At 43.1% G+C, this 71934-nt stretch overlaps 2 protein-coding genes across 2 annotated transcripts; both read left to right on the top strand.

The window, feature by feature from the left end:
* Positions 1-28464: 28464 nt before the first annotated feature.
* Positions 28465-59970, top strand: Lipa (lipase A, lysosomal acid type). Its single transcript, XM_075973869.1, has 10 exons — positions 28465-28697; positions 31049-31285; positions 32678-32795; positions 42899-43097; positions 43941-44050; positions 46027-46163; positions 50647-50793; positions 51728-51799; positions 57194-57265; positions 58059-59970. Exons 2-10 carry the CDS (start codon positions 31142-31144, stop codon positions 58290-58292), a joined length of 1233 nt encoding a protein of 410 aa, XP_075829984.1. The 5' UTR covers positions 28465-28697; positions 31049-31141; the 3' UTR covers positions 58293-59970.
* An 8720-nt stretch (positions 59971-68690) lies between these two features.
* On the top strand, positions 68691-69975 carry Ch25h (cholesterol 25-hydroxylase). The gene has a single exon (XM_075975076.1). It carries the CDS (start codon positions 68702-68704, stop codon positions 69554-69556), a length of 855 nt encoding a protein of 284 aa, XP_075831191.1. The 5' UTR covers positions 68691-68701; the 3' UTR covers positions 69557-69975.
* Positions 69976-71934: the final 1959 nt, after the last annotated feature.

The raw sequence follows: 71934 nt of genomic DNA, 5'->3' as shown, positions 1-71934 counted from the left end.
CTTCCAATAAATGTGTGATTACTGAATCAGCCTTTTCTGAGCTCAGGGCAGTAGCCCATTGAAACCCTGAATACGTGTCTATGGTGTGGTGTACATATTTTAATTTACCAAATTCTATAAAGTGGAACACATCCATCTGCCAGATTTCATTTCTCTTAGTGCCCTTTGGGTTACTCCCTGCAGGCAACGGTGTTTGATTATAGAAAGAACAAGTAGGACATCTCTTTATAATGTCCTTAGCTTGTTGCCAAGTAATGGAAAATTCTTTCTTTAGGCCTTTACTATTGACATGATGCTTCTTATGAAATTCTGAGGCCTGCAACACACTTCCAATCAATAATTGATCAATCTCAGCGTTGCCTTGGGCTAGAGGACCAGGCAGACCTGTATGGGAACGGATGTGTGTTATGTACATCGGACAAAGCCTGTTCCTGATTATGTCTTGTACCTGGATAAACAATGAAGTCAACTCTGTGTCATCTGGTATAAATTCAGCGGTTTCAATATGCAAGATAACTCTTTCTGCATATTGTGAATCTGTAACTATATTAAGAGGTTCTTTAAAATCCCTTAGCACCATAAGAATGGCATATAATTCTGCCTTCTGGACAGAATTATAAGGGCTTTGTTCCACCTTACTCAATTCATCTGACTTGTAACCTGCTTTCCCTGATTTATTTGCATCAGTATAGAATGTACGGGCTCCAGTTATTGGAGCATCACGTACAATTCTAGGAAGAATCCAAGAAGTTCTTTTTATAAGGTTAAGTCTACCACTTTTGGGATAGTTGCTATTAATTTCTCCCAAAAAATTAGCACAAGCTCTTTGCCACGGTTCATTGTCTTCCCATAACTTTTTTATTTCTTCTGTAGTAAAAGGCACTATAATTTCTGCTGGGTCTATACCTGCTAGTTGACGAAGTCTCAGCTTACCTTTTATAATTAATTCAGAGACTTTTTCCACATAAGTTTTTAATTTTTTACTTGGTTTATTAGGTATAAATATCCACTCTAAAATAATATCTTCCCTCTGCATTAGAATCCCTGTAGGAGAAATTCTGGAAGGCAATATGACTAGGATGCAGCTAAGATTTGGGTTCACCCTATCCACATGTGCCTCCTGTAATTTTTCCTCAATCATTGTCAGTTCCTTTTCTGCTTCAGCTGTCAGTTTTCTTGGACTATTCAAATCTTTATCACCATCTAAGGTTTTGTTTAAATGAACTATTAGATCAGGTGTTATCCCAACAGCTGGTCGTAGACTGGAAATGTCTCCTAACAATCTTTGGAAGTCATTAAGAGTCTTTAACCGGTCTCTCCTAATTTGTGCCTTTTGCGTTTTAATTTTCTCTAACCCTATTCTGTAACCTAGGTAATTAATAGAATTTCCTCTTTGAATCTTTTCAGGGGCAATTTGTAATCCCCACCTAGGCAAGACTTTCTTTACTTCTTCAAACATCCTTTCTAAAGTATCTTTATTTGAATCAGATAACAAGATGTCATCCATGTAATGATAAATAATGGACTTGGGGAATTGTTTACGAATTATTTCCAATGGCTTACTTACAAAATATTGGCACAGTGTAGGACTATTGAGCATACCCTGTGGGAGGACAGTCCATTGATATCTCCTATTGGGCTGAGAATTATTATAAGTAGGCACTGTGAAGGCAAATTTTTCTCTATCCTTTTCTTGTAACGGTATAGTGAAAAAACAATCTTTCAAATCAATAACTATAAGAGGCCATCCTTTTGGTAACAGAGAAGGCAAAGGAATTCCAGATTGTAGTGAGCCCATAGGTTGAATTACTTTGTTGACAGCTCTTAGATCTGTCACCATTCTCCATTTACCAGATTTCTTTTTTACAACAAACACAGGAGAATTCCAAGGGCTGGTTGATTCTTCAATGTGGTGAGCATCTAGTTGCTCCTGCACCAGCTGTTCCAATGCCTGTAGTTTATCTTCAGCTAGAGGCCACTGTTTGATCCATATTGGCTTCTCAGTTAGCCATTTTAAAGGTAGGGCTGTTGGTACCTCTAAAGGTTTGGTATTTGCTGTATGTTCTTGTACAGCCTGAATGGCTAGTGACCTTTTTCCATAATACCTCATCATATACTTCCCAGAATTATGAGTTCCTGGAACTACAGGAATGTTAATCTGGGTATTCCATTGCTGTAGCAGGTCACGGCCCCATAAATTTATGGCAATATTGGCTATATATGGCCTTAGTCTTCCTATTTGCCCTTCGGGCCCTATGCATTCAACCCATCTTGTGCTTTGTTTTACACGAGATAGGGTTCCAATTCCCAGGAACTGAACATCTACCTCTTGAAGAGGCCAATTCGGATGCCAAGATTCTGGGGTAATGATACTTACATCCGCACCTGTGTCTAATAAGCCTTCAATAAAAGTGCCATTTATACAGACTCTTAGCTTTGGTCTTTGATCATTAATAGAAGTCTGCCAAAATATACGTTTACTCTGTCCAACTGGGTTTTTTGACTCATCCTCCACATGGATTTCATCATTTAGACCAGTATTACTTTTTACAGCAGAAATTGGAGCTTTTAATTTTCTTGGTGAGGCACGTTCTCCACTGTGACTGGGAATGACTGGGCCACTGTTGGCTTGGGGGCCTGCGAGAGGCCCCTCAAGGAGTTTCCCGACGGTATCGGGTTGCCTTGTTTGTCTGTTGTTGACCTGCATTCATTGGACCAATGTCGGCCTTTACCGCATCTCCTACATATACCTGAAGGCCTAGGTCTCCTATCTTTGTCATTCCCAGAGGAGATAATATTCCTAGAAATTCTGTGCCTGCAATCCCTTTTCAGATGTCCTAATTTACCACAATTAAAACACCTGGCAGTTTGATGTCTCCTCATTGCTGTGGAAATCGCTTCTCCTACCCAAGATTCATCGTTATAGCTAAACGTCTCAACATTCATCGTATGCTGAATCCATTCATCCATAGGTGCTGATCTAGACTTTAAAGGCCCAATTATCTTTTTGCATTCTATGTTTGCATTCTCAAAAGCTAGAGATTCAAGAAGTATTCGTCTAGCTTCTGGGTCTGTTACCCCTATGTCCAGAGCCTTAATTAATCTTTGCAAAAAGTCAATAAAGGGTTCTCTCTGTCCCTGCCTAATTCTGGTATATGATTCAACCCTTTTTGCTGGATCTTGTATCCTATTCCAAGCATTTAAAGCTGCTTGGTGACATAGACACAGTACTTCATCATCATAAAGAGCTTGGACCTGTGGATCAGCATATTCTCCTGCACCAAGAATTTGGTCTTGGGAAACCTCAATACCTTTTGCTCTTCCTTGCTGTTCCATATGTTTGGATTCTTCTCTGAAATAAATTCCAAACATCAAGGAAGGTCCATTATCTAAAACTGCAGACACTAACTGATGGAAATCATGGGGGGTAGCTCTAGCATTAGAAGCCCAAGTCCTTATCATTTCCTTTACGTATGCAGAGTGCAAGCCAAAATTAACAATAGCTTGCTTAATTTCTTTTAGATCATTCATTGCTATTGGCGTCCATCTAGCTTCTCTGACTCCCTTTGAGCCTTTAGAAGTTGACGCTTTGTCAGAATTAAGTATAGGGTATGCTGCTAAAACCTTTGGTAAGCCAGTTCTAATAGCTGGTGTTGGCATTGTATCCTGTCCTTGTGCCTTATTACTCTGTTCACCAGCTCCAATCATTTCTTCAATCATTTCAAGTCTTTTTATTATTGTCTCTTTTGAATCCTTAATCTCCTGACCTGTATGAGTTTCTAGTAAAGATTGTATGGTTCTTAGGAGTGCCATGATCTTCCTAAATGATAGAATATGCAAAAGAATACTAAAACCTAGTAACCAGTAAATTAAGTTATCCCCATAGTCATATAAACCTTGCATGATATAACCCATTGTATTGGTAACCAGAACAGTAAAATTCGCGTTGGAAACGGGAACTGCCATATTACCTATTATCCAGCAGGTGGCGCTGTTGCCAAGTCTCGACGAAAACACGGTCCTGTTTCAGAGTCCGCCTAGTATTTGTTAAAAACTGGAAAATGTAAGTTGCTCAACAAAGTAAATGTAATTAAATCAATTCCAGAGATGGAACCAGAAACCAGAATCCAGGGGTAGAGAAGAGCAACCTGGAACCCGCTTATGCCTCCACGTGACAGAGTCACCCTGAGGGGTTGCAGCTTTCAGCAACCGCGTGCTCTGGTTCGCGCCACTTAAGAGCTGTGCTTGCAAGGGAGATTTAAAAACGACTCAGAAAAGAGCAAACCAGGCGGGCAGAGACTACGCGGGCCTGTGGAGTTTAAATCCACAGGCAGCGGCTGAGGAAGCAAGGGCTCCCGCCAAGCTGAACAAGCGCCCGCCAAGCCGAACTTGCGGCCGCCAAGCCGAACTTGCGGCCGCCAAGCCGAACTCGCGGCTGCGAGCCGGGAGAGGTTCTAAAACCAAACGTTGGGCGCCAAATGAAGGCGTAAGTCACAAACAATGCCACACCAGTTTGGAATTATGATTAATAGGGTGGTATTTATTTAAAGGGGAAAAAACTTACAGATCACTGTCAGCCCTCTGCGTAACCAGGAAGGAAGTCAAGTCACCGGCGGAGCAGGAAGTGAAGAGAGAGAGGAGAGGGAAGTGGCCGCATTTTTAAAGGGAGAGAGACCACGCCCCAAGGGGCTGGTATCTCAGCGGCGATAGGCTGGAGGAGTGGGAGGACCTCCCGTAACAAGGCAACAATGGATTAGAATCTCTGCAGTCATGAACAAAGTGAATCCTATTAAGGTTTTGGTCCCTGATCCCTTTAAGAGACAAGACACAGCCACTCCCTCCCCCATCTGGCCTGAGCTTGCGCTCTTTCCCATCTGCCTCTCTTCCCACTTCTCCACTCACCCCATCTCTTTCACCTCCTCTCTCTCTCTTCTCTCTCTCTCTCTCTCTCTCTCTCTCTCTCTCTCTCTCTCCCCCCCTTTCTCCCTTTATCCTTCATAACCCCCTAGATAAACATTCAACCTCACTCTGCAAGTTGTGTCTATCGATGTCTCTATCTTCTGCCCGCCTGCCATGTGTCTCCCTGCCTGGGACCAGCTACTACTTGGGGACCAGCCACTGCTCAGGGACTGGCACCGTCTCTGCCTGGGACTGGCTGCTCCCAGAGCCCGCTGTCTGCCACCACATGGCCTGCTACCACCATTTGGGACCTACAGCATTTCTGCTGCCTATTGCCACCAGGGATCTTGAAGCATTTTTTTAAAAAAATTATAAAAAATCCTTTCTCCATTTAGGTATTTTTCCCCACTGTTTGTTTGCTTGCTTTTGCCTAAAACGCTAACCAGTGATAATAGGTTGGTAATTTAGAATTTCTTCCCAGACAGTAAATTATCCCCCCCCCCAAAAAACATATATATTGGATATTTATATCTGTATAGATATAGATATGTTCCTTCCATGACCTGGCCTTGTAGGATATTATCCAGGGTTCTCTGACTCAGTGCTTCTGAGCTACAGCTGTTTTTTTTTAACCTCTTTTAAACTCCTTGACAATCTTTTAAAATTATTCCCTACCTATGAGCCTAGAACTATTTTGCATCTTACATCTGTTATGTTTATCTCTGATGTATGTAGTCGTTACCGCTTCTTTAGATGCCCAGGAATAGATTACAAAGGGACAAGGGTCTTGTATAAGCCTGTACCATTGTAAGTCGAGGACCTTCGCTTCTGGTCGTCTGCTTCTGGTAGATCAGAGTGAGGGCAAACAGGTGGGTCCAATTGTCAACATGACATGTCGTCTACAAAGCTCATACCCCAGAACTACATGATCAAGTTACAAAAAAAAAAGCAGAAACCCTGATACATTTAGGGATACATATTTGCAGAGTGGCACAAATGCTGACCCCAAACTTATACCAGTCCAAGAATAAAGAACCTCCTTAAATGCACCTGAAGGGGTTGGAGTAATGGCTTCATGATTGAAGCACTGACTGCTCTTCCAAAGAATGCAGGTTCAATTCTTAGACCCTATATGGCAGTTTACAACTGTCTATAACTCCGATCCCAGGGGATCTGGGACTGATATTTTTCTGCCCCCCTGAGGGTAGCAGACATAGATATATGTTAAGATAAAGCACTCATCATATAAGATACTTTTTAAAAATGTACTGAAAGCACCTTTCCTTCCTTACAATTATGGGGTAATTTTAGGCTGTCCAGGACCTCCATATTTAAAAATTCTTTTTAGTTTAAGCCACTTCAGTACAACCTTCATACAGAATAACAGGATGGAATCAAAAGCTCATACTTTGAACTGTGGTGGTCTTTATGAAGTATCTGATATACCTAGCATAAAATCAAGTCAACAGTAGCCCTGGAGTTGAAAGAGAAAAGAAACATTTGGGAAAACTCCTCTACTTTAAAGACCTCAAGAGTTACAGAAATAATTCCCATAAAGTAGTAGTCAGAATCGGCAGAAATGAAACTAGATTGCTAACTTTCTATTTCCCAACTTTCTCCAGCACTTCTCTGTATGAGCCAGTTTGGAAAGAGAAACAGAACCTAAAGGGAGTTCTTGTGTTCTGTGTTTGTAGGAGTCTTTGTGAGGCTCTTGCTTTAGTCTCTATGTCAACAACATTGACGTCCACAAGGCAGTAAGGGTGAGCGAGGACAGATCAATGTCTCTCTAAACCAGAATCTAGATCAGTTCTCACTTCTGCAAATCTGAACCTCTGTCATGGAACTAAGCACAAACCTAGCCCAGAGTGTAGAATTGTTAAAAGGACCCAGAGGAATGAGAGGCAGTTGTAGGTCTGGTGCATCATGCAGCTGAGTCAAGAGATGAATGCATTGTGTTAGGAACTGCAAAAATACCTGTTCTCTGCTACCAAGTGTAAAGGTTAATATGGCTGCTGCTTCTTCATTCTCCAAATAGAATGTAAAAGTGTCTGCTGATTCACCCTGACTGAGAAGGAAATTCTGGGGAACCATTCAGACTAATCAGATTGACACATTACAAAGCCCCGATTCTGTCCTAGCATAGGCATTGCCATGTGAGCCTTTGGCAGCGCCTTCTGAGGTAGAATATCTTCACTGTAAAACAAACATTGAGGAATACACTACAGTCTTTATTTCTGGAATGACAAAGAAGAATTAATGCCAGCATTGTCCTCTAATAATAGCAACAGCTGTCAATCAATAAAATTGTTTAGCATCTGTGAGTATTCTAAGAGAAAGAAACTCGATGAAACTCTGTTCCAGCAATGACCATCTCCTTCTCCTCTGACTCTGTTGCCCATCCTTTTGATTCTTGTTAGGGCTCAAGAATCTGTTGACTCTATCAGATTTCAGTAGCTGTTATTCTTTTTGAAAGGCTGGTCCCATGAAGGGTGATGGTCTCCTAAGGGGCAGCAGCGGGTCATGAAGGGTCACAGCAGGTCATCCCAGGTCTCAGCGGGATACCTCGGCGGGGCAGTGGCTAGTAGCAGAACACAGTGGGTGAGAGACAGATAGATATGCCAGGCAGAGAGAGTTTATTTAGTGGGTTACGGAAGGGAAGGGGGAGAGGGAGGGAAAGAGAGAAGAAAAGAGAGGGGGAAAGAGAGAGAGGAGAGAAAGGGAGGAGAAGAGAGAGGGGGATAAGAAAGACAGAACTTACCCCTTTAAAAGAGAAGTTGGGGAGAGAAAGACAGTACAGGCTGAAGGAGGCAGGAGATCCCCTTGTCTAGGCAGAAGGGGGGATTGGAAGTGGGTGGGGCTTGTCTCTTAAAGGGACAAGTACCCAGGTGGCAGGACAGGCCAGTAGATAAGAAAGGCCATCTCTTTCTTATAATAAAAAGAAGGGAAGTTAGGCACAACAGGCTAAAGGTGTTGGGACAGCAGATTCTCAAGACTGCTTTCTGCTCATTTGTGGGCATCATCTTGAGGGGAACCTGAAAAAGCTGGGTGCTGGTCACATCCTGGGGTAGCTGGTCTCTTTACTCCTGTCCAGGGTTTGTGGTATGGAACTGTCTGGTGTCTCTTGGACCTGGAAAGGTGTTGGCAGAACAGAGGTCAAAGTTAAGTTTAGGAAGAAAAAATATATTTTCAGGACCAAGGAATTGAGAGTGGTGTACCTGACCTGTTTAACTTCAATTCAGCTCACAAGAATTTTTTGGGTTTGTGAAAACATAAGTTTAAACAGCAGCATATTTATACCAGAATGACTGTGACAGATATTTTTGCATAATGAAAAGTATCTTTAAGACTATGAAAGGCAGTGTGAGACCACAGCAAGTGAGAGACAGGCAGATGTCCATGCAGAGAGAGTTTGTGAATAGAGTTTATTTCGTGGGTTCTGGAAGGATAGGGGAAGGGGGAAAGGGAGGGAGAGAGGGGGTGAGAAAGAGAAGGAGAAAGAGAGAGAGAAAGAGAGGAGAGAGAGGTTACCTCTTTAAAAGAGAGATGGGGAGAGAGAGCATGCAGGCAGGTTGGAGGAGGTGGGAGTTCAGCTTGCCTGGGTGGAAGGGGAGGTTTGGAAGTGGGTGGGGCTTGTGTCTTCAAGGGAAAGAGTACCCAGGTGACAAACCAGGCCAGTAGACCATAACAGTTGTAATAAACAGGATCTTTTGTTGGATCCATGAGTCAAAATCTAGAATAGTAAAGGACACAGTCAAAACATTTTTCAAACAAATAAATAAACACTCCTTATGTTAGAATCAAGATAATATAAAAATATATTAGGTTTTCAGATATCCATTGCAGAAATCTCTCTCCTTAAATTGGTGTATTACTTTTTCATGTCTGAGCAGGGCAGAGATATGAGTGTCTCCCTTCTTATGAGTCCAACTCAAAGGTCTTGGGTGCTATAGACAAAACCAGCCACTGGGCCTCCCCATCGAGGTCAGCCAACTCCTGTAGCTATCCCCAAATGACTGACAATGATGATATCTACATTTTCCCTTTTCTTCTGATCACTAGAAACTACATTTCCTGTGTTCTCTAGCACAAGCTATTGAAAGGAAGAAGTATACTGATATTCTTATAGAAAAATGCAAGACTAGAGACAACCCTTTATTCTAGACCTTCTGATTTTTAAATTAAATTGTATCTCAAAGGAAAAACACTAAACTATTTCAAACAACAACAAAGTAAGCAAACTAACAAACAAAACCAATTCTTATGTGGGTGTCTGTGCTTTTCCTAAGGATTCCTAGCACACAGTCTCCAGGAGTTACTAGGCCTCATGTCCCAAGAATTCCAGGAATGTGAACCATGGCTATTATGATGTTCCAAATAGTAAATATTTTTTCTGTTTTTGTGAGCAACTAGTCTATTCTGTTTTTGTAGCATAAGAGAACACTGATACAATAAAACTTTATTTACTGAAGCAAAGGGCAAGCTATATCTGACCTCGGGATGACAGTTTGTTTGCCCATGTTGTATGACTCTATGCATCCTTCGTACTCAAAGTATCTTGAAGGAGGGAGGGCCTACCTTCTGCATGGTCTTATTTATTAGCTACTGCTTTATCTGAAGGGTCCAAGAATAAGAATATAAAAATGTAGATTACAGAAATAAGAATGTAAAAATAAAGAAATATAAAGTTGTAAGCCTAGGAGAATGAGAGCAGACTGTCAGCAGTTTAAGGATTAACTATTAACAGTGGGTTACTCTGCTTTACAAACCAGAGCTCTATTTACAAGGCCTAAGCATCTGTCTGCAAACAGAGAGCCTAGCACCTCTCCCCTCCCCCCAGCCATCCTTGATTAATGATGGATATGAGCTGAGTCAACTTTTAGGAAACAGATATGTGACCTCTGGGTTACACATTATCCCTGCTATGTGAAACTGGCAGCATCAAAGGGAAGAGCACAGGGCTTCAGTAAACACTGCCAGGAAGTACCAAGGAAGACAATAGATTAAGCAAAACACTACTTTAACTAAATAACTGGGTTAATAAAGATTGAAAAGTAAGGCAATCTGTATCTGAGTTTTACCTTGAGACTGTAAAAATTCCTTTGTTCAGACCTAATGTTTGGTGCCCCCACTAGAAAAAGGTGGATTCAGAAATCGGCCTTTGCGACAGCCTTACAAAATTCATCCCTGGCTCTGGTCTCAGCTAGCTGATAAAGTTTTTGTGCCCCATGGAGATTTTTTATTTTATTTTTTCTTGGAATCTGGTTTCTGGAATAATGTTTGCTTCTGGTTTATTAGACTTTGGTGGTCTGGCCCCATCTTTGCGTGATCCCCCTGGACCCAACATTATCCTTCTGGAAAACATACTTTTGTTTTATCTGAATCTTTGTTGCTAAGCAGCATCATTGTAATTTTTCCAGAGCTGAGCTCTAGCTGTCCTGACTCTTAATTTACACTTCTTGCTTTGATCTACACAGGGGCTCAAAACTTGACAGCACTCCTAAGTATCCTCCTCGCACAAGATTATACAAGGTCACAAATTCCTTAAGGAGCCTTCTTCACCTCTGAACCCCTCAACAATCCGAGACTCCCAGTCCCTGTTAGCACCCTTTATCCCTCCCCTTCCTTTATCAACGTTTTTGAATTCATATTTTAAAAAAAACACACACACAAGGAAAGAGAAATGTTCCTTGTGTGCTCCCAACCTCCACAAAGAGAGGAATTCCCTATTAGCCATCTCTTTAAAATACCAATCCAGCATCACAATCCCCCCCCCCCCCCTTAGATGAGGGACAGCATTACACACTTAGTAGAATTACAGAATTGAGAGACTGGGGCATAAAAAAAAAAATCCTTCAATTTACGGCACATTCCTTCTGAAATAAACAACCGGGACCGGGCAGGGGTGGGGGTGGGGGGAGTTGTTTGCGATAGCCTGCTGCTTGACTGAGGTCTGGGTAGGAGGGCCACCCAGGCACATCTCAGGACCGGGAGTCCACCAGTGCCCCCTCGTGGGCGACTCCGGGAAACAATCTCCACCCAAGTCTGCTAAAAACTACAACCATCTCTAGATCTCTTCTCTGTGTGTTTTGCTGATGGGTAAAAGAGCAGTAGCCGCGGATGGCCAGGACTTGCTTTTCGGAAGAACGGAGGCTGCCGGTGGGTGCCTGGTCAGTGGGTACTGCTCAGGGCCGCCGGGTACCACTCCCTGCAGCCAAGAGTGCTCCGCGCGCCACACTTGGGGTTTGCGGACCGGCAGCTAGCCTAGTCAGAGCTACACATTCAAAATGCCTTGCCTCATTTTGTGTGTCCTAAATATTTGTGGCATTAGTTAGGTGTGTGTCTGCCATACGTGAATCTTTTGGGGGACGCCCTACTGCTTCTTCGAGGGAGTCCCATCTCCTGGGGCAACTACATCACTCAGCTAAGGGTGGGAGCTTGCACTCACTGAAGCAACCGAGCTGGAAGAAATCCCGCTCCTTGGCAGCCTTGCAGTGAGGTAGCAAAGCTTCCCCTTGGGTCCTGCTGTTGTCGCCACGGGGTGCCCTTCTCCACTGCTCTTAGCTTTAGTATATTCCTGCATAACCTCCGCACTTTGAGAGTTTGCAGCCAAAACACTTCCAGAACGGAAGGAGGGCTGATTTTATTCATTTATTTTTATTTTATTTTACTTTATCCATTTTATTAATTCTTCTAGAAAGCCCCTCCTTTCCAGCCTCTGGGCCACGGTGCTCTAGCTTAGCTCCAGCAGAGAATTTTCCTTGCACAATGCAAGACCAGACAGGATACTTTAATGTGTTTTCCCACTTTTGATGTTTTGATGAAATTGTTCCCTGAAGCAGATTCATTCGCAGACTGTAACATTTTGACCAGCAGAGATAATACCCAATTGATTCTTACAGGATGATTCTCGGGTTTCCAGCTCTGAAGTGAGGGTAGCATCTTAGCGACAGAAAGAGCATCTTCATGGATTTAAATCTCGGAAGATCTCTGGGATTTAAATTGAAAGTGAGGTTCAAAAGACGGCTCCACCGGTTAAATCGCTTAACTTCAAGCTAGATGACCTGATTTGGTACCCGAGTTCAATCTCAGGGAAGGTAAGAACCGACTCCTGTAAGCTGTCCTCTGACCTCCGTGTGCCACCTCTGATAAATGAATGGATAGATGAATGAATGGATGGATGGAAAATAAATGTAATTAAAATTCCTTTAAAAGAAAATAAGGGTTCCAAGGCTAGGCTGTTTCTCAGTGTCAGCAGAGCTCCTGATCAATCTGCTGGCTTTCATCCCTAGAACTGAAAAGGAGAAGGGGGTAGAAAGGAGAGGGGGAACAACTAAAACACCTGACTCCCTTGCTTTAGTAGTACTAGTGAAATGCCATCCCGACAACCCATCATACCACTCTGTGATGCCCAGTGGTTAAATCCAGTCACCAGACGATACATCTGACCTTGGCAGTTTCATCTCCATCCTAAATCTAGTCATTTCTTTATAAGATATTTCTACGGAGTATCTTTTTTGCTATACTAAACTATTGTTTCCCATCTATAAGTGTGGTTATATTTATTGTTCCATATGTTTGTTTGTTTCTTTTTTCATGTTTTCAGAGAGCAATGCAATCACCCTCTACGGCGAGAGATTCAGCTTGGTGTCAAGGGTTTGCTGACACAAGTCTCCTGTGTTAGACTAGACAAGCCATAGTCGGGTACTTTTTTTTTTTTTTTTTTTTTTTTTTTTGGTTTTTCGAGACAGGGTTTCTCTGTGGCTTTGGAGCCTGTCCTGGAACTAGCTCTTGTAGACCAGGCTGGTCTCGAACTCACAGAGATCCCGCCATAGTCAGGTACTTTATGGTGAGTGATCAAAGTAGACTATCACAGAACCCAGGGAGGCAGGAGCTAGGAAGGCTAGTAGGTAGATAGCGCAAACGAGATCAGAGGTCGCCTTATGAGAAGATACGTCAGGTGTAAGTAGAGGTGAAACCTTCTGAGGGCAGTGGAATATGGGGAAGAGTGTGTTCAAACTACATTGTATATGTTCATGAGCATGTATATAACCCTGCATAATTCTATTGTTTAATTTGAAGAAGTTGTCAGTAGAAAATGTATAGAACAAAGCAGGGAGAAAAGGAAAACTACAAGAGATAAAAACCCATGAGAACGATCAGCCTTGGGACAAGGTCAACCAGATGCATAACTGGGGGTCAAGAGCAAAAAGATAAGGCCAGGATATATGGCCCAGTGGTTAAAAGCACCGGCTGCTTTTCCAGAGGACCTGGCTTAGATTCTCAGTACCAACAAGGTGGCTCACAACTGCCTGGGACTTCAGTTCTAAGGACTTACCTGCCCTCATCTGGAATCCCTGGACACCAAGCACTCATGCAAAGCACAAACATGCATGCAGGTGAAACTCATACACATAATAAAATTATAATTTAAAGAGAGGGAGGGAGGGAAGGAAGGAGGGAGGAGAGAGAGAGAGAGAGAGAGAGAGAGAGAGAGAGAGAGAGAGAGAGGTTAGAGCAATATTTGAGGAGATCATCAGTGGCTCCAAAACTGCTTAGATTTATCAAGTCACAGATTCAATAAGCCACATAAGCTGTACAAGGAGAAACTAACCATCATTACCAGGTTTCTCATAAAGAAAGCAACCCCCACTATACAGCATTTAATCTGTCTTTGTTGTTGCTGTCCTTGTTTTCCAGAGTTACTGTCCTTCAGAGTTCCTGTTCTTCAGGGCGCCAGTAGGCACAAACACTCATGAATGACAGCCAGATCAGGTGTTCCTGTTTCCCACTTGCTGTGGTTCAGTAGGACGTTGTGGGGTTTTGTTCATAAAGAACAGTTCTGGGAAAAAGAACAAGGAGCATTAGGAAACATTACTGAAGCGCTTGCTGGCTCTTCCTAACTTTGTACCTCAGCTATGAACAGTAACATCTTTGTGTGCCTCAAGCTGGCTCTGTGACTGTAATTGTGCTGAGAAGTTTGTAGCTTAGCAGTTTTGTATTGTTCCCCTCCTAATTGTCAGATGAGAAGAAATTCTAGACCCCGGTACTTTAGGCTATCTGATGAACTATGAGCAAAGACTTTACAGCTGTTTTAATGGAATTTACTGAATAGTAATGTAAATATTTTTAACATATGAAATGAAGCTCCTGGATTTCTCAGTTGGATTCTTAGAGAGAATGTTTTGTAGGTGGTGCTCACTCGAGGACCTTGCTGTTGTATAGGTCTGAGTGAGGTTTGGCCCTTACATAAGCCCCAAAGATGATGTCAGCCTGCTTGCCTGAGGACCACTCTGAGAAGAACTGCTCCACCCATGGCCCAGGATAGTCATGAATGTGGTTCAACACAAAATCATGACTTACTTAAAACATGAGGTGTGTGTGTGTGTGTGTGTGTGTGTGTGTGTGTGTGTGTGTGTGTGAGGGAGGGAGAGAGAGAGAGAGAGAGAGAGAGAGAGAGAGAGAGAGAGAGAGAAGAGAAGAACTTTGTAAATGATGTCATATCCTCCCCAGGTGGTCTCAGGACATCTAAAGAAAGGAGATAAGAGAAAATGAATGCATACTTGGCAAAGCTGGTAGTCAAACAGAAAACAAAAACAAACAACAGAAACCATTGAAATTCCAGGACCACCAGAGGGATAGATGGGAGTATTACTGTATGGGCATATTGGTGTGTGTCTTAGGAGCAGGAGACTCTAGCCAGTGCTGAAAGGAGAATGGAGAGGCCATGAGCACAGCTTGTCCAGAGTCTAAGGCTATACTGAGGTCAATGGAGGAAAAGGTCGGTCAGAGGCCCAGTCCCACTTAACTCATACCTTACTGCTCGTGAAGTGGTTTGCTCTGATGGTGTGTTCTGAGCTGTATTTCAGTGGTGTGTGCCCTAAATGAGAGAGTTACTGATAATGCTTGCCCGTGTGATGTGGGAGTGATTTCTTATTAATAAAAAAACTGCCTAGACCCATTTGATAGGCCAACCTTTAGGTAGGCGGAGTAAACAGAACAGAAGGCTGGGAGAAAGAAGCTGAGTCAGAGAGTCGCCATGATTCTCCCACTCCAGGCAGACGTACGTTAAGATCATTCCTGGTAAGCCAGCTCGTGGGCTACAGCAGATTATTAGAAATGGGCTAGTCCAGATGCGAGAGCTAGCCTAGAAGAGGCTAGATAGAAATGGGCCAAGCGGTGTTTAAAAGAATACAGTTTCCGTGTAATTATTTCGGGTAAAGCTAGCCATGCGGGCAGCCGGGTGCCGGGGACGCAGCCCCGCCGCTCCTACTACTACTCCCGTGGAGACAACAGAGCCCCAGATGTGAACACTGGCCTCAAAACTCCCATTTTTATCATCTTGTCTTCTGCTACTTCTCAATAGGCAAACAGGGATTAGGTGCAGGAACTCCAGAAAAGGGAAAGGCCTGGGAAGAGGACATGAAAAGGCAACCTACCCCTTTCCCAGGGCTGCACACCAAGTTTAGGCTGAAGAAGGGTAGACAAACTGTGAAGTGGCAGTCGAGAGTAGACTAACCTGGCAGGGTAAGGGATCACTGTAAGACTCTATAAAGATGGGGTGTGGAATGCTGAAACAGCACCCCAGAGTGTAGGAACGAGAGCTGTTTCTTGGTGGATGCATCCCAACAAGTTCAACCTGTTCAGTGTGAATGAGCATCAGACGCACAAGTTAGAACAAGGAAGAAAGCAATAAGCTGAGAGCTTGCTTGTGTGCTCTTGGGAATTCTGTAAATCCTCCAGTTCTTAGAATGATTGGAAACTGTAGTCATGCAGCTGGCCAAGCAAACTACAGTTGGCAGGGAGTTACAATCAACTCCTCTTCCTGATTCCCAGGGCTCATGAACTGGGGTGGGGGGCTGTGGGAGAAGCAGATCTGCTTCCTGGGTCCGTAAGCCATTGAGTTTCATTCATTTCCTTGCAGAGGTCTCAGAGATTTGGCCCAATCTCTACCCTCTCTCCTGTTCCTCATCTATAACAAAATGAACACCGTAGACAAAAAGCATTTCGTTTGCTTTTAAACCTCTTCAGATGGTAGGATGCTGAAAGAACACCCACAGAAACGGGAATTATAGTGGGACTGAGCTTGGGCGGATAGCGTTAAGATGTACCTTAGTCCTAAAATATCATATAAATGTATAATACAAACACCAATTCCTCAATAGCCATCTATTAAGATAAAACAGCACGGGCTAAGAGATGGCTCCGTAGGGAAAGTGCTTGCTGCACAGGCAAGCTGATGTGAGTTCAGATCTCCAACACTCAGCTGAAAACCTGCACACAAGTCTGGAAGACCTGGGACATTTGGAGACAGCAGATTCCTTAAATTCATGGAAAGTGGGTCTGGTCAGTTCAGTGGAAGAGCTGCCTCAAAAATGAGTGGAGAGCGACTGAGAAAGACACTTGACATTGACTACTAGTGTCCACACATGGACACATGACAGGAGTATTTACAAACACATACATGTGCGAATACACTTACATTACATACCTGCACACACACAAATGAATGGATGAATGGATGAATGAATGAATGAATGAATGAATGGACAAACACAAACATTTCCACATCCATGAAAGGCAAAGTTGTCACAGGGGTTTTGGAGGCTACACATGATGGCATCCCAGCCAACCTACCCCGCTTTGTCCTCCACCTCTGGCAGTGATTTTGCAAACCAAGAGCAGAAGAAGTGTAAATTGCAACAGTAAACCCCAAATTATTACAGGGAAAGACTGCCAAACCACACCAGGATGTGAATCACAGCTTAGGGCTTTTCACACCAGTTTGCTCGAGGCCCTGTCTTCATAAGTGGGTTGATTGTGATATAAACCGCATGTCATAAAACAGCCATTTCAGCTGCTCCGTTCAGTGGATTTTAGTTTTCCAAGAAGTGTGGTTTAATAATCCCATTGTCTAATTAATTTAATTCCCAGGTATTTTTTTTTATTACTCTCCAAACAAATCCTATCCCATTAGCAGCCAATCCCCATTTCTTTCTTACCCTAGTCTCTGTAACCAATGATATGCTCTCTTTATCTATGGCCCCACCTTTTCTGGGCATTTCACAGAGATGGAATCAAGGCAATATGTGAGCTTCTCAAGGGCCTTCCCTGTGTAGCATGGGCTAGCACTTTGTCCCCTTTTTACTGCCAAATACCTACTACATGAATATACCATCTGCAGCTTTCTGTTCGTCAAATTGATGGGCATTTGGGTAGTTTCCAAGTTTCATTGTATGAACAATATTGCCACGCATGTACAAAGACAGGTCCTCAGACATGCATGTTTCTCTTCTCTTATGTGTGTACTTAGAAGTAGGAGTGCTGGGTTGTGTGGTAGCCCTAACTGTAGCCGGTTGAGGATTTCGGGTTATTATCATGTAGCACTTCTTAAACTAGGGCTATCTCATTGATGAGAGCCAAAGTTCTGGGTGTTTGTGCCAGGAACCACTGTATTGCTTTGCGTGGGATCTGGGCAGTCCTTTTAATAACGTTACGATGGAGAAGTTATGGTCAGGTCTCCATTTCTATGTGTTCTACAACAGTATTTTTAACCAAATAGAGATTAAAAATATTTAAAAAAAGCATTTGTACTGAACATGTACAGAAGTTTTCCCTGATCCCTCAATTATTTCCTAAACAATGCAGAATGACAACTGTCTATCTAAGTGTTTACATGGTGATAGGTGTCTATAAATACTTTAGACAGCATTTAAAGTATATGGAAGGACCCAGTTGATTAGGTTATATACAAATACTATGCATTTTACAAAGATTTGAACATTTATAAATTTTGGTATTCATCAGGGCTTCAGGAATGAGTCTCCTGTGGAATCTCTTGGACAAATGTACTAGTTATTGCCTCAACTGACAGATGACAAAAATCAGGAATGCTGATGCTGGATACCTCTATTCACATATATATATAGTTGTTTCCAGAGGTTTTTCTTTTGTTGGCAAACTTCTTGTATATTTTGTTTGCATTAATGCTTTTTTATTTTTATCCAATTATTCGACTTGTCTGTTGCATGTAATTAAATGACAGGCACCAACAGGTAACATTTGGACACTTACAGAAATTGTTTAAACACTTTTTTTTAGTATTTTTATTTATTACTATTATCCTCAAAATTTTTGTCATGTATAGTGTGTGTGTGTTTATGTGTACTTATGTGTGCCACAGCACATGTAGAGGTCAGAGGGCAGACCACTTTTCAGAGTCTGTTCTCCCATTTTACTATGTGGGTTGAGGGGACTGAACTAAAGCCATTAGGCTTGCTGGCAAGAGTCTTTACCCATTGAGTCATCTCATGTTTTTAAATATAATGCATGACATATTAGATAGGGTTTTATTGCTGTGAAGAGATACCATGGCCATAGCAACTCTTATAAAGGAAAGCATTTAATGGAGGCTGGCTCTTTTTTTTTTAAAGATTTATTTATTTATTATGTATACAACATTCCTTCCATGTATGTTTACATGCCAGAAGAGGGCACCAGATCTCATTATAGATGGTTGTGAGCCACCATGTGGTTGCTGGGAATTGAACTCAGGACCTTTGGAAGAGCAGGCAATGCTCTTAATCTCTGAGCCATCTCTCCAGCTCCCTGGAGGCTGGCTCTTAACCCAGAGGTTTAGTCCATTATTGTCATGGTGGAAAACAGGGGAGCAAGCAGGCAGACATGGTGCTGAAGAAGTAGCCAAGAGTTCTGCATCAGGATTGGCAGGCAGCAAGAATAGAGAGTGACACTGGGCCTGCCTTGAGAATTTGAAACCTCAAAGCCCATCCCAGTGACACACTTCCTCCAACAAGGCCACACCTCCTAATGATGTCACTCCCTACTCATATACGGGTCATTTTTGTTCAAACTGGCACATATGGTAATAAACATTTCATTAGCATTCCTAAGAATCATAATCGCCACCTTACAGGAAAGATGCCACGGAAAGGAAATGCACTAACTGTTGTGGAAAAACCTGCACAGTGCCCTTTAAATTACTAGTGTGTTAAAAAGCTGCTGAAATTATTATTTCTGACACATGTTCTAACAATTTGCCTTTTGCTAGTTTTATCTGTAGTCAGTGTATGCAGAGTGTGGTAAAGGGCATGGGAAACTGGAGACACTGGCTTCATGGAGAAATCCTGTTTGAGATAAATCTTAGAGGAGGACCAGGTGTGTACCGGGCTGCGAGCTTGGCAGTAGGTGTAGCATAGACTGTGGCATGGATGGAGATGTTCCAAATAGAGGCCGTAATAGATAGAAGGGATGCTTCCTAGGGGCTGAAGCTTATTAGACATGGCGGTTTAGGGCCAGAGAGAACATTTGACCAGAAAAAAAAAAAGGCTGAAGATGTAAAGGAGAACAAAGCATGCAGACACAACCATCCTAGGAATGGGCAGAAGCAGTCAGGCATCCTGCTGAAGGATGGTGGACCACAGAAACAATGTATGTGTGATAAGGGGAAGAGGCACTTGCAAGACCCCCAGAGCTCTTGTTCAAAGCGACATGTTGGCATTGACGTCATGTCAAGGCTCCAATCTCCTTTTATATATTTTTAAGAGAAGTTAGAAGGAGATGGTTTATATGTGTATATTAAAGGTTAGAAGTATATGTACACAATGCTAAAATACTTAGCTAAATACAATGCTAAATACAAATTTCCAGACCACTCTGAAGGCTTGACTGGGGCCTGAAACACAGCTGAGGGCCTCTGGGTATGCTATCTGGATTGGGCATGGTTTTTGGTCACACTTATGTGGAAGGTCATGGAAGGCATATGCTTGCGCATCAGCTCAGGGTTAGATCTTTAGCATGCGCTCACCGTTGATGCTAAAGAGAATGGGCTCTTATTCTGAAATGTCTAGAAATTCTTCTGGTGCTGGTGTGTGCCATGCCTTTCGCCATCTACAGGAACTAACTAGAACAAATTAACTGCAACTAACTGGAAGGGCCAGAATAGTACAAGGAAGCAGCCCTGGCTTCCTGCCTGGAGAGTCCTGGCTTCCACTACACCACTTTTCCATCATAGGCCCTCCCCCGCTACATCATGTTCGTTCTCTAACTTGTTTTCCTTGGTCGGTCGTTTCAACTAGACGCCAAGAACGATTTCGTCAGAGTTTACGACAGGAATGAAAGAAAACAAAACAAGATGCCTCCCTTTAGGAAGCAGGACAGTCACAAGAACTTTTGGAGCACATAGAGATGGTGCGCCTTGGATTCTTGAATGCTGAAATATATGTGGGGCTGAAGTATATGGGGAGCAGTAGTGGGCAAGCCATGGTCTTAGGTAAGATACAAGATCTCTGGGTACCAGAGCAGAGTATGATGTCTTTGAGTCTCAAATGAAGAACCAGAGTCTTGAGGAAACTTTGGCCTTTTTCTGATGGAATGGTCAGATGATATTCAAGCGGTTTGTTTGGTTTGGTTGATTTGGTTTTCATCCTTCTCCCCACTTTTCTGAGAGATGTCAGGATCTCATGCATCCTAGGCTCAGGGGAGGATGTGAGCTTGAACTTCTGATCCTCCTGCTTCTGCTTCCTGGGTCCTGGGATGACAGATGTGTGCCACCATGCCTGGTTTGGGGAGTCCTAGGGAGTGAACTCAGGGGTTTATGCATGCTGCAAATTCCTGTATGTGTGTAAATATCATCAGTGGAGCTACATCCCACCCAACCATTTTAATCTCTGAAAACTGCCTGTCCAGCCTGTGACTCTCCACACTTTCCTGTGCAGGCCAGGAGAGATAACTTCTGTGGGAAACTGGGACCCACATACCCCCAGCACAATAATCTGTGGACAGGAGCCAGATAGTCTTGCTCAGCTCAGTTCAGTCTTAGACTGTGTGTCTCATCTGCAGAGGGGAAAGAGGCCTGTTGAGGGGGATACTGGTTCTGTAAGGCAACATAAATCAAGTACGTGGGCTTGCATCTAGCTCACGGGAAGTATTCAGTAAGTAGTAACTATTGGTATTTTTTATCTTAAAGATGTTTACATTTATTTATTTGCACTCTTTCCCTATGTGTGTATGCACATGCATGTGTGTGTGTGTGTGTGTGTGTGTGTGCTGTCGTGGCCCGTAAGGGTCCAACATAAATTCTCTGATTCCCTAACCTAGCTGGAACAAAGTCGCGAGGAAAAGAACCGACACAGCTTACATCGTCATCATGGAAAAGGCCAGCTTGCCCATGTTTATTGTCCAAACATTTTATATACCCACACCAAATTGAGCGGGGAGTGGGGAAAACACATTATGCTATCACCTAGGCAACCAGGTGCCTGGGCTCAAGTCACAACCGCATCTAGCAGTCAGGTAGGCCTTGAATTAGCATCTTTATAAGACACCTTCCAAATTACAAAAGGAAGGAAGCACCAAACATCTGAACTCTTAAGTCATCAGCTTCAGTCAAACATCTCTTCTCAGGTAATCCACATTTTAATAAAAGAAGCTAGGAGCAGGCACCCTGGCTTTTGTTAAGGGCAGAGACAGCTTGTCTGCAGAGCTACATGATCAGCTCGGACAGGGCTAATGGCTTTTGTGCCATATCGAAATATGGGCCCACAGTGTGCACACCTGTGCATGCACATGTGCATGCATTTTGTGAAGATCAGACAACAACTTATAGAATGAGGTCTCCTTTGGGTAAGTTCTGGGGATGACACTTTGGTCATTAGGCCCGGTGATAAGCATTCCTTGCCTGCTGAGCAATCTCGCTGGTCTAATAGTATTTTTCGATGGTATTAAGATTAACTAGGATTTGTGCAGGCGAAGTCACACATATTTGATGTGCGTATTTGCTGAGTCTAGACATAGGCATTACCTGGGAAGGCATCATGACATGACGACAATGAACAAAACCTTTCCCTCTGAAAGGGTGCTCTTATACCTTCTTACTCCTTGGTAATCAGCCTCCACTTTCACTCATCCCCAGATCTTCTCTCCAGATAGCCTAAGCCAATCTTTCTTTTTTCTTTCTTTCTTTCTTTCTTTCTTTCTTTCTTTCTTTCTTTCTTTCTTCCTTCCTTCCTTCCTTCCTTCCTTTCTCCTCCTCCTCCTCCTCCTCCTCCTCCTCCTCCTCCTCCTCCTCCTTCTTCTTCTTCGTCTTCTTCTCCTTCTTTTTCTTTTTTTCTGAGACAGGGTTTCTCTGTAGCTTTGGAGCCTGTCCTGGAACTCCTTCTGTAGACCAGGCTGGCAGAGATCTGCCTGCCTCTGCCTCCCGAGTGCTTGGATTAAAGGCATACACCACCACTGCCTGGTGCTAATCTTTCTGCTACTGAAGTAAATTTACATTTTTAAACTTTTATGTAAAGGAAATCATGCATATACCATGAGCCATTCACATAGCTGGGTTTATCAGTAAAATGATTATTAGTTTTTTTTTCATGTAGAAGAATATTTTATTTTATAGATATAGCACATTTTTCTATTTTCCTGTTGGGGATATTTGCGTTGTTCCTATTTGGTGTCATTATAAATAAAGCTGCTATTTGTACACAGGCTTTCATATTTCTCGGGTATTTTAGATTGTTTCATTTTATTTTCCAGATGGGGATTTCTGTCTTAGTCATGATCTCTATTGCTGTAATAAAAAAAGCAACTTGGGGAGGAAAGGATTTATTTCAGCTTACAGTTCCACATCACCATCCATCACTGACGGAAGTCAGGTCAAGAGCTCAAGGTGGGAACCTGATGGTAGGAGCTGATGCACAGACCATGGAGGAATGCTGCTTACTAGCTTGCTCCTCACAGCTTGCTCAGCCTGCTTCCTTAGAGCACCCAAGGCCACCAGCCCAGGGATGGTAACCCCTACAGTGAACTGGGCCCTTGCACACCAATCATTAATTAAGAAAATGGGGCTGGAGAGATGGCTCAGTGGTTAAGAGCATTGACTGTTCTTCCTGAGGACCTGAGTTCAATTCCCAGCAACCACATGGTGGCTCACAACCATCTGTAATGAGATCTGGTGCCCTCTTCTGGCCTGCAGGCATACATGGAGGCAGAATGTTGTATACATAACAAATAAATAAATAAATAAAATCTTTTGGTGGGGGTGTTCTCTCAGTTAAGGTTCCCTCTTTCCAAATAACTCTAGCATGTGTCAAGTTGACATCAAACCAGCCATCATAGGGCCTCATTCTGTAGCCAAGTTGGTGTCAAACTCACTATCCCTTTGGGTAAATCTTAAAGAGTAGAGTACTTGGGTCAAAAAAATAGGTGTCTTTGTGACTTTTATTTTCTATAATGCTCACACTGTTTTACATTCCTGCCAAAAGTGTATGAGAATTTTAGTTATTTGCTTTCATCTGTTATGAGACATGGTCTCTCTGCGTAGCTCCTTCTGGCTTAGGATTTACTATAAAGGGTTTTCTAAGGCAACTGTACCACCTTACCTTCTTACCAGCGGTGTGCAAGAGTCCAAAGTCATTCTGTTCTTCATCAACATTTGCTACTGTCAAAAACATAACGGCTATTCTTGTAGGTTTAAAGCAGTACTGCTTCATTGTCACCACAGGTGGCCCTTTGAAGAGCAAGTGCTTTCTTACGATCTTTTAAATGTTTTGTTCTTTCCTCTTTTATGGTGTGTGTGTGTGTGTGCAGACAGCAAAGCTGGAGGGGCGGAGCCATCTGAACCCACGGATAGTGCTCACGGAGCTGCAGGATTTGCTCTTTACCCTACTGAGTTTTGGCTTTGCTTTGGTCCAGTGTTGACTGACTATGTCCCCATTCTTCTTCCCTTTTTGGAATGATAATGTATATTCTACATCATTTGTATGTTGGGAGTTTATAATTGCTAGCTTTTTTTTTTTTTTACAGGGACTTACCATTAAGAAATTGCCTTGAGTATCAGAAGAGACGTTGGGCCTTTCCTTTGCTGTGACAAAAGCATCACAACCAAGGCAACTTACAGGAGAAAGAAGTTTGTAGTTTTGTTTTTTTCCCCTATTATTTACATAGAGTGGCAAGCTGTTCTTGAACCCGGGACCTCGGGAACAGCAGTCAGGGCTCTTAGCCTCTGCGCCACCTGTGTGGCTATATAGTTTTGGTTTTTCTTGTTGCTCAGCTACCCTGGACTATAACTATGAGTTCTCTGCGGGCGATCTTTTGGCCACTGCAGGGCTCATTTCACTTCTTTTCTTTCTGTTGGAGCTTGTTCTCCTGCCCTGTGTGTTGTCCACTAGGAAATTACTGTTTCATCACTTGCTGTTTTTCTTGGCTGTGTAAGATGGGAGAGCAAGCCTGGCCATTGCTATCCTATCATGACTGCAAGTAGAATTTCTAATAGCATTATTGTTTAAGTATTTGCCAATCTGGTTTATAGTGTAGAGCACCTATCCTGGGGCTGGGGTTGTAGCTCTACTGCTTGAGTGTCACATGACAGAATGACGAAAGAGATTTTCCCTTGGCATGGTTTCGATCAACAGCTTCTCTGTTGTGTGTCTGATTTATTGCTGCTGTTTGTCTGTCTTGCTATTCCTAACAAGGGTGTTGCTCTGTGCTTATTGAACAGTCCAAAAAACGTGGTATGGGAAGGGAATGAGAATTTTTTATTTTTATTTTTTTTTTTACAAAACTCTTTAACAGAATTATTCAAGGGAAGAGGTTACCTTACTGATCTTCAACTGATACAGAAGAGTACTTAATGAACATGTCAGACAAGGATGGCTAACTGAGAAGCCAAGGACAATGGCACTGGGTTTTGATCCTACTACATGTACTGGCTTTGTGGGAGCCTCGTCTGTTTGGATGCTCATCTTCCTAGACCTGGATGGAGGGGGAAGGACCTTGGACGTCCCACAGGGCAGGGAACCCTGACTGTTCTTTGGACTGGAGAGGGAGGGGAAAGAGGAGGGGGGAAGAGGATGGAGGGAAGGGAAGGGAAATGGGAGGAGGGGAGGAGGTGAAATTTTTAAGTAAAAATAAATTAAAAAAAAAGAAGAGTACTTAAACTGCACACAGATGTCATTAAACATATCCACATGTTGCTTTCAATCTTTATGGTGCATGTGCGTGTTTGTTGTTTAATACTACTATCAACCTCTTGGCAGAAATCATTACTATAACACACACACACACACACACACACACACACACACACACACACACACACAAGCAGAAGACAAAGTCAGGTTAGCTACAATGTGTTCTTCATGGCAGGTTAAAGTTCAGCGGGCTGAGTACACAGTAGTACATCAGATTGACTACATAGTTCTAAATGATCTCAAGATAGATTATCAACTTGCTTTCATGGTCTGGCAAAAGTTCAGTCTCTCTTAAGGCTAGAGATATTTTCAGAAAATGGCATTACTGCTCCCTAGTATAATACTTGCTTTATTTTCTTTTCTGTTGCTGTTACAGGACACTGATCAAAAACAACTTGCAAATGAGAGGGTTTGTTGCAGTTTATAGATTTCGGTCTGTCAGCAAAGGAATTCAGGACAGGAACATAAGGAAGAAACTCAGAGGCAGGAATGGAAACAGAGGCTATGCAGGATGCTGGTTGTTGCTGACTTGCTTCCTCTGACTTGTTCAGTCAGCATTTTTATACAGCCTAGGCTCAATTGCCTAGTGATGGAGCTGCCCACAGTGGGCAGGTCTCTCCTACACCAATTAGCAAATAAGAAAATGTTCCTACAAACATCCCCACAGGCCAAAATGATAGAGAGATGTCCTCAGTTGAGGTTCCCTTTTCACAGATATGTCAAATTGATAACTGCTGCTAACCATGACACCTAGCATATATGAACCCTTGACTTCTGTCTCCATGACTCTCACCCCCCACCACACAAGCCTATCTTGAGGGCATTGACACACATTGTCATTACCACCACCACCACCCGCTTCCTCTCATAATTAACATCTGGGTGAGTTACTAGTCATTGTGGGTTCTAACAGCCTAAAGCCAAGTGTGTAAGCTCTCCCTCATCTGAACAGTGAAACTCCTTGGTAGTATGGGCTGTTTGCTCATTCATTCACACAGTATGATGTGAAGTTAATTTTCCTGGATTGCATTTTGGGTGGCGCCACTTTCTGGCTCAGTGACATGAGGCAAAATAACCTTCCTAGACTCAATTTTTCTTTATGTAAAAGGAGGTACAAAGGTCTTGTTGAGGATTGAGACCCCCACGGAAAGGGGCTTCGCATGGCAATGAATCCTGTTCCGTGGCAGGACTCTGCTCACTGGAGCCATCACTGACTCTTTCATCCCTCTTGGTGCCAAGAGCAACATCCTCAGGTCTCCAGCTATCTTCTCAGCCTTTCTATTTGCTCACTCTCTAAGTACTCGCTATTTAGGTTGACTTCATGGGAGATCTCATCTAGTCTTACGGTCTTAAATTCTATATCTAAACTTATTCTCAAACAATATCTGTAGCTTGGAACTTGACTTTGAATTCTAGCCCTAAATATTTTGGTTTTCATCAGCATATCCACATAAATGCTTTTCTGTCCATCCCAGCTCATTTCCGGTGCTTCCCAGATCTCTCCTGTATTGCTGTGGGCATAGGGTCCACCCTGCATATGCGGAATTTCGTAAATACTGTGATACCCAGCTTCAGCCTGCTTTTCATCAACAGGAAGGTTTCCAGATGCCAGGGCAGAGAGAAATGAAAAGTCCGACATTTCTAATCCTTCTGTTGTTTTCAGGACTCTGTGGCAGAGGCTGCAGATGACACTGTCTTCCCCTATTGTGCCCCAGCCATTCCCACTGACACCAGTAACCTCTCAGGCACCTGGGCACACCCGGCTCAGCTTTTCAGTGATGCCTTTATGTTTGTAACCAGTTTCTTGTGTTTGGCATAACCCCATTGATTTCCTTTTCTGATGTGGCCTTACCTGATGGAATTCTTTAAGAGGCATTTCAAAATCAGCACATCTATTATGTAACAAGCTTGATTTGCTTCTCAGCTCCTCTTTCTGGTATTACCTTCATTTTAGCTCCTGGTACTGCTGTCTTGCTCCCTGAGACAGTGGCCTCCTCGGCTCTTTCCTCCTTCTCCTACTTCCACTGAGTTCACTGGCGAGTGCTGTTGTTTCTTCATGAGCATCCCCACAGCTGACGGCTCTCTGTCTCCACTGCTATCACTACCATTGTCCAAACCATTGACTCTTGATTGGACTCTCTTTGGAGTTTAATAGTCTCTGATTGTCTCGTCTCCACAGCTGACTTCAGTTACCAGAGTAACCATTTTGTTAACCCTCTTCTATTGAAAAACCTTCACTAACTTGTTTTCGTGGTTAGAAGAAAAAAAAAAGCACGTTGGTCACTGATCCCCCAAGCTAATTAGCACCTTCCATTTTATTTATTCTTAGTGTGTTTCTTCCCCTTAGAACAAGAGCAGAACAGGGGTTTAGGCAGCATACCCTGTACAGTGAGTACTTCATGTCAGGATCCCCACTAAGTATGTTGTATGATGCTTGAGATTTGTTTTTATTTATAAAACTCATGTGTTCTTAAACTGTAGGTCAGAACCTCTCATGCGGCTGTCACACACACAAAAAAATTGACCACACACACACACACACACACACACACACACACACACACGCTCCCGAATGTGCAGTGACCAAAAGAGAAGCCCAAATCAAGCATGTAGCAATGTGGATGTGTTTCTAGAAGTACTGTGTTATTTTTCACAATATCACTGTAGTCATGGCTCTGAACGTGCAACATGTGTGCTTTGTTCTGTGTGTGCCTGTGTGTATCACAGACAGCCTGGAGCACCCTCCTTCACATTAATGACTACTTGGAACAGTCAACATGTGCACTTTGTTCTGTGTGTGCCAGCGTGTATCACAGACAGCCTGGAGCACCCTTGTTCACATTAATGACTACTCTATGCTATGAGTTGCGGTGTTTGTACTGCACATACAAAGTTTTCTGCTCTTTATATAGTGATAATAGTTAAATTATGGAAGCCAAGGCTTTTAATATTTTCCTGCCATCATTACTCAGCATGTCAGTATAAAATTAGCATATCTCTGGATTCTATTGTGTTACAATGTTTGATTTTAAATGTTATTGTTTGGGTTCCTGGCTGCCTTTTATAAAAGTCATAAACTGAAATTGGGCTTGAGATTAGAACTTCAGGAATGTTTGAAATGGCTCTAAATATACCTCTGCCATTCTCACTGCGTATTTATTTATGTGCTGCGGTGGTCTCACCATGCGACAGTTATAACATCAAAATACCAACCCGTCATGAAAACTGGATGCTGCTGAACGGATCCTGCGGTAACAAAGTATTCAGTCAAGATTTCTTTATGTAAAAATAAGTACACCTGTTTCTAGTATACAAATTTGTTTCCAAATGGTAAAATAATGCATATATAATTATATATAGAGATATAAATATGTCTATTCGTTAACCAAGTAACTGTTTTAAAATAAATTTCTTTGTGATTTATCATCAAAGCATGATTGATTTGTGTACCTATTTTGTTTACCTATCTAGTAGAGGTTGAAAGATAATCTCTGAAATGAAAAGGGGTTCTGAGAGGGAAAAGTTTAGGAGCCCTGTTAAGTGGTTTGTGAACGGGGTACCCCCCAGCTCTGGAGCGGGAGGAAGCTCTGACGTGACGGCTTGGAGCGGGGCCAGGCTGGGCTGGGCCTTGGGGTAGACAGAAGACGCATGCTCCTTTGAGTCTGCAATGGCTGGGCAGCCGGCCAGGAGGGGTGGAGTCACCAGGGCACTTCCCGGCAGCTTCGGCCCTCCCACCAGGTCTACACAGGCTGCAGGCTGGCCAGTCTGCCTGGGCTGTAGTGGGCTCTGCGCCTGGAGACAGAGGTTGGAAGATCGCTCTGGGTGAGTGACGGCCTCTGGTCTGGCCCGGTGCAGGGGGCTTGGGAGCTGTTGTCCTGCGGGTCCCTAGGACAGATAGGGGAGGTTCCATCATGGTCTCTGGCGCCCCAGTTGCTCTGCTCCCGGGCGCGTTTTACCTCTGGTTTCTGCAGGTACTTTGAGGGTGGTGATGCCTTTGGTCTTTTCAAGAAGCAATCTCTCCTTCCCTGAGAGCACTTCCGCTTCTTGGTCAGGGGCGACCGCGGATCAGGGAACCTGCCCGGAGTTCCTGATCTTGGGAACAGAGAGAATGCCTGCTTCTCAGACTTCTTCATTCCTCCCGTTATCTCTCCTAGGAAGTGTTAGCCAAACACAGGGTCAGCAGCAATCTTGGGCGTGAGTCCTGGTTAAAACCTCAATATAATTAGCTAACTCTTTGCTTACAGTGTTTGACTGGTGTTTTCATGATGGACTTACTAGTACTGTTGAGTTGGTAGGAGTAGACTGTAGGAGGCCCTGTTTGCAGGTTGGGCATTGCCAATAGCTTAGTTGTTATTGGAAAACTACATTGAGCCCTTATTTTCTGCCGTCACTGAATTGCAGAGTTGCCCCAACCCATTTTTCAAAACGACACCTGTATGTTTAGTTTGTGCAGGACTTGGCAGAATCCTGGAGATTCAAAGTTGTATTAGACTTCAGCTCTGCCTTTCCCCCTTTCTGGGGTGAAGGGAAGGCAGACAGATAATGAATTGGATTATTACAGAGCCATAAATAGTGTAATAAAGGCGTTCTAAGAGCCTAGAATATCACACCAAACCCAGCTCAGAGCCTTATGAGAATTTCTTCTATGAGAATTTCTAGTCAAGTTTATTGAGCCACAGTGTTGTGAGGAAGGAAAATCTAAAGTCTAATGGACGATCTTCAGCTTCCTTCTGGAGTGAGTGCCCTTTGCCCGAGACTGCATTCTGTAAAGCCAGCTACTTATTTTAAGCTATGCTAAGAACCTTTAGTTTTTTTCACACCCTCCCCTTTCAGGTTTTTTTTTTCTTTTTTAGGGGGGGTTCTCTAGTGCTGAAGGACCCATGGGACAGTGCCCTTAAGAAGATAAAAGGTAGCCTTAGGCTGTCCTATGTAAAGCCACACTGGTAACTAAAAGCAGTAGGCTCGCTTGGCCAGCACAAACGCAAACTAATGTCCTTTTATGTCCTGAATGCTGAGATTCACCGATGCTTGGAGAAATAACTTCAGGAGAGGTTGTATCTACTGAAGGGAGTCAGATCTCCTTTGCAATCTTCTGAGAACCAATTTCCAGAAATGTGGAATACTTGATTTAAGAGAGTCTTTATTTATTATTTTCAAACAACAGTACTGAGGTATTAGCATAAACCGGCAGGACCCAGTTTTAACATGTGCAAATACCTGTGAAATTAGTATATTCAATAATACAAAGGTAGGCACCACCCCCAAGAGCCGGATGCTGATCTTTGGGGATTGTTGGCCTCCTGCCGGTTCCTCTCAGACACTGATCTGCTTTCTGACAGTATAGACTAGGTTACATTTTCTTCAAAAATTGTTGCATTGGAACAATAACTTCCCTCTCACCTCTTCCCATCCCTTGACTTCTTTGATATAGCATAATTACTTTGAGATCTGTCCATATTGTATGTTCATTGCTGAATTATGTATCTCTCTCTCTCTCTCTCTCTCTCTCTCTCTCTCTCTATATATATATATATATATATATATATATATATATATATATATATATGTATAATGTAATTTGTTTATCCATTCACTCATTTGCTTTGGCTCTCCACCCCCACTCTGCCCTCACCATCCCAGCTTTGTGCATTCATCTTTCAAAATGATTGCATGCATTTTTAAAAGCCTGGATTATAGTCCGAGCATTTCTTAAGCCTTAGTCTGGATGTTGTTAGAGACTTGTGCCACCGGACTCTTAATGTCCCCAGCTTTTTGCTACACTGTAATTTTGAGTCATCATTGGGGTGATCTTGCTTGGTGACTGGAGAGTTTCTCTTTTCTTTCTTTTCATTTTTGTTCACTTGAGGGACAGTTTTGAATCCCAACATAGAGTTTTGGGAAAGAGAAAAACTGCAGACAGTGGCAGGTAAGAACTAATATGGGCTGAACTTGAAAATATGTTTAAATCCCAAGCAGAGGGGATTTCTGTGGCTCTTCCCTTTTCTTATCCTGTCTAAGATCCCCTCCTTGTCACTTCTCTAGGGAATAGTTTGTTTAACGTTGAGAGGAAGTGGTAAGTGGGTGTGCGTGGCAACATGAGTTAAACTCGGGGTGGAGGTGTGATGGTTCTGGAGGCTTCTTAGTAAAAACAAATCCATGTTTTCTCCTTCCAGACACAGTTCGAGCCGTTTGTTTCAGATCTGTCTTCCCTGTGGGATTCTATCTACACTTGGTTCAAGATTTTTAAAGAGAACTTTGCTCTGTCAATGCGTGTTCATTCAGCCAGCTGCTTTAAAGGGAAGAAGATGCAGCTCCTGGGCATGGTGGCCTATGTCATCCTTGTAATCCTGCTTTCTGGGGGACCCATGGGGTCCGTCTCAGCTGTGGACCCCGAGGCAAATATGAATGTGGTGAGTTTCTAAAAGTCACATACTTTTGCCGAGTGTTAATTTCTTAAATAGAGCTATATGAACTGTAGGAAGCCATAATTCCAATCTCTTTATGGCTCATTATGATTGTCACTTTCCTGAACTGCAGATGTCATTTTCCCACTAGGACTCTCCCCACCAGCTACTGCTGACACAGCAGCTCCATTAGACTGCTGGACACAATACAGGGCTTACTCTAAATAACGTGGTTTAGTCATTTCATTTTTAAATCATTTTAAACATTCTTTAAAACTGAGAAAACTGTGTAAGCCCTTCAGAAGAATGCCTTTGCCGAGTGCTGAACTTGGGCTGAGATTGAGACTGTCTAGGGAATATAGCACAATACAACTGTGAAAATATTAGATGTTAATATTAAAATTAATAATCTTCAGTAAATAGTGAAACTGGGAAAAGCATGCATAAAAACACAATAGCAAGAAAATATATGTTATTAAAGAAACAGAAGGGGCTGGAGAGATGGCTCAGTGGTTAAGAGCATTGCCTGCTCTTCCAAAGGTCCTGAGTTCAATTCCCAGCAACCACATGGTGGCTCACAACCATCTGTAATAAGGTCTGGTGCCCTCTTCTGGCCTTCGGCATACACACAGATAGACTATTGTATACATAATAAATAATAAATAAATATTTAAAAAAAAAAGAAACAGAAGCTTTCAAACAGGCACTGGTTTGACCCAGCTGAAGAATCTGGTGACTGCAGAGACAGAGTAATTCCCAGGAGACAAGATAGAATGGGACGATACAGGACAAGGTTAAGCTTTCTTTTGGCACCTCCCCTCCAACAGTTCCTTCCTAAGAAAATAACGAAATTAAAGTCTTTCAGGTATTTGTGGCAGAGAGGATAATGAACACTTCAGTCTTCCAAGTAACTGGTTTATGCTTTCCCAGCAAGCAACACTTTCCATGGAAAAGGAGAAGTGAGTTTGAGGACAGCTTCCCGTCTTTCAGCTTTTCTTCAGCCTCACCTTGACGTTCTAACGAATTGCTTCTGGCTCCAGGGATGAAAATGAATTTTCTTTTATTCGTGTTGCTTAGGCCAGGAATTGGATGAAGCATGAAAAATGCTTACAAAACAAGTGTTTATTTGTACCTGGTAGGGACGATAGAAGCAATAAGGCCCCAAATTTGACACAGTTGGTATAGAACATGCTACAATAATGAGATACCTGTGAGTCTAGAAGATTGGATCCTGGGATGGGATCTTGGCTACTAGATCAAGCAGACCCAGGTATCAATGATTTCCTTTAAAAAGCTAAAAACAAATGGCATTGCGTTTGTCTTCTCCGGTGTCTGTTATTTCTGAAGACTGAAGAACAGAGTCCAGCATAGACTGTCCGTTGTCCTTTCTCTCCTCAGACTGAAATCATCACGTACTGGGGCTACCCGAGTGAGGAGCACGTGGTCCAGACAGAGGACGGGTATATTCTGAGTCTTCACCGAATCCCTCATGGGCGGAGCAACCATTCTGACAGAGGTATGGAATTCTCTATGGCAAGATGTAAGAGCTTTTGGAAATCACCACATTGTCTGAGTTGGTGACCGAATTCAGGCTTCATTGGATAATGTTGCTACAGGACAGACTGGAAGCCAAATTACCAGCTAAGCCAGGCTGGCTTGCCTAATTTCATAGTTTGTACTGGATTCAAAGGTCAGATTCCATGCAGAGTGTCAAAATTCTACTTCCATTGTTTCTCAAGGCACCATTTATCTAGTGAACTTTTCTGTGCATTAAAAAGATGCATTTTGCAATTTTAAAATTACTGAATTTGTTGAAAGGGTAATATATTCAAATTCTGTAATATATTCAAGTAACATATATATATATAATATACAAATAATATATGTGAAAATAAAAAATATACAGTAAATCCTTCTTTTTCTATCTTACTTTCTGTTTTTTAAAGCGTTCTTAAATAATATCTTCATTTAAAATCTTTGTACCTTCCAGACATTCACTAGAAACCAATATGGATTGTTTTTATGTTGCCACATTTTAAATTCAAAAATTGTAATAAAGGGCACAGTATTTTATTATTTATTAAAAGTTGTTATAAAGGGCACAGTGTTTGGTTATTTATTGATTTATTTGCTGTCAGCAGGCTCACAAAAGCTGAATTTATCTACCATCACAGAAATCTTCACAATAATTCATAGAACCCTTACCTGAAGATAAGGGTATTCCATTGTATGTTTGTATCCTGTTTTGCTTAACAACTGTTTAAGTTAACATTAGCTTAACAAGTGTTCTGTTAATGAACATTTGGGCTAATTTGAATTTTCACCTAATAAATATTGTTGCTGAAAATAACAAAACAAAACAAAAAACCAAGCATATATATTGTGTAAGTTTATTTAGAAGGTAAATTTTTTTTTCCCAGAGAACTTTGAAGTCAGAAGATATGTGAATTGTGTTTTTGACAGGCTTTGGGGAAATTGCTCTCGATGGATGCGTGTATTGACTGAATTTTGTTAGGAGGATATAAAAGTTCTTATAGATTTGCTTTAAACATATGGACCTTGGCATATATTTATACCTTTCTTTGATCAATTTATAACAGAAGCAAAACTGTGGTCCTGACGTAGATGATGGCATTTCTAGACAAACTACCTGAAAGTGGTAACAGCTGTCAAGATAATAGGTCTGTCTCTCTTGAGATACAGCCTTGGAAAAATAAGGTCTGGGCTAAGGTCATTGGCTGGCTGTCCCTCCTGTTAGGGCTTTTACCAGACAGAGAATGTTCTTAGCCTCACACACTTCTCAAGGGATTCTTCAGAGCAGACAACAAATCCTGGTCAAATGTGAGCGTTGCATCAACATCTGCCTCCGCTTCTCCTGGGTCACATGCTATACCTATTGTCTTTCCCCTCAGGCTCTGCCTATCACAAGACACTAAATAATGCTCATGTGGCTATGGGGGTGATTTTGCTTTAGTGTTTATAGCTCTAGACTATCGTATTTCCCTTGTGAATCTTGCAAAATGAATGATGAATGCATTGATCTGTGTTGACTGCTCGCAAACACATAAAGTTTATATTTTATGCAAGAGCGAGCATGGAATTTTCGTGAGCATCTTTCCTTCCCTTGTTTTTGTGCCCGTACACAGGTTTTAGACGCTATCTAAAGGCAAATAAGTATGGATATTATTTCCAAGAAAGTACTTAGTCAGTTAGTAATTACTAATATGAGCCATTGTTCAGAGGTCCTAGGTCAAACCATGCCGAGAGAATGTAACCACCTCTGTTTCTCCATCCACTCCCACTTCTGTCTCCACGCTGCTCTCCACTGGAATTAAAGCACACAGGGCTCTGGCCTTGTGCACACATCACACTGCATCAGGTGGAGGTGCTTCCTGTGAAGGAAGGTGTTCCCTCAAACAAAGAGACTACAGTCTTTGGATGGTCCCTTGCAGGCTGGGGAAGTGGATACTCTTGTCTTCAGAATTCGGACCACAGACTGAGAATGTTCTCAGCCAAATCTGGCTTTAGCTTTAGGTTCCCATCTTCATTCACAGTTCGGAGGAGCCCTCACCCTCCCCTGGGGAGATCAGTGATATGAGTATTTACCAGCGAGCCTCAAAGGAGGTTTTCCGAGTTCTGTGACTCAGTTCTCTAAAGGAGTCATTATTTTCCCAAGAACTGTATAGATACTTTCCCTATGGTTTGCTCTCTGTAGTCCAAGCCCAAGTAGGACAGCAGCTCTTTCTTATGTCTGTTGAGGACCAGTGTGCCGGCAGGGATGTTAATCTGCCATGTTGAAAGTCAAAAAAGAGGAAGAAAATACACAGTCCCCCAAATGGCACCAATCTCGTGACTGCCACTTCCCTTCTGACTTACTATCAATAACACCACTGTCCTTCCAATGACCTAGACAAGAAATTGCAAAGTCATTTTCGTTTTGTTTGGCAGGCTGGGGGTTGAGCCCAAGTCCTCCTGCATACTAGGCAAGTGCCGCTGCCAAACTATATCCACAGCCCGTAGAGAATCGTTCTTGATGCATGGTTTCTAGATCACCCACAAAATTTCCCTTGTTAATTCCTTTCTCCCTTGTTTTGACCATACCTCACTTTAGGCCCTTGCTGCCATTCAGATAGGCACCCGAGACAGGGCAGAAACTGAGAGAATCTTGAATAACTCACTTTTTTGAGGAGAGGGGGTGGGGTCCCCATGTACCAGAGAAAAAGAATCTCAAAGCGGGAATATGGAAATACAATATTATGTTTTGTGAAATTATTGCTTTTAACATATGGAAAGTAATTTCGTATAGCCTTGTTATTTACAGTTAATTATAAGACGCATTAAAAATATTTGTTTATTGAGGTGACATTTTTGGGGAGCACTCCTTTACAGATAAGTGACGAGTGGGCTCTGTAGACAGTATGAATAGCTTCACTGGGGTGTCAGGTTCTGTGTGAACACAGGGTTCTGCCCGTGTCCGACTGTCAGCTCTGCTGTCTGCTGCCTCCTGTGCCAACCTCTATGTCTTCCTCTGTCCTATGTAGGGTCTGTAGATGAAGTTTCTTAAAGCCCCACTAGTGTGTGATGTTGCGAGGCGGCAGTCTTTATGAATCCAGTAGATGAAGATACACTTGTCTGCACTTTTCACCCCATTTAGAGCAAGACTTTTGTATTTGTTGGTATTGGAGAGATGCCTGCAATTTTCCATCTAAAGTACATTTATTTGATGTGTGCATACGTGTGTGCGTGCGTGCATGTGCATATGTGTATGTCTTAGGGAGTGCCAGAGGAGACATTGGCTAGTCTTCTGTCACTCCCTACCCTAGTCCTTTGAGACAAGGTCTCTCACTGAGCCTGGAGCTAACCTGGCAGCCAGCAAGTCCTAGCAATCCTCCTGTCTCCATCTCACATTCTGTTAGGTTTCATATGTGGGTGGTGAGGGATTTGAACTCAAATCCTCACACTGTCACAGAAAGTACCCTTTTTCACGGAGCCATCTTCCCACTCTCAAGCAGCCGTTCTTATCAGCGGTTGAGCCACCACTCTGCTAAGTGCTTAAGGGAACTGAAATACAGAAATGAAATATCATATGGAGAAATGGTTTTGTTTTTATCTGCTCAACCTTCATGCTGAGTGTTAATGCTCCAAGGCTCTCATTTCATGCTTGGACTAAGAATTTGAAAAGCTTGTACCTTTATAACATACTCCTAGCAGACTTCAAGATATCGAGATTTTTTTGTGTTCTTGAACTATACACCCATTTCCTGCTCAGGACAGCCAAGGCAAAGGGCACTCACTTGGGCATTTTGACTGCAAAGGCAGTGTTCCTTGAATTGACAGTGTGCCCTTATTAATAAGTATTGAGCAAGCTGATCCCATGATAAGCATAATATAAACTTTATTTAGCTACAACAAGGAATTACTACTTGTGCCAGCATTAGAAATAAAATAAACAAGGTAGATATTTTCACTAAGTACCTAACTGAGAAACCAGCAAGTTTTTAAAGAGAACCTCCTTATTTGCACCTGAAACCTTATTTTGCATCTTCTGGCCTGGTTCCCAAGAGGCGTCCTGGGCCCTGAAGACCTGGAGACCACAGGCGACATTCAGAAGCAGGTTTCTCAACTGTGGCCTGGGCACAGTCTCCCCAGTGGTTGCTCCCCAAGCCAGTTGAGTCATAGGTGAAAGTTCACATTATGACTTGTGAGTTGTCTTCCACAGAAAAGCCTCCAGGCCTTGGTTTTTATTTGGTTATCTATGTTAGTATCTTGACCCATCCTAGGTTTTTCTTTCCTTAGAGAAACCGTTCCTTTGAAAGAAATCATTTGTGGGTTTCTGGCTTTATTTGACTTAATTAATTAATTAATTTTTAATAATCACAGTTTCAGTAGGCCTACGTACTTCGCCATGGAGTTCCTTGTGCCAGAGGCACCGAGCACATGCAGGTTGAGCTGAGTGCGTGCCCAGGCTTGCTGAGCTCCTGCTCGGTGCATTGGATAGAAGATTGCACTTGGATCTTTGGAACTCAGCAACGTCATAGTGGTAGCTGCATGGTTTGCCTCCCATACCCTGGTTGAGGTTGGGGCAAAGAGGACATGTAGCGCAGGGGAGGAGCCTGTGCTGTGGCTCTCCTGCCCCCTCCTTTCCGCGCACGGCTCCCCTTCTTCTTGTCTAGCTGCTGCTAAATACCATGTATCTGGGCGATGTCCCCAGACACTCAGAAAAGCTCAGGCCCCTGGGGCTGTATCTTCTGTGTTTGTTTAACAGCAGCTGGATCAACAATAGCTCCCATGGATGATGCCATGTGTAAATACGGCCTTCCCCACAGGGCTAAGTGCAGTGGGAGCCCTGTGCAGGCCGAAGTCTTCTATGACTCATTTACTTTGAGTATCCCTGAGTACTTCTTTAGCCCTTTGGGGACTGGGGCGAGCAAAGCACTGAGACTCTGAATGTTCCTTGTTCTACGTCACATTTGGGTCAAGGTTTCCCTTTCTTCCAGACTCAGAGGCAGGCATGGACAAAATTTATGGGCTTACTGTGGGGGGGGGGGGTTTAGCTGGAGGTTGTGTCACCTAGTGTGAGCACACGGAAAGTACCAGCCTCCAGTATACATGTGATGGTAACAGATTACTTAACCTCTCTGAGTTTGAGTTTCTTCATCTGCTATATGAGATAAATAAATACTCAGCCCATTATTGTCATAAGGACTGTGAGGCACCTAACCCTGCACAGTGGGGCATCTAAGCCTGAACAGATTGATACCGAACCTTCTCTTTTTATCTTTCAAACATCACCATCATCTCCAATCCCTGCTTTCTTAGGATCTGGTCTTCTGTGGCAGGGAGTGTATCCTAAACTTGAGGGAGAGAAGGAAGTTTCCAGAAAGATGTCTAAGTTTATTTACTGTGGGCAGAAGACCCTTAAGATGCAAACAGTGGATAGAGCCACCCGGAAGTCAGGTGCATGTGCTATCATCTCTGTGTATACTCCCCTGCTGATGCTGCCTCTGTGAGCCCCTCTCCTTCCCTCCAGAGCAAAATCATCTCCCAACGTTCATCTACTGTGAGCTCATGTCGTGATTATGTGCAGCTTCTCTGAGGATCTGGAAGGGCAGCGGAAGGCAAGAAGGCAGTTCAAGACAGGGATGATGGGCACCTTGATGTTGTGCGGTATAGATTTTATCTACCATATACTAATTGTGTGACCAGGGGACCTGGTCTTCTCTTCAAGATTCAGTCTGCAAAGAAGAATAATAGAAAGGGTGTCTCTCCATTCTGACTGTGTGGTGAGCTCTGTAACACAGTGTTCTATAGGGAGCGTTTGGAGTACCTGTAGCTCTGTTTGCGCCTGTATCTAGTTAAGTCTCCACTTAAACTGTGGGTGATGAATTCCAGCATGCCCAGTGGATGCTTCTGAATTCTACAGATACTATGTTTGTTTGTTTTTTTTAAATACAGCTATATCCATGATAAAGTTTAGTCAGTACGCTAGAGTTGATAGGAAATTGGCAAGAGTTATAGTATACTAGAACAATGATCACAGTGTCTTATAATAGGATTGCCGGCATTGTTAGTTTGTGCTATGAGCTATTATTAAGGAAGTCTTAAACATTACTACAGCCAGACTGTTTCAGTAGATCTGCATTTGGAACAGCTACATACGAAGTGGTTGCTGGGTGGGCCGTGTACACAGTGTGGACAGGGTGGTTCATGTTGTGGGTGGGTGGGAGTCAGCACCTTCAACAACAGGAAAGTGTTGCCATTTCACGTGATCGCTGCTCCAGGCCCAGCAGTGAGGGATGTGGGTCCCATTGCTGCTCCAGGGGTGTGAGAACAGCACTGGTGTTAGAGATGGGACCCGGTGATGCAGGGTCTTTTGTTTGCTCAGGCAGTGCAGGTGGATGCCTTTCCTGCCGAGCGACTTTGCAATGTGAGTCCAATGGCCAGGACACTGACAAAGGCCACATCGCTTTCTAATTGCTTCCTTTGGACAAGCTAAATGCCTCCTGTCACACATGAATCATCAGATAAATCATGAGGACTCTGGGTTAGCCTGTTTCACAAATGAGGAAAGCAAGGTTATGGGGGTTAAGTAATTTTCCTTGATAAAACAGCTGGGATGACTAAAGACAAGCTTCCTATGCCTTGTTCCCTCCCACTCAGCCCTCGTTGTTAGCCCTTGGGGTGCAGTGTTGTCCCTGATAAAGCCACGTACTTATTAGAGTCTGTTGTTCATTCTCTCATTCTGTACATTGGCCCTAAGCCCCAGCCCGGTTCTTCCTCCAGAGAGGCCTCTTCCTTCGCCTTGTACCTTTTTACTCTCTCACCTTCTGACCTGGGCTAATGAAGGAAAGGACAGCCTCAGACTTCTGAGCCTTGAGTTGGGAGTTGTAAATCTCTGTTTTGTATAAATTAGCCATTCTTAGGTATTTTGTCACAACAGACTAGGAACAAAAACCTAGAGTATTTTAACTTATGTTTTTAAGGCCAATTCTTCAAACTAGAATTAGGTGATAAAATTTTACTCAGTAACCCTTATATTGAGCAACTGAAAACCCAGTTGTTGTTTCTCATTTGTGTGGAACTGAAGAGCAAACCTGGGACTTCACACACGCTCGGCTTTGCTGTACCAGAGGGCTATCAGTTCCCAATCCTCTCTTACTAATAATTGAGAAGGAGGCCCGTAAGGATCCCCCCTGGAAGCTTGGGGAGGAGTATGTATGTCTGATGTTTTTTTTTCCTGGGCATTTTAGGCAACTCGTTCTTTCTTGGCCCAGCTTGCTGAATCAAGTGCCTGGCCATAACTCCCTTTTAGTAGGTTTGAATATAGCTCTGGTGGGCTGAGAGCCAAAGGAGCTTCAAAAACAAGGCCTTTGAGGTCAGGCTCTGTGTGTGGAGTTCCTCATTTTCCAGGTCAGGACCGGAGCCAGTGCTGGGTCTGTTTCATAATCCGTCAGGATTGTTTCAACATACAGCAAGTTTTGGCATAGGATGCTTGGCTTGCCGTGAGTTAGCCAGAGACAGAGCTAACATTTCTGTGTGTACCTCTTCTCTACTTCAGTTTCTGAAATTACTTTTCCTTTCGATCACTGGCTAAAAGCAAGAGCTTTGAGATAGACCTGGATCTCAGTGTTGGCACAGAGCTGACTAAGTGTTCTAGGGACAGTTGTTTTCTCCACATGTAGGTCACCTTATCCTTAAGATGGATGTGAAAATGTAAGCCGTATATAACATGATGCCTTGACTATAATTAGTACCTGTTTCAACAGTTTAATGCGATGAGCCATCCAGACTGTAGAAGCTTGCTTGGGTTATTATGTGAGTAGAGTAGCCCACAAAGCTCTTAGGCTGAAGTCTATCACAGTGATGGTTGTGCTAACCCTTGGACATTGAGTTTGTCTGCAGCAGAGGTCCCACTTGACTGGCTGCTGAGCTCCTGTGAACTGGGTGGGCTATGTGGCCAGTTCTAGGAGACGTAAGCTGAAGGGTGGCTCTAGCTTTAAACTCTCCTGTGTAGCACCATGGACATGGGTACATATCACATTCGAGGTCTCTCTTACTGTTTTGTTTAGAATCTGCTTTTGTAGAAAGATAACACAATCCTGTTATGGGGGGTGTATGCTTTTCCCAAGCTAGCAAGGAACTTAAGATGTCAGGCTGCGGAAGACCTGGCAGTTCCTGGGCTAGGCAAAGAATTCTACCGTTTAAAGTTAATTCCTTGAGGTGGGTCCATTGTGCTGGGGTCTTAACCTTGCCTAGGAACTGCAAGGCCCACCACACCCTGGCAGTCTAAGATCCCTCACTGGCCCTGGCTATCAGTAATAAGATTCAGTCAATCTAGTGAGACTTCATGACTAGTGAAAGCGGGGTTCTGTGTCACGCTGACACGCTCAACTTTGGCCTCCTTGCGCTTGATTTTATTACTTCCTTAGATCTCAGCTGGTTCCCCCTTAGACCTCAGCTGGTTCCCCATGACTTTTTGGAGCGAAGTGGTTTCCCGTGCAGACTCATGTCTTGGGAGGCAGGAGGAATCGCCCACACACCAAGTCTTCCTCTTGTGAACCACAGTCATTGCCAGGCCTGGCTTCACCCAAGGCAGCATTACAGTGTACAACCATGGGGCTGCTGTCCCCAGCCTGCTTGGTGGTAGCTGTTTAGGTGACCAGGATGGAGTCATTTTGCCTGTTCTTCACTATGAAAATGATGCTTCAGCTTTTTTGGATTAGCTCTCAGATGCAGGAAATTTCGTAATTGTTGTCACTCTGGTTATCATTTCAAACTCCTAATGATTATTTTTCATATTTCCCAAGAGGAATCCAAGGCTTCATTGAAGGCAGGAAACGCACATCTAGCCCAGTACCTTGAAGGGAGCTCCTTTGCAATAAATTTGATCTTGCTGATGTAGCCTAAAGTGCCGTTAGGAAGCAAAGAAGCTAATGGACCTGGGGTTGGCCCGCTTTCTTTTCTATCTTTCTCCAAGGTGGTGTTTTCTTTTACTTTTGCTTTTGCTTTTGCTCCTTGCTGTGTCTGCAGTGCTGAGAAGGGCCAGTCACACTGCTGGTGCCGCATAGGGGTTTGCTTGATGAGTTACTGCATCAAGTGTCAGCCCTGTAAGTTTCTGGAGGTCAGGTTGTCTCGGGGTGGGGAGGATGGGTTGTACTTCCGAGTCTTTGTTTTTCTTGCAGTTTAACTGTCTCAGGAAGAGGTGAATCAATGATAAGTTGGTATATACGTTTTGGATTCATGTGTATATATTTTTACTTACCATTTTTGAGGATTTAGTGCAGAAACATGTACACGTTTATGATACCTTCCCTTCCCCCATCCCCACAGTTCCTCTGTTTTCCCCTTTCAGATTCCCATCTCAAATTCATGTCTTCTTCTTCTGTACGACTTTGTTCTGCAACTATAAATTTTTAAAATTAGACTTGGCTTTTTTAAATAACGGACTTAGGGTCACTTCAAAATTAAGCAGATGCAGGGTTGAGAAACCAAGGCTTCCATATTTTGGCAGTGAATAAATCTGCTATAGACATCAATAGACAGAGATTTCCCATATGCCTCTGCTCCTGGACGTGCACGGCCTCATCCTTTATGAGCACCTGACGTTGTACACATTGACACACCCCTGTCACTTTCCAGCTATACTTAGTTCTGTTCAAATGTTAGAAATGTTGAGCAAAGCTGCCGCCCTAAGCACTCGTGTGTGTCTCTGCCATCCCATTGCTGTTATCTCTGTTTAGGGTTCAGCCATTGTTGCTGGTGTATAGAGCCCTCTTGTTGTATGTAACATTTTCCTCCCAGTTTATTTTGTTTGGAATCATTGGGAGCAAATTATAGCAGCATTTTGCAAGTTCCCCCAAATAAATTAAATTTTATTTTGATGCTTAAGTTAGTGGTTTGTTACCAGACATGGAAAAAAGAAAACAAACAAAAAACAAAACAAAAGGTGCAGCTTTGCTGCTTCCTTGTCAGTGCTGTTTAAAGGAAGCATGCCCCTTAGTTTATAAATTTGTTTCTGTTGCTCCATTTGCTTTGTTTCCTCTCAACTGTTGACTGTTTAGCAGGACATCGCATTTGCTGAGAAGATGAGACTAACACCTAAACATCAATGTTTTCCAGGTCCCAGACCAGTCGTATATCTTCAGCATGGCTTTCTGGCAGATTCCAGTAACTGGGTCACGAACATTGACAACAGCAGCCTGGGCTTCATTCTGGCAGATGCTGGCTTTGATGTGTGGATGGGGAACAGCAGGGGAAATACCTGGTCTCGGAAACACAAGACTCTCTCAGTTTCTCAGGATGAATTCTGGGCCTTCAGGTATATCCCAGTCGATTTTGACTTGGGTCTGTATCTTTAGCATCCTTTAGGTAGACACATGGGGATTTAGCTGGAAGGCAGGTTCAGGAGTGAGGTTGTATAAGGAAGCCAGCGTCTTTTGAACAGTTCTAAAACTTATCAGGAATTTAATAAGCAATGTGAAGGTAAATATATATAAATGATTGCATTAGTGATTAGACTCAGTTTGGAATTCTGAAGTTATTCTTAACATCCCTGGCATTGGGGAGGAGCTGGCAGGTTAAAAATCAGCCTCTCTCCTCATAACACACATACTCACAGGTTCATTTGACTACTCTCTCATCTCTTTCTTACTCCTTGCTGAGTGACACTTGGCACAGCTATAAACTGTCTGTGTCTGTTTCCTTATCTATAAAATGGGGATAATAAAGTCCTATCTCATACACTCACTGGGGCCTAAAGTAACTTTGAAGAAGGAGTCTCTGCAGAGCCTGGAATATTCTAAGTACTTTCCAACCATTGGATTTTGCTGTCCTTCTCTCTCTCTCTCTCTCTCTCTCTCTCTCTCTCTCTCTCTCTCTCTCTCTCTCACACACACACACACACACACACACACACATCTACCTACCTTGTTAAAGACTACAGCTTAGTGTACCAGGTATTATAGAAGGCTTTAAGAAGGGACTTTTACCAAAAAGGCATTTATTAGAGAATGCTTATTGTGACATTGTTTAGAACAATGGATACTCAAATAATTCTTTAGCCATGCTCAGTGTGTGCCAGTGTGCTTCAGGCCAAGTCACTGTGCTGCTCTCCTTTTGTGTGCTATTTCAATTGAACAGCCCTTTGTTTTTTAAATTGTAGTTTTGATGAGATGGCGAAATATGACCTACCTGCTTCAATTAACTACATTATAAATAAAACTGGTCAAGAACAAGTGTATTATCTGGGTCATTCTCAAGGCACCACCGTAGGTATGTATACGATAAAATGGGAAAAGGTGGTTGTCTCTGAAGGGAAGTGATGCTACGCAAAAATGTTGTTACTTCAAATACAGGTTTCTTTGTTTTTTAAATGTCCAGCAGAAATCATGAACAGAGCAGGGAATTTTCAGTAATAATCTACAGAAACTCAGAATTTACTGTACGTCGTTAAGTATCTTAAAGTTGAAAGAATTGACGTAAGCTATATCTTGTTATGTGTTTTCTAATTTAAGCAGCATAGGGATATGAGAGGTTAGAAAAATGGGAAGTCTTCTAATGTCAGAAACTTCAGAGATTAATCCCATCACTCGGGAGGCAGAGGCAGGTGGATCTCTGAGTTTGAGGCCAGTTTAGTGTACAGAGTGAGTACCTGGACACCCAGGGCTACATAAGAAAAAAAAAACCCCGTCTTGAACCTACCCTCCCTCCAAAAAAAGAAACTTCAGAGAGTCATTAAAAGAAAATATACTTTAAGTGTTTAGTGCCAGACTGGGGTGCAGCTCAAAGTTAAGTGCTTGTCTCATATCTTTGAACCCCAGGATCTATCCCTTAGTACCACCGAAAATAAATAAATCAGTAACTAAAGAAATAATGGTAAGCGAAACATAAGTAACTGAGATGACAGTTTAGACTCAGGTTTGAAAAGTCATTTGCATTTTTAATTTATGTTGATTATAAAAGTAATATGTTTTCATGTGTTTGTGTATTTGTGTGTGAGAGAGTGTGTGTGTCTGTGTGTGGGCGTGTGTATGCGTATGTGTGTGAGAGAGAGAGAGAGCATGAGTGTGTATGTGTGTGTGAGCGTGTGTCTGTGTGTGTCTCTGAGCGTAAGTGTGAGCGTGTCTGTCTGTATGTGTGAGAGAGCATGAGTGTGTGTGTGTGTGAGTGTGTGTGTCTCTGTGTGTGTGTTTGTGAGCGTAAGTGTGAGTGTGGGCATGTATGTGAGTGTGTGGAGATCAGAGGATAACCTTCGCTCTCAGTCCTTTGCAGGCATTGCCCGCCTTGTTCTTTTGAGTCTCTCACTAGCCTGGGCTAGCTAGACACTGATTGGGCTAGACCGGCTGGCCAGTGAGCCAGCCTCCAGGATGCCCCTGTTCCTGCTGGCCCAGTGCTAAAACTAAAAGTGTAGACCACCGCACCTGGCTGTGTGATGTGGGTTTTGGGGACTGAACTCAGGCTTTGTTTGTATGGCCAGCCCTTTATGAATTAACTTCTCAGTTCAATATGTTTTAATTATAAAGAAAAGTACAACATTTTGCAAAGTTTAAAAAAAAATACAGATTAGCATTAATTTTAACAAGCAAGTTTCTCTAATGAGAGGCCAGGACCATGTTCCATAATTTATTCAGTTCTGCCATTTGGGGTTCACATGCTCGTGGCTCGTGATCTGTATAGAGTACATTCTGCAAGGAGAGTCACAAAAGGAAAGGTGTGGGGGCTTTTCGGGATCTGAACACGTTACTGAATTGCCTCGGCCTCCAGAAAACGGAGCTGTGGTTCTTCTTTAATTACATCTTTTGTGACTAGGTGACTTGCGTGTTTCTAGAGTGTTCCAGGGACAAGTAGCACGGGGGAGAGCTGAGAGAAGTGTAAAAGGTACTTTACAGCCAGTGGAGTCTGTTGTGGCTTTGGAGTCACTGGTGTTCTGAAGATTAGGAATGGGAGGAGGGAGAGCGGTAGAGTGGCGGGTGGAGCTGTAGAGATTCATGTTGCTGCTGAAACAGAGGAGGATTTGTGACTATCTTACCCTGGCCTTCTTTCCATTTGAATTATAGGCCGAAATCTAGACCTAAATTCTGTTTTGGAGCCGGAATGTTTGCGAAGCTCTGTTCAAGTGTTTGAAGCCAGTAGCACTTGTGCGTTAGTGGGCTTCCTCTGTAGGCACAATGGGTGACCTTTCGTGTGTGTGTGTGTGTGTGTGTGTTTTGGAAGTACTAGATGTTCTAATTCTCTCTTTTGCCCCATAGGTTTTATAGCATTCTCGCACTTGCCTGAGCTGGCAAAGAAGATTAAAATGTTTTTTGCCCTGGCCCCTGTGGTGTCTCTCAATTTTGCCTTGAGCCCTCTGGTCAAGCTTGGACGGTTGCCAGACATTCTTTTAGAGGTACTTGGGTTGCACCCACCCTCCCTTCTTCTCAGATATTCTCTTCTGAGCTGAGAAATTAGTCATTGGAGGCGAATCGACAGTGTTTTCTGTATGTGCTATTGCGGGAATGTACATATTATGTATATGTATGCACAGTGGGTGGGATTGCCTTCACCCCTCCTCCTGCAGAGGTGCCTAGGGAACCACATTCTTAACTAGACATACAGCTGCATGTATTCATAGTTAACATGTTAGTTAGGCTCCCTACGTAATATACAAAGAAGATAGAAGGAAATCTTTGAAAAAGGAACTTACCTAAGCATTCATAGAGTTGCTTTTCATCCACAGGGCAAGTAGTAGACAGGAGATAGGAGAGAAGAAATATGCCATTCCTATGTGCCTGTCCCTAGCCATACAGAAAATGAACTAAGACATTATTGGGCCCTTAAACATATCTGTGCTGAGCCCTAGAGCTGTGCCATTCTAAGGGGAAACAGCACTCTTGAGGGGGAGTTTAAGCTCATTAAGAATGGACAATCCATTATTCCTGCATTATATATTTAAAACAAACAGACACACACACACACATACACATGAAATACTATACAGCATTATATACAGTATGGGTTTTTGATGGTTTGGTTGTGAGCCTAATTTTTAATGACTGAGCCATAAGTCCTGCCCTGTAATGGGCTTTTGACAAGAGAATCATGCATTGGATTGTGGTCCCAACAGGTTACAGTGAAACCGAAAACTTCCTATCAATTAGTGAGAGTCCAACATATAGCTCACACACAAGAATCTATGGTCACAAGAGTTATATGAAAGTGTAGGGTATATAGTTATGCATAGTATTTATGTCATCGTTGGCTTTAACCACCAACTTGACACAGCTTAGAGTCATCTGAGAAAAAAGTTCTAATTGAGGAATTGCCTCAGTCATATTGGCCTGTGGCATGTCTGTGGGAGACTGTCTTGACTATTAGTACAGGAAGTCTCAGCCCACTGTGGGCAGCATCATCCCTGTGCAAGTAGTCCTGGTTGTATAAGAAAGCTATTTATAAGAAAGTGTCAGCCTGTGAGTGAGCCAGCAAGAACCTCTGTGGTTCCTCCCCTTTAAGTTCCATCACTGATTTCCCTTTAAGATGGCATGTGACCTGGATGCAATAAACCCCTTTCTTTCCCAAGTTGCTTTTGTTTGGAGTGTTTGACAACTACAGCAGAAGTGAAACAGAAGGCCATCCTTGATCATGAAAATAACCATCACTGGTTTATTTCCACCCTATCCTTTAAATCATAATTTTAGCATGCTCTTCATCTCGCAAAAATGCTTATTGTAAAGGCATGTGGCATGATGTGCCAGCAGTGGCCTCATGAATCTCATGGTCATCACATTTTTGATTTTGTCAAGGGTCTGTGTCAAGTGGTTGACCTACACCGTCTAGAGTTGTGTAAGCATACTATGTGATGGTTGCACAATGATAATGTTACTTGAGAACTTGACTCTTAGAACTTACCCCTGCTATTAAGTGGCTCATTACTTAGAGGTGGGTGTAACATGGCTTTCTCTCTCCCTCCCTCTTGCTGGCCATTTTAAAGTCTTTTACGGGAAATACATACATGCTCTTAATGAGACCCTCAGTGAGGTAGAACAACTGTAATGTTGTACCCCATTGTCTTTGTAACTGCGGTGCAGTAAGTTTTAGGTTACAAAGAGCTACCGCTCACCAGACTCGTGTGATAGGAATTCATCGCATCAGCAAACATGCTGGCAAAATTTTATTTTGACTGTCTCCATTAGTAGAAGTATTCATTTATAGTACAAACACTTCAGAAATTACAAGTAGTTCCTGAATACTAGGCCTCCTCCCTAATACCTTTTTAGAATTATTCAGTTTGGGGATCTTTTCCTATAGACCCCTTATGTGAATTTATGCACATAGAGATGCAGCAAGAGAAATATATTGGTTTGCTTCAGCACAGATGGTACCCAACTCTATAAATTGTTCTGCAGATTGCATATTTCTCCCACGGAGAGCTAGCCTGTTAACCGATTTGTTTATTCACTGTGGCATAGGCAGTTTTTGATGATGAAGATTTGTTGTTAATTAGCGGTACTACTGTGGTAGACGTCCAGGCTGGGGGGTGGAGCTCTAGAGTGGACAGGGGAGTGTGGTTGTAGGAGTTCCTGGTGTAGGCATGCGTGTCATAAATCTAGCTTGTTCCTTAGAGTTTATGAGTTAGCTTTGAAAACCAGAAAATGCCACACTTCTCCCATCCCTCTTTAGAAATGGTGTAAAATCTGGAGTGGAGATCAGGGATCCGTGTTTTTGCAAAACATTCTCTATGGTTTCTGGTGAAGACTATGGGCCTGGCACTTGGGAATCATGGTTTCAGACTGGAGTGCTTTCTGACACATACCGGGAAAGTAAAAACAAAAACAAACAAGCAGACAAACCCAATAGATAAATATTCCTAAAACCGTTGCATTAAGCGGGTGTGAAAAATGTCTGGTCCTTTTCAGCTACTTGTGCAGCTGTTGGGCGAAGATCATTTAGGCCTGATGTGTGTTTTCAGGTTTGATACATTGTCCAACAGAAGATTGACTTGACAGTGTACTGGCTAGTTTTTATGTCAGCTTGACACAGGTTACTGTCGTTTAGGAAGAGAAAACCCAACTGAGAGATACCCCCTACCCAACTGGCATGTAGGCAAGTTTTGGGGGTCATTTCTTAGTTAATGATTGATGCTGGAGAGAGCAACCCATTGCAGGTGGTGCCACCCCTGCTCAGGTGGTCCTGGGTTCTAGAAGAAAGCAGGCTGAGCAAGTCATGAAGGAGCACGCCAGTAAACAGCACTGTTATGGTTTCTCCATCAGTTCCTGCCTCCAGGTTCCTGCCTAGTGTGAGTTCCTACCCTGGCTTGCTTAGATAGTGGACTGTGATATAGAGCTATAAGCTGAAATAAACCCTTTCTTCCCCAAAAGGCTTTGACCATGGTATTTTACCGCAGTAATAGAAATCCTAACTTAGACAGACAGAGGTCACAGTCTATCTATCTATAGATGGCCAAGTTTTCTTGAAGAGGCTAGAATACAATATTATACATTTCAACTAGTGAGATATTTACCCAGCAGATCAGATAACTGACACTTTTTAAAGGGAGGCAAAAGGAAGCCATGTTTTGCCATCTGCGGATTAGTGATAAGTCAGAACAAGTAGTAGTTACGTCTGGTGCTGAGCTCAGCAAGAACTCAGTTTTGTCAACATAGTTGATATTCCCGAATCACCAACTCAGAGGCAGAGAAGCAGGCTGCATGGGAGGCTGCATTCATTTGTGTTTGCAGTTCCCCTGTGCTACTCTCCTAGGTCCTACAGGCAAAGGTGTCGCATGTCTTGTCCCTCCTGGTGGTGTGCTGGTGACCTTTGGCCATTTTGGCTGTAGAAGCATCATCCTAGTTTCTGCCTACCTCGGCAGTTCCTGTTTGATCTTAGTTTCAGTTAAGTGTCCATGACTATCTTTGTGGCCAGAGTCCTCCTCTTTAAAAGTACACTAGAAAGACCATTCTCAAATACTGACAGTGCACACTTAAATGCCACTCTTTTAAGGGGACGCAACTCACAACATTTCCTTCGTAGATATTTGGGTTTTCCGGTCTTGCTTGTCCTAGCATGGGTGGGTGTGTGCAAGAGTTCAAAGGGACAGATCTGAGTTCAGCATAAGGAAGACCGGTCTCCTGTTGCAGTAGTGATGGTCCCGGCTGTACTGGAACACAGATTCAGTGTCTATTGGTTAAGGACAATGTAGACGAGGGACTGGGAAACTTCTTTTATAAAGAGCCAGGGAGCAAGTGAGTTTGACCTTGTGGGCCAAATGGTTTCTGTTGACTGTTCCTGTCTATAAAAGCCACAGATAATTCATAAACGGATACAGTGACTGGATTCCAATAAAACTTACAAAACCATGTGGAGCTGGGGGCAGAGGAAGTGAGAAGTCATTAACCATCTGATGGGTTCAGAGTAATTGTTTAATGGGCATAGACGCAAGAGTTCAGAAGATGCATCACAGGGATAATCGCCCAAGTGTGAATGTGCTTGCCACTGAACTGAACAGTAAAAAGTGATTCAAATAATAAATGTTAAGTGTTTTATCACCATAAAAATATTTCTTAATAAATTAAAAATAATCCTTCATGGTAGCTCACACCTATAATCCCAATCTTTGAGAGACTGAGGCAGCAGGAATCTCATGAGTTTGAGGCTAGCCTGTGCTGTGTGTGGTCTGTGTATGTATGCATGTATATATGTATGTATACAGAAATTATGAGTCCAGCCAGAGCTATCCAGCAAGACCCTATTTTGAAATAAACAGGCAGTAAATAGTCTACAGGGGGACTGGATTTGGCCAATAATTGGATTAGAAGGCAACATACGTAGGGATGCTGAAGCAGGTACACCAGGTTGCAATGCTGACCGTCCTTGGGTTTCTTTTTATCTTGCAGGACTTGTTTGGACATAAACAGTTTCTTCCCCAGAGTGCGGTGATGAAGTGGCTGAGCACTCACGTTTGCACCCACATCATCATGGAGGAGCTTTGCACAAATGTCTTCTTTCTTATATGTGGCTTCAACGAGAAGAACTTAAATGTGGTATGTTCGCTGGCACAGAGGCTTGGCCGCAGCTGTCAGTTATTACCTACACTTGAGTCCTCCCTTTAAGAACACGACAGTCAGCTTTAGCAAGTGGTCCCATCTGCTGCTGCCTTCGGGCTCACTCCTGTCCCTTCTACATAGAACCCATATAGAAGCAAATAATGTGTGGATCAGTCATAGTCATAATATTTTATAACACTTATTCTAGTAGTGTGTTCTATAAAAAAGCTATGTGTGTTTAAACCTGGAGTCTCATATACATATATATACAGAGATATATATTATACTCATTTGTCTATACATGTGTATTCATGTTTGTTCTGAGGTGTAAATCTCTGGCTTACAATATACTTGTGCTTCTAAATGCATTTGTGTTTTGGAATGTTGAGTTCTGAAAACAGGCTCTAAAATTCTGGAGTAAAGGCAGGTGTGGTTGCCTTTACTGTAACCCCATCCCTGCCTTCCTGTAACCCCAGCCCTTGGGGGCTGAGGCAGGAGGATCTTGAGTTCAAGTTTGAGCTGTCTAGTCAGATCCTGGTCTGCACAGAATATTCTGTAATGAAGGTGGTAGGGACTTTGAAAAAAAATGATATTTTCATTTTTTCCCTAATGATTAAAGGAAGACTTTAAGTTCCTGAAGTTTAGAAGCTTAGGAAAGCATTAGGGAGACAGACACGAGCTGTGGCTGATGAGCCGTGGCCGCAGCCTGGGCCCCCAGCATCTACCTCGCTGTTGCTCTTCCGCGCTCTGCAGGCGTGGCTGTGCTTATTGGATGTATTTGTAGTCAGATATATTCTGACTTCTGAGAGATTAATATTCTGAAAAACTATGTACACATTTCTGTATTTTGTCCTTTGAAGAGCAAAATTGTGTTAATGAACATCACCTTACCTCTGTTTTCATTCTCTAACCCATCATATTCATCTTTCAGTCGAGAGTGGATGTGTATACAACGCACAGTCCTGCGGGAACGTCTGTGCAAAACTTACTACACTGGACCCAGGTAAGCACGCCAGGGGTATAGCTGGGCACATGGAACGATAGAATTGAGTAAAGTTGGTACTGGCCAAGCCGTGGGTTCCCTTCAAACAGATGGGCTCTGGTTCTTCCTACAGTCCTGGGTGCTTGTCACTGAGTGGGGGCACTTTAGTTATCATCCATGATATACACTGTGTTGGGCATGGGTTCATCCGGTAGTGATCTGGGTTGAGGTTTTCTCTCTTCTTTCCCCCACACCTTTCTCTTTTATTTCCACTTCAGATTTATATATCTCTTTCCTACACCCCTTTCCTTTTTCCTTCCTATTTTTTTATTCTGTACCAGATTTACTTTATTTCATGTTTGGCAAAATATGATTTTCTAGGGGTAGAAGCTAACATTTCAACACTAACACACAGACACAATGTGCCTGAGACATCAGTGGATAAACCAGAGCCAAAGCCATCAGTTTAAAATAAAATTTTGATCATTTTATCACATAAGCATGTATGCCAGTTCTAGAGCAGTTAGAGTTCACATATAGATCAAAAAATGGTTTTTTAAAATGAAAATAAAAGTATTTTAATAATCCCATATAGATAATAAGTACATATTTGAGGTAGAAAATGTCTCTGCATTTGCTTGGTATCTTTTGTTTAATCATTTCAAAATGAAGCAGTTATAGGTCGAATATTTGATGTAGAAGGAGATTTTTTTTCCCCTAATAATGACTTTACAACTTGCTTCCCTTTCCCACCTGACAATAAAAACGGACTTAGAGCATGGTTATGAGAATGGTCTTTTCCAGCTAGCCTTATCTCAAACGTCAAACGCTTGGCTGTTTACGCTTTAAACCAAGATGCTCTAAAGGCGTGTTAGAGAGCAGCTTCTGAGTACCGCGCAGACACAGTTGCATCAGAAACACTGCGCTCCTTAAGCATTACACCTCTCAAATAAAAGTAAGACACGAGCTTGCACACTGACCTTTAATAATGAAGCGTATGGGGCTAGGCAGTGGCTCTGTGGATAAAGGCACTTTTTGCCAGGCCTGATGACCTGAGTTTGATTCCTAGGACCTACAAGGTCTAAGAACAGAATGCACTCCAAGCTGTCTTCGGACTTCTATATGTGTATTGTACATGTGTGTGTGTGACCACATACACACACACACTTCATACATAAGTAAACTAAAATAAGTAAGATATTTAAAATAATAAAATAAAACCTATGGATCAGGAAGATGGCTCAACTAAAGTGTTTGCTGTGGAAGCCGTGCAATGTGTAGTCAATTTCAGAACACAGAGGGAGAAGGAGAGAACCAACTTCACAGAACATTGTCCTCTGCTCTCCACAAGTGCACATACGGCCTCGATGTGCACACGAGAATAATAAGCAAAAGCGTACAGACAAATCAAAGCAGACTCTTGTGTCCGCAGAGAGTCTAATTCATTTTCAATGGAGAATCTGTACTTTGGGTTTTTATTTTTACATTTTTATTGAGATATAAGTGACATAGTACAATTTACATCATACAACGTGATACATTTTGTCACAACCATAATGTCATTGCCTAAAGTATGACAGGAAAGACAGCTGCCACCTCTAAAAGTTCTCTCATAGTCCCAGACAAATCCTTCCCCCACAACAACTGATTTGCTTTTTGTCAATCTCTTTTCTTTCGCCTTTCCTAGGGTTCATTGGAATAGAGGCATATAACACAACATTTTTGTTTGCCTTGGTCTGACTGTGTTTCTCAACATAATTATTTTGAGATGATCCCTGTTGCATTTGTCAGTAGTTCAGTCCTTTTTATTCCTAAAGATATATAGTTTTAGAAAATTTGTCCGCCAGTTTCTCCCTCTAGCCAAGTGTGCACCTCCCTTGCCTCGGAGCCCTGACTGAAGAAGTGTGTTCGGAGACACTGGCTAACAAGAGCTCCCCTCTCACAGGCTTCTCCTTAAGATACTCCTTATTGTTGTGTCAGGAAAGCTAAATGTCAGCTGACAGCACTTGCTGGGGCTTAGAAGAGTGGTCCCCAGAATGCAAGCTGTCTGTACCTTGATTGCAACACACTTACCCCTTGACCGGTGCTTTAGGCCTCGGGAAGCACTCAGATTCACAAATGCCCTTCCTTCAGTCTGCGCAACTCTCAAGTATATTTCTGTTTATGAACATCTGTTTTCCTCATATGTTCTCATACTAACCTCTTCCCCCAACACATGTGAACATTTTGCTTCTCCCATTGGACATATCTCAGAAAGGCCCCGTTTCTGTCACCTCAGAAATCAATGCATTTTCAAAGATGGCTGCCGGCTGCCTGAGGCATGTTGAAGACAGATAGTGAGCTACTTGTCAGCTTAGTGGCCACCAGCAGTCCATGTGTGGTATGCCATATGCTTTAGCAAATCACAAGTAACCATTCGTTCTGGTTTTGCAGGGGCTCTTGGCCATGTTGAAACTGTGGCTGCCCTGAGACCATGCTATGTCATCATTACAGAAGGGTCTTCCTTCATCCTCAGTGTCCTAGGCCCCCACTGGGCCCTGGGTTTGGGGAAGAGCAGCTGGATTGACTGTAACCCTGGCATCTGTTCTGATTCCAGCCCTGTTCATCTGCCTCTTTAAGCAGCTGACCAGGGTCAAAGACTGCAGACTGAGGGCCATAGTATTGATCTCTGGTCATGACCTTGTGATTTCAGCCTTTTCCAAATCCATGACTCAGTGGAGAGGGCACTGTGCCCTTTGCCCTTCTGTTCACTGTGATGTCCTTCTGTCAATACAGGAGTTACTTTGTCCAATCCTTTCCTAGTGCTTTCTTGTTGCGGCTCTCCTGTTGAGCACATGAGATGGCTTTGGTACTTGTGGTCAGATAGCCTCAGGAAATAATACTGGTTCTCAGCTCATTTTTCTCCTTTCTTCTTGTTATTTAGGGTAGATCTCCCATCCTCCTCAGATAAGCCTGCCTGGAAACATCCTCATAGAAACAGACATGCCTACACGTGTCTCTTAGTTAATTCTGAATTTAGTCAAATTGACAATCAGGGTAACCCACATCAGCCTCCAGGCAGAATCTGACAAGGTTCCCACTAACCAAACCCATGCTTGTCTCTCCCCTCCCTACCACTGCCCAGATCCTGGGGACTTAATCCCCTTGGAAGAAGCCTGACTTCACCAAACTTTACAGTGTTAGCCTCACTACTCTGAGAATATTGATGAAATAGATTTCTGGGCCTATCCCACATCTATCCAGGATCTGAATTCTGAATGTGTTCGTTGGATCTGCATCTTAATAACTACCTTAGATCATTCTGATGTCATCCACTGTTTGAAACTTGCTGCTTTTTGTTGAAAAAAAATGTACATTTGATTAACTTTTTATTTTATTTTCTTAAATATTTACTTATTTATTTATTATGTATACAATATTCTGTCTTGTGTGCCTGCCTGCAGGCCAGAAGAGGGCATCAGTTCTCATTTCAGATGGTTGTGAGCCACCATGTGGTTGCTGGGAATTGAACTCAGGACCTTTGGAAGAGCAGGCAATGCTCTTAACCGCTGAGCCATCTCTCTAGCCCCGATTAACTTTTTAAAAACGGTGCTGGTAGCTTGAAGTCCCAAATGACTCTGAGCGCACTAAATTCAGGCTGAGCTACAATCTCTTTCCCACTCACCTGGGGCCTGAGACACAAGTATAACGCGTGAGAACGTGGAAAACTAAAATGTGCGTTCCGTTTTCACTTGCAGTTGGAGATAGAAGTGGACACACTCACAGGTGCTATAAGTCTGTCTATATTTGGCTCAGTCTGTCACAAGTATTTAATACCTGTCATAGGCAATGGCAAAAAATGGAAGCTAAACATCTCTACTGTGGCAATTCCCTCTAGAGTCCAATCTCACACTGATTTTATCCTATCAAAAAAGAAAAGTGTATGTAATTGATGAGAAATGAAAGTTCGCATCGATCAAAAGCATTTCTGACAAAGAATGTCTGGTTTTGCTTGTTTGTTTTTGTTTTTTGTTTGTTTGTTTTTTTCTTAGCCAAGTCCCATCATTTGGTCAAAATGAACAATTTACAGTTCTCTTGGCTTTCTTATTTTGGGTTTAATTCATTTAAATTTGGGCAGTTAGAGGACATATGAATTTGTGTTGTTTGAAATTTCACAAATAAATGAGTTTTTGTTTTTATCTTCATATTATAGTCTTATCCTTTCACAATGATAGTATCACTAGTTAAAATTGTGTTGTCATACAGGAAAAATTAGTGCTATGTACCAGGTCTGAAGATGATCAGCTAGTAAGTCGTTAAAACATGAACAAATGGGGTTGGGAAGATGATTCAGGTAGCAAAAATGTTTGCCATACAAGTATGAGGATCTAATGACATCAGGATGCTTGGTGAATCCTGCCTATAATCCCACTGTGAGGAATGGGGGACAGAAAAAGTCCCTGGGGCTCGCTGGCCAATATAGCCAATCAGTGAGCTTCAGGTTCAGAGAGATCCTGTACCAAAAAGCAAGATGGAGAGAGACTGATGATGAAGATACCCCAAATCAACCTCTGGCCTCCATACATATGCAAGTGTATGACACACACACACACACACACACACACACACACACACACACACACGTATACTCTCAAAAATCTGTGCAAACAATACATATAGATAAGTAAGGTAGACAACAAACAACCATATGTTTGTACAGTAAGGCATTGCTTAAGGAGAGGTATATGTTTTGGGTAATGTTTCAGTTAGCATTTTCGTTGTTGTTTGAACATCATAGAGTATACGGAACACAAACGATGATGGTTATAATGTCATGTAGTGGTGCATCCTTACTGGACCACTGTTGTACATACAGTAGCTGATAACAGTTTGAAACATCAGTATGCATGTATATCTCCAAGTCAAATCACTACTTCCTTGAAAAAGCCACAGAAGCAAATTTTAGTGGAAAAACGTCCACACAGATAAATTTCATCTTATGGGGGTAACCCTTCTGGTCATAGCTGTTTTCGCAACTGTGCAGTCGGAAATTCAGTCGTATGGAAAAGGAAACCAGAGCGCTGTTTTAATTTTATTTCAAATAATGATTTGGAGCCAGGTGTGGTGGCACATGCCTTTAACCCCAGCACTCAGGAGGCAGAGGCAGGTGGATTTCTATGAGTTCGAGGCCAGCCTGGTCTACAAAGTGAGTCCCAGGACAGCCAGGTTTCTTTGTTACACAGAGATACTCTGTCTCAATCCCTCCACCGAAATCCTGAAATTGTGTGTGTGTGTGTGTGTATTATTTGGAAATGATGAATAAACTTGGATTTGGTTATAACTTGATTTCTGAGGACCTGACTGACTAGCAACCAATGATATTTTCTCAGACTTCAGTGTCTGCTAACTTTTTTCTCCAAATTTTATCGTTTTTAGGTTGTTAAACACCATAAGTTTCAAGCTTTTGACTGGGGGAGCAGTGACAAGAATTATTTTCATTACAACCAGGTAAAACTTTTCATTTAAAACAAGCTTTGAAAACTCACTAGAGAAGCCAGCTTGGTTTTCCAGAACTCGACTGGGCTTGGCTGCCGGGGGGAATGTTGTTGACAGAATTGGCTAGGCAGGATGTTTTTTCTCAGTCCACTCAGATGTTTCCAGCTCTGTCAGGGGTGCAATGGTACAGGTCTCCTGTCCCCATCCTGTCTGGCTATAGATCCGGGGCTACTGAGATTCAGTAGGACCATAAGCATATGCTTTAGAATCAGCATGCCCTGGGCTGTTGGCTTGCTGGACCTCAGACATTGCATGGCTTAAACATTTTCTCTGTGCAAATAAAATTTCCATTTTTGAGCACTGAGTTCCCTGAAGTACAAAAATCTTCCTGTGTTTCTTAATTCTTGAAATAGCCCTTGTTTGTGGCTTAAAGGTTAGAAAATTGATCCATGGAGGATTTGTGCGGCTTCTCTCACATTTGGAGGGAGAAGGTAGGAGGATCTACCTACAGAGCTTCTCTGCTGGGTCCTTGCATCCACATCTAGGGATAACCTGGCGATAGCTGAGGATTAAATGGTCCCTACAGTGGGGAAGAACATCTCCATGTTTCCAATTCTTTCCTTGTGATGAGTGCCTGAAAACATAATGAAAGTGATTCTCAAAATATGTGCGATTTTGTTTGTTTTAATTGTAGATCAGGCTTGCTAGACATTTGTTTTTCAATGAATATTGCAATGATTATAATTTTAAAAACTGTACCAAAAACAATTACAAAGGTTTCTATGACTCTTTTATTTTCTTATAGAGTTACCCTCCAGTGTATGACATGAAGGACATGACTGTACCCACTGCTTTGTGGAGCGGGGGCCAGGACTGGCTGGCAGACACCACTGACATCAATATCTTACTGACTCAGCTCCCCAACTTGGTGTACCACAAGCGCATTCCTGAGTGGGAACATCTGGATTTTATTTGGGGTTTGGACGCCCCCTGGAGGATGTATAATGAAATAGTCAGTCTACTGAGGAAATACCAGTGAAAGCCAGACTTGAGATATGGTACCCTTTACTAGGGCAAAAAATTATTTGCTTAATTTCTGTAAAATACTTGTGTTTTCCTTACCTAGCTATATCTTTTGCTTTTTTTTCATATGCTAGAAGATGATGACTTTGAAGCTATCGAATGCTCTCTAGTCAGTAAGAAGCATGCTAATTATGATTATCAGGCTGGTGTTACCACCAGTGATGCCTTCTTGAGTCTTTAAAGAGTATGGGTGGTGTGTGGAAATGGCATTGTAATCATTTTGTTACTTTTTACAATTGCTTTTCGTGTATGTGTGCCACATAGACGTGTGTATGCGTGTGTTATGCACTGGCCAGACCTGCCTTGTGTGGAGGTCACGGCTAGTATCAGGATGCCTTCCTCAGATACTTTTCATCTTATTTTTTGAGAGAGGGTCTCTTGCTGAATCTGGAGCTTGCCGTTTCAGCTGGACTGACTGGCCAGGGAGCCTCCAGGATCTGCCTGTCTACCTTTGCTCTTACCAATGCTGAGCTTACAGGCACAAGGTGCCCCACCCAGCGTTTTTTACACTGGTTCTAGGGATATAAACTCAGGTTCTCGTGCTTTAGGAATGAGCACTTTACCCACTGAGCCACCTCCCCAACCCCTCTGTACTATAAAGGCTTCTCGATTACCTTTCTATTCCACCCAACACATGTGAGCACATACAGGAGACTTAAAGTCATCGTTGGTGAGCAAAAATAAATCTGTCTCTGATTTGAATTCAGTATGAAAGTACCTTATTCTGGACTTGACACAGCAGCGCAAACCTGCACCTGGGAGACTGTGACAGAAAGACTGCTGTGGATTTAGGGCTTTTCTAGACAGTGAGACTTTATCTCAAAAGACCAAAGACAAATAAAACAAATAAAACAAAGTGCTCAAGTCTCATTTTCTTGCCTTAGATGCTCCCCAGCCTAACATTCATGTGTTCACCTGTCTAAACAACATTTTTCGTGCTTTTTATGAAATCACTAGCCAAATCCAGTGGTATCCCAGCCTTTTTAGAACTAAATTCTCTCGTTTCATCAAACCTCAATATCAAGCATTTAGCAAATATTCAGATTTTTCAGGCTAAGCCAAGGTGTGTGTGTGTGGGGAGAGTCAAGAATCTTGGAAAGGAGATTGCACTGATTAAAAAACAAATCTCTTGCAAATACCTTGAAGACTGATACACTTGGTAGACTCAGCTGTGTGTGTCCCTGTGTGGCAGGCCATCAGGTCCCCTTTCGGTGAAGAAGCATCCTGTGGAGGGACAAACCATGAATTATCCGACAGTGAGTGCTGCTGTCACGATGGCGTCTGCCTGAAGCCAAAGCTGGCTGCCTGTGACAGGGACCTGGTTCATTTCCACGCAAATGAATTGGGTATTATCCGATCAACATTCAGTTCAGGAATTCTATTTGGAAAACCAGTGTTGTGTGCACTATATCGTGTGCAGGATGCCCAGGTTTGCCTGCTTTGCTTGCATCGATGTCTCTTATCAGCTGATAAGTTTTGTTAGTTGATAAGGTTGCTGACCTAGTTACCTTAGATGCAGCAATATTACTCGATTTTGACCCATACATGCAGGCAGCATGATACAACGTTGTAATATTTTAAAGGATCACATTTAAACTTTTCAATAAACCTCAGCCTCCCAGGCCTGAACAATCGTGTGATGTTTGCTTTTTAATGGCTTAGCCTGTACTGTTTCTTTTGGCGGGACTCAGGAGTTTTTCTTCTCCCCCCCCCCGCCCCCTGTGGAAACTTCACTCACGCAGTCCATGAATAATCTGAGGGAAGAGAAAGGGCTAGGGATCCTGAGCCTAAAGAGGGCTGGGACTGGATGCGGAATCCACATCAGCAGGGTGCTGAATTCAGACCAGGCAATAAGGAAGCCCTTCCCTAGGCACAACCTTGGGCTATCTGTCACTTCCTTCCTTTAATAAAGGAGGCCAATAGAGCTGACAGAGACAGTTCACATCCCAGAAAACAGAGCAGAGAGCTCAAACGACTATGCACTTAAGTAGAGAATGCATGCCGCCATTCATCTTTGGACATCCAGAGTCCCATGGACTCTTCAGTATCGTGATGAGATGGAGACATTTGGGATTGGTTGAGGCAGAGTAAGGAATAAGGGCCAATAATATTCTGCCATGCTAGCAATTGCTAGGCCAAGGCGGCCTAGGTTGGGTAGCCAGAAACATGCCTCCAAACTAGAGCTAGGCTCAGGAAGTTACACTAGGCCTCACCAAACTCGTTAGGCTTAGGAAATTACACTGAGCCTCATGTCCAGGCCTCATGAGGCCCAACAGGCAGTGAGTTGGAATTGCTAGCTGTCATTTCCCCCAGATGTGTGGAGAGCATTCTAGGGAGGGCCATACATGACTTGGGTTTTTCAACGGCAGCTGCTATTAAAGGGCCTCCCAGGGGTCCTCAAGAGTGTGTGCTAGCCCACTTCCTCCTCACTGACACCAGATGGCAGGAGGAACAGTGGTGCACAGTATACCTCCTACCTGTCTTTTCAGACTGTGCCCTGGGAACTTTGAAAGAAAAGTGTGTGGGCCAGTCTAGAGGTGCAGTTCCTGTGGCTTTTCACCACCTTGGTTTTTTCCGCCTTTTTGCTTCCATTTGTGGTCTCGTGTCCTGGATGCATAGATAGGCCTCTGTTGCCACCACTCCCTGCCTCCCCCTACTCCCCTATCCAGGGCTAGGGATTACCTTTGTGTGTTCTGGGCTGGTACGCCGCTACTGAGCATCTATGTTCCCACCCTCCTTGGTGGTCATACTAACTTAGTTTGTCTTGGTATCTGTGAGTTGAGACTGGGGCCACTAGAAATTCTCTGACAGGCTGGGGAGGACTCCCTGGCTTCTCAACTGGCTTTACCAAGTCCTGTGTTGAGCACAATGTAAAGATCTCCACAAGCCTGCAGCCTATGGAGAGGCAAAGTTAATATTCTTTCTCCTTGGGATTATTACCCTGCAGCCTTTTGGCTGAGATCAACTGCATTATCCCCTAGCTGTTTGTGATCCCTCTCTAGTAGTCTTGTGGGGAAATAAATGAGAAATGGAGAATGAAGGGGGAGGAAAAAAAAAAAAAAAAAAAATCAGTTTTTTATCTCCACAAGAGGGCGCTCTTGCCTTTGCTTGTAAACCTCGCTAGTCTACTCCACACTTCCTGGTTTGGTTTGGTTTTGAGAATCTCACTGTACCCAGACTGGCCTGGGACTTGCAGTCCTCCCTACTCCCCTTCTGAATGCTGGGACTAAATGCTTGCATCACCAAGCCCAGCCCCTACAATAGCTTTTAAGAAAGCTTTCTCTGGATGGTCCTCTTAGGAGCCTTTGGGAAACTTCTTGAGCCCCTTGGGAATTTGTTAATGGGTGGGGCTGTGAATGTGGTAAGTTCTAGCCAGGATAACGATTGATTTTTGTATAACAAATAACATCTGAGAATGTTCTCCTAGAATAGCTGTCCTCCCAAATATGATTTGAAAACAAAAATTGGGCGTGGGAGTTGGCTGAATAGGTAGTAGAAAAAGCCTCACACTAATAAGTATCAACATTTGTTGATTTCATTTCAGACAATGAAGATTATTTTGTGACCACTAAAAATGTTGATATGATAAATTAAGACATCTAAAACAGACAGCCAGTGGATGTCTATTAAAAGTCCTTTAAAAGAAAAAAAAATTGTTTTTATTTTGTGTCTGAGTGTTCTGCTTGCACTTAAGTGCCTCACAGATAGTTAGTGCCCAGGAGGCCAGAAGAGGGCGCCAGATACCCTGAAACCCATAGTTGCAGGCAGTTGTCAGTGGTCATGTGAGTGCAGCCTTCTGAACCCAGTCTGAACAGGAATCCGCTTCAAGCCCTAAAATGCTGAGCCATCCCTCCAGCCCCTCTCATTTATTCTTTAATATATTTTCTACAATATATAACTAATAGAATTTTTTAAGGATAGAAGCCACTCTGATTTCCTGGGATGTATGAAAGGCAGCGTCAGGGAGGAATTATTCTGATGAAAAATTGTCAGTCATCCTTCAACAGAATTTATTGTATCATGTTAGGCTCAGATTTCAAGTCTAATTCCAAGCTAGTCAAATGAAACCTTTTGCATCAATTACACTTTCGTACCTGGCGGGGTTTAAGCTATGTGTTCTGGAGTTTTAAAGCCTTCTAAAGCTTTGACAGCTGTGGCAGCCTATTTGGTTGGGGAGGCATACGGGGCTGGTGAGAGTTTTGATTAAGAACACGTGTCCATGTCTGACTGCTTCAGAGAGGCGGGCGACAGGTGCGGCGGTACGGACAGCACTGACCTATAAACCACATGATAAACCGAAATCATATGATCAGCATCTGAGCTGGCAGGGACATGAAGGGAACTTGAGGGGTGCAGCTAGAGATAACATCCTCCGATTCTTCATTAGCATGTCCTACTATTGTCTAGTGTTTATCAAGGATAATCAATGGTTCCTGAGCCTTTTGAAAAGTTCTACATGGAAGCAGTTTCAATGTTAGATTTGAGAGTAACCCTGGTGGGAACTGAGAACTGAGAGAACTGAGGTGGACGCTGTCTCTTGATTCAACTGTAATTTATTGTTTAGACCTAGATATTCTTGACGTATTGAGATTGAATCTTTAACCCTTCATCTTTGAAATGTGAAGTCATATTTTGATCTTTGAGGTCATTTAAACCTCTTTGGGTCTTGCTGCTAATCTTTTATATCCAAGCAGAACTGTTTTATTCAGATAGCTGCATAAGTTTTCCTAGTAGGGAATGAAAAGAAACCGCCAAACTAATTTTTCAAAAGAAGATATTGTTAACATCAGACTTTGCTAGCTACATGCTCTTTTGGCGGGACTACTTGAAGACTTTTGGTGAGTTGGTATCAAAAAATAGTTGAGACTGAATTAACTATGTTCAGACTCTGAGAATAACTGGAGGAGAAAAGAGTCTTGTCCTTGAAGGCTGTCCAAGGGCTCCAGCCAGGGTGAAATTGATAAAGAGGAAGTCTAAATCAAATGGAAAAGTACAAGACATAGCGTGGCCAAAGTCCTGATAACATGTGAAATCACAAAACATCCGCTCGTGTGGACAAATGTCCCTGAATGTCAGACCCATACTGCATCTCCTAGTGCTCCACAATCAATACATAGACATTGATAAATACAGAAATATAGAAACCTCTTGTCATCTTCCAATTTCAATTGCTGGCTTCTAAAATGAACATGGAGCATCCTTTGAACATTCTTTACCTCCAGGATAAAGCCAGGACGGGCGGGAGGAATGCCAAGTGTGCACTGGGCTCCAGGTTCCTCTCTAGTTCACATGGAGATAATGGGAAGGGGCAGCAGAAAAGCAAGAGAGCAAGCAAGAAAGAGTGTGTGTGAGGTCGTGGCTTTGAGTGAATAACTCCCAGGATCCTTACTCTAAAAGGATCTACTCACTTAGAAAAGATTACATTTTTGAGTCTGCCGAAAATCCACCTGGTATACACTAGGCAAATTCAAGAAAACTCTCCACTTTAGCAAGTGCCATACAGGACTCAATTTTGTTCTGGTTCCTTAAGTTCTGATTAGTTGTCTGTTATATTATGCCCGCCTCTTCAGCAGCAGGTTTTGAAGACTTTAACCAAAAGACCCCTTGAGATGGTTACATCTCTGCGTTGGACACAAATATCTGTCCTGTGAGCCTCAGGTGCAGGGACTTCAGGAGAGCTGTTCTTCAACATGCCTTGAGGTGCAGGGACATGGGGACAGGACATTCTGAAGGCCTGGCTCCCAGGTTTTGCTTCAGGGGGTCTGATGCTGTAAGCATATGGAGACCAATAATGACAGAATCACTGAAACAGAATGAGGAGGGTTGGTTTTGTGTTGGGAGCACAAAGGCTTGAGAGCACAGATAGTAGTTAAATGCCAATGAAGCGACACCACCTACCTCATAGTGTGCAAGCAGACCCAACACATCCAAGCATGAAAGGGAGAGCAGAAGAATAATGTGTGCCTGAGGGAACGCTGGGGAAGTCTGCTGAGCATCACACGTGTGCCTGCTGAGATGATGTGCTCTAATGGTCCCTTGGGGACCTTAACAGGCCAAAAGTGAAGGAGACGTTTTTAACTGTTTTTCTTCCCCCCCAACAAATCCCAAATCTTCCTCTCTTCCCAGGGATGTGCATCAAGAGAAGGGCTGTATTTATCAGGGACAAGAAAGAAGAGCTTTCCTAAGTTGCCCTAAAAGTGAAGAAGGAAAGAGCATGGGTGTGTGAGAGGAATTAAGGAGTTGATGACTGTCTAACTGGAGGAAATCCACCGATAGAGAGGCTAGAGTCCTGCATCCCTCTGCTCCCTCCTTTTGCTACTGCTTCCCATTGGAAAGAGATTTTTTAAAAAATCTTTCCTTTCTTTTTTGTGCATTGCCTGTCAAGAAGTTCAAAGTCACTTCTTACCCCCGTCTCAGCAATGGCATATAGAGCAGTAGAGGATTGCAACATTCCCATGGCATTCTAGAGCTTTGGCTCTTCCCTTCCCTTTCCTTTCCTCCCCTTCCCTTACCATCCTCCCCCTCCTCTCCTCTCCCCTCCCTTCCCTTTCCCTTCCTATTACCTTTCTTTTCCTTCCTTCCTTCCTTCCTTCCTTCCTTCCTTCCTTCCTTCCTTCCTTCCTCCCACCCTCCCTCCCTTTTCCCTCCCTCCCTTCCTTTCTGTTTGTCTTTCTTTCCTTCTTTCTTTTTTCTTTCCTTCCTTCCTTTCTTGTTGTGTAGAACTTTAGTGAGTTTATATTTTTTTCTTTAAAACATTGGCACACAAGACATTAGATATCATTGTAGTGTTTTCTAACAAAGTGTACTTTAGTAAATTCCTTCCCATCTCCCCCATTTCTTTACCTCCCAAATCTCCCTTGTATCCTCCACAGCCTTTATTTTTTCATATCACATATATTCTTTTGCCCTCCACACCCTCCTTGGCGCCTTTTACCCTCTTTTTGTATCCTTCCTAGGTTTTTAGGCTTTACCTTCATTTATCCCCATGTATGTACATACACATATACATTACAATAAATATATCACAATATATATTGCACACACATATATCTGTGAGGAAAAATGTGTAGTTGCTGTTTTCTGAGTTTGTGTTGCCTTGTTTAATATTATGTTTTTTTAGGTCCATCCAAACTCCCGAAAATTCCAAAATTTAATTTTTCCGTACAGCTGAATCAAATACCAGTGTGTATATATCACACTTTCATCATTCAGTCACGTGTTGATAGACATTCAGGCTGGCTCCAGGTCTTTCCTATTGTGAATTGGGCAGCCATGAACATGGATGGATGGGTATCTCTGTGGTACTGTTAGGGAAATAACATGACTTCCTAGTGAGGAATCACTCCATAGACTCAGAAATGAAGGAAGAGCCAGCCTCCAACAGAAGATTTTGTTAACTTGTATATGCATAGGCACATGCATTTTACATATATTGGCCTCTTTAAATCTCTGTCAGATCTGGCTTCAGCTGAACAATTTAAACAGAGACAGGAGTTGACAAGTTCTGCTGCTTAGGCAGATAGGAGATTTACACAGTAAAGATATTACGTATTGCCAGAATTATTTTAAGTACGGCAGCATTGTTCTTTTTCATGTAGTTGTTACCAAAGATCATCTTGCCCACCTGACAGAATTATGTCTTCCCTGATGAGAGAGCACAGGGAACTTAATGGCAGACTGGGACTTACTGGTGGTGTGACCTTATACTACCTGCCATTTGCCATCCTTTAGAAGTCTGTCTTTGGTATGGGAATCGGGCTTAATGACTGGGCAATATCTGGCTAGAATATAAACAATTATATTCTAGCATCTAGCATCTTAAATTCCCCTTATGTCTTGCAGGTCTGGTTAGCAGGCTACTTATCTTTGGAGTATTTTTAAGAAAGCCCTTCTTTAAGTAAGTTCCACTTGTGTGACTAAATGTTTTCTAACGTGATTATTAGTAAGTCCTTTATAATACCAACTCTATCACTCCATGTCTTCTTCACATCAATAGGGTCTGGATGGTATATGACCAGGAGTGTATAGCTGGGTTATATGGTAGTTTTGTTTTTGGACATCTCCACACTTGATTTCCATAATGGTTGTAATAGGTTTTATAAAATTGTTTTTACATTTTTTCTGAGGCTTCTATAAGAACAAAAACTGCAGTTTAGGGGCACCAAAATGAATGAAGAATGTACATATTCCTCCATCCGTGATAACTGTGGGACACATAGCAAATGGAAAGTCTGAATTATGAACTTCCTATTGTGTGTATAGCATATATATGTATGTATTATACACACACATATATTTAGTTTATAATAACACACACACATTTCCTGGGTTTATGTTAGGCCCATTTATTGTCTTATGTTTTTACAGTATGTGTTCCTTTCTTATAATATATCATTTTATCTTTTCTTCTTGTAAGAAATTTTGCATGAGGTGCTGAGGGATCCTGAGAGAACCTTTGTCCGGCGACAGATGGAGATAGAGACAGAGATCCACATCGGAGCACTGGGCTGAGCTCCCAGGTCCAGTTGAAGAGCAGAAGGAGGGAGAACATGAGCAAGGAAGTCAGGACCACGAGGGGTTGGTCCACCCACTGAGACAGTATGCCTGAGCTAATGGGAGCTCTCCAAATCCAGCTGGACTGGGACTGAATGAGCATGGGATCAAACTGGACCATCTGAGCGTGGTTGCCAATTGGGGCAGACTGAGAAGCCAGAGATAATGGCACTGGGATTTGCCTCTACTGCCTATACTGACTTTTTGGGATCCTATTCTATTTGGATGCATACCTTTCTAAGCTTGGATGGAGTGGGGGAGAGCCTTGGACTTCCCAAAGGGCAGGGTACTCTGCCCTCTCTTAGGACTGGAGGTGGGGGGAAGAGTGAGTTGGGGAGCAGGAGGGAATTGGGAGGAGGGGAGGAAGTGGAAAATTTGAATGGTATAATTTATAAAGTAATAAAAATTATTAGAAAAAAGAAATCTTACTTGATTTTAATTTCAAATATCTTGGTTGTCACCTGTGAAATACATAGTTAAAATGATGTGCGTCTGTTTTCCTCTTGTGTGTGTTAAACCCTTAGATCTAGGGCTGTGAAGGCACAGTAATGGGAACACTGCCTCCATGCTGATAGAGGTCGCAGTTAACACTCTTAGTTGGTGCCTGGCAGGGAGTAACCAGAGGCTGTAGACCACTTGTCCTTCAGGGCTTACAGCAGGCTCCTAGGGCTTCTATGGCGGTTTTTCCCTTCGAAAATAACACGGGAAAATGCAAGCTTGTCGGCTGCCAGCGGAAAAGGGCTGCCTTAAGGACACAAACACAAGAAGGAAAAACTGGAAGAACGGCTCCTGGCTTCCCACTGGGGTTAGCCACCTAGAGGAAATGCGGAGTAGTGTCTCTGTGCTGGACTCCCCAGGGGCTCTCCCAGGACACAGTGCTGAGCTGCAGTGTTCAGACTCTGGGCCCACAGCCTCAACATTTGAGAGGGTGTTGAGGAGTTGAGAAACCTGGAAAAAATGAGGGCTGGGGGAAAGTCGGAGCCTAAAGAACCTCCAAAGAAATGGCAGAGGAGATGGACATCTCCCTCACTTATCAGGCCTCCTGGAAGGCTGCAGGATTGCACAGATCTTTCCCTCCGCCCGGCTATGAGGTGCGGTGGTCCAAATGAGGGACCCTCGGTGGGTGTTAGGGCCAGCATCCTCGATTCTCCATCCCAGAGCGAAGGCGGACAGTGACTGCCTTGCAGGATCTGGTTCCTGTTCAGGGAACCCAGTCTTCAACGGGAGGGGAGGATCATTCTCACTAATTGGAGCCTGGCCGCTCCGTTTGGGAGCTTTTGTGTACGATGTCAGGTTTCCTTTGTAAAGGAGTCTGTACTGTTAGCAGCGCATCCAGTAAGAGCGCATTGGGGTGAGGTGCGTATATCCAAAGGTCTCCAAGATGTAGATACATGTCTTGACCCGGTCAAAACGGACATTTTAAAACTCAGAATCCGGCTTTGGTTGCGAAACAGCACTTTCTGATGGTGATGAACACACTACTTTGTAGCGGCGATGGCGGGTGAACGATTCTAAGCCAGGATTGCTCACTCCTGTATCAATAGTACGTCTCGGAAAAGTGAGAAAAACAATGCTGTATGCCTGGGGACCTGCTTTAAGTGCCGCTGCATGCATGTATGTGGAAGAAACGATTCTATGCATCTGTGAAACAGGACAGAAACATCAACCTAATGCACAACTTTGGGCTATTTAAACAAGATTCTGTAGCAGGGAGGCGAGGGAAGGACAGCTGACATCACTGGGGGCGGGGCCGCAGTCCTATGAAAAGTCAGCGGGTCTGGGGAGACTGCAGCTGTGGGGCACAGTCTCAGCATGGGCTACCACAACCGCTCGGAGCTCCAAGACCTGGGGTGCTCCAGTCCGCTGCTCCTACAGCCCCTCTGGGACACCATGAGGACCAGGGAGGCGTTCGCGCGCTCACCCTTTTTCCCGGTCATCTTTTCCATCATCACTTACGTGGGCTTCTGCCTGCCATTCGTGGTGCTGGACGTCCTGTGTCCCTGGGTGCCCTTGCTACGACGCTACAAAATCCACCCCGACTTCTCGCCGTCCGCGAGGCAGCTGCTGCCCTGCCTGGGACAGACGCTCTACCAGCACCTGGTGTTCGTGTTCCCGGTGACGCTACTACACTGGGCGCGCAGCCCTGCACTCCTGCCGCAGGAGGCTCCGGAGCTTTTGCAGCTCCTGAGTCACGTCCTGATCTGCCTGCTGCTCTTCGACACCGAGATCTTCGCGTGGCACCTGCTGCATCATAAGGTGCCCTGGCTGTACCGAGCCTTCCACAAGGTGCATCACCAGAACGCGTCCTCCTTTGCGCTGGCCACGCAATACATGAGCATCTGGGAGCTGTTTTCTCTGACCTTCTTCGACGTGCTGAACGTCGCGATACTGCAATGTCATCCACTCACCATCCTTACCTTTCACGTGGTTAACATCTGGCTGTCAGTGGAGGACCACTCAGGCTACGACTTCCCGTGGTCCACTCACAGACTCGTACCCTTTGGCTGGTACGGAGGCGTGGCTCACCACGACCTGCATCACTCTCAGTTTAACTGCAACTTTGCTCCGTACTTCACACACTGGGACAAAATGCTGGGCACCCTGCGTTCCGCGGACTCCAGAGAGCTGTGCGCTTCACACTTGAACCAGGAAAAGAAACAGACTTGAGCTATTTTTTTTATTTTCAGAAGCAAGTAATTTATAAGCCGATGAACTCTGTGAAATTTGATGTGTTTCTGCAATCCGAAAAAGTAATTTATATAATGTTTGTATATCAGTTTAATTGTAGTCTTGGTGTCAAATTTCAACTCACTCCAATGTCATTGACTTCGGGACACAAGCTAGACATTCAGCGTGGTCTATATGAATCGCTATGATCTCTAGAATGACTTGTTTGTAGAAACAAAAATCACACTGGAACTGGGCTAAACACACGTGTTGGTGCGTGCAAGACCTGATTTCTGACTCTTTAAGTATCAAACCTGTTCCTGCTGGGCAGTGACCAAGGTTATAGCATTTTTTTTCTATTTTTGAGCGAAATAATATATTTATGTTGAAAAAAATTTATTTGTATTTTAAAAATAAAAAGAGCACAAACTAAATAGGCACCGACTCCTGCTGACCCTGATGCATGACAGCAAAAAAGGAAGGAGGGCTGGGCTGCTCAGAGTTCTTTGAAGCATTTATCTGTCCTGCCATGACAAAGGAAATCTGGTGTTGGCTATTTGGGGGAGGGAAAGGGTTTAGAGAAGAAGCAGGGTGGTAGGAAGAGGGGGTGGGGTTGGGTGATGGTGGTGGGTTGGGTCTGCCTGCTTTGATTCAGAATGCTTTTTGGCTATTTTTTTTTTTTTTTGCTTTTTTTCCTTAAGAAGTACACGATATTCTACAGATTGTTTTTCTACAGGAGATTCACATCAGGCATTGTACTGAAGGGTGGTATGTGAGGCCAATTTTGAGTCCGAGCATCAAAGTAAATTAAAGCCTTGTTGTTAGCAAACCCGATAGGCCAAGTCTGTGCATTAGAGAAACTGATCAATTAAGCTCCATTTTTTTTTCTTTTTGCCAGTGCCCATTCTTAGCTGGTACAACTGATCCTTAGAACGTTGTCTCCTGGGGTTTTTGTATAGGTTATTTTCTTAATGAAGACACACGTGAAACATATAAAAACCTTTTTTTTTTCTTAACAAAGAGTAAGAGTAAAATTCCGTCTTAGACCCCCCTGTTTCTTCACCTGTAAAAGGAGATGGGACGCAGATTGCATGTGAAAATCAATCCCCTGTTACTGGCCATACAGATGTCACTACCAGCCATCCCGCCTACCTGCCACTTAGTTACTTTAATGTTAAATTGAGGGCATAGTTTACATAGGCTAAAGTTATAGTGGGAGATGTCAGAAGTCTGTAACTTTGCAAGTAATTGTGGGATCATCGTATATGAACCTAAATGTTTTTATTGAAGGGTTTTAAAAATTGTCTGCCAAAGGAGAATCCTGGGAAACATCTTCAAGTCTTCCCAGTGATTGGCAGTATGCAGCTGAGAGGTACCCGGCCTCTGCCGATTTTCTCACGTTCACTCAGATGTGTTTTCCTGGCTTCTGATCTCAAGTTCCTTCCTCCTTTCTCTGCAACCGTACCAGGCTGGGACATAAAGATCTCACTTATTGATAAAAGAGGAAAAAAGATGCCGGGGAGGGGGCTGTAATAGACATGCCTCATCACCTCTGCCACGCGCACAGTGAGTGGGGAAAGAAGACGATAATCAGGCAGATGTGGAATATTTAGCAAAGCGGTTGGTTACTGTGAGGGCTCTAGGCACCGCAATGCCACCCATGTGGCATAATAACAATCTATCTCGGGTCACTGTCCGAGTCTGTAACAATGTGTCATGTCATCTTGCCCTGTAAGGGAAGTGAGATGAGGCAACTGTGCACATGGTGAGTGTCGGGATTAGGAACACTTTCTCCAAGTCCTGTTCAGCAGCTAAGGCCTTGTGGAGGAAGACCAGGGGTTTTCAGTTAAGTGAAAGGCCACAAGAGAAAGACAAACAGGTCACATGGGTATGTTTCTTCACACTTTATTTTACTTGCTCTTTGAAACACCTCCCTAAGCGACGTAGGGTAGTTTTCCTCATCACCAGCAGCTCACATTGTAGATGGAGAGTAGATTCCACATAGGTAAAGTATCATTTTCTGAGTAGGAGTGAGATAGGCATTGGAATATTCTTAATTAGGAAACCCAATAAAATAGTTTTTCTATTTCCTTAGCTTTTATTGATTGTGGTGTGTGCACACGTGCGCGTGCACACGTGTGTGTGTGTGTGTTTTCTTAATGTGATTCTTGCTTGTCATCAGTGAAGTTTCTTTAAAGCATTTACTGCTTAATTTTCTGTCTGTTTCCTATTAGTGGATCCTCTCTAACCACAGACACATTTTTTTAAAGTCTGTATTGTGCGCAACAAGTGTCCTTTCTCCCATCTCCTAATGACCTCAAAATGTTCCTATTAATTACATTATAGCATATACACATGCATACATACATACTACCCAT

This window comes from Microtus pennsylvanicus, chromosome 5, assembly GCF_037038515.1.
Source record: "Microtus pennsylvanicus isolate mMicPen1 chromosome 5, mMicPen1.hap1, whole genome shotgun sequence".
Classification (NCBI taxonomy): domain Eukaryota; kingdom Metazoa; phylum Chordata; class Mammalia; order Rodentia; family Cricetidae; genus Microtus; species Microtus pennsylvanicus.
Note: the sequence above shows the minus strand (reverse complement) of the source record. Positions and strands in the feature narration are given on the sequence as shown.

Bases quoted from the DNA above. Each gene is read 5' to 3' on its own strand.
- Lipa (XM_075973869.1), top strand. From the start codon at position 31,142: ATGCGTGTTCATTCAGCCAGCTGCTTTAAAGGGAAGAAGATGCAGCTC. The intron at 32,796-42,898 runs GTATGGAATTCT...AATGTTTTCCAG, and splicing joins GAGCAACCATTCTGACAGAG to GTCCCAGACCAGTCGTATAT. The intron at 46,164-50,646 runs GTACTTGGGTTG...TTTATCTTGCAG, and splicing joins TGCCAGACATTCTTTTAGAG to GACTTGTTTGGACATAAACA.
- Ch25h (XM_075975076.1), top strand. From the start codon at position 68,702: ATGGGCTACCACAACCGCTCGGAGCTCCAAGACCTGGGGTGCTCCAGT.